The 72089-nt window shown below is 44.0% G+C and overlaps 2 protein-coding genes across 5 annotated transcripts; one reads left to right on the top strand and one right to left on the bottom strand.

The window, feature by feature from the left end:
• Positions 1 to 3250: 3250 nt before the first annotated feature.
• Positions 3251 to 9981, top strand: LOC139407313 (alpha-1,6-mannosyl-glycoprotein 2-beta-N-acetylglucosaminyltransferase-like). Of its 4 annotated transcripts, none has more exons than XM_071150995.1 (3): positions 3251 to 3747; positions 7768 to 8089; positions 8452 to 9981. In XM_071150995.1, exons 2-3 carry the CDS (start codon positions 8063 to 8065, stop codon positions 9820 to 9822), a joined length of 1398 nt encoding a protein of 465 aa, XP_071007096.1. In that variant the 5' UTR covers positions 3251 to 3747; positions 7768 to 8062; the 3' UTR covers positions 9823 to 9981. The 4 variants fall into 4 exon arrangements, with proteins under 4 accessions (XP_071007096.1, XP_071007094.1, XP_071007093.1 ...); XM_071150993.1 differs by having other exon boundaries at positions 3305 to 3747; positions 7768 to 8119; XM_071150992.1 differs by lacking the exon at positions 3251 to 3747 and adding an exon at positions 4698 to 4903 and having other exon boundaries at positions 7768 to 8119.
• A 10858-nt stretch (positions 9982 to 20839) lies between these two features.
• LOC139407851 (uncharacterized) lies at positions 20840 to 46006 on the bottom strand. Its single transcript, XM_071151720.1, has 7 exons — positions 45683 to 46006; positions 45287 to 45565; positions 25470 to 25568; positions 25324 to 25352; positions 25151 to 25198; positions 24937 to 25014; positions 20840 to 24811 (listed from the first exon to the last, which is right to left on the bottom strand). Exons 1-7 carry the CDS (start codon positions 45987 to 45989, stop codon positions 24701 to 24703), a joined length of 951 nt encoding a protein of 316 aa, XP_071007821.1. The 5' UTR covers positions 45990 to 46006; the 3' UTR covers positions 20840 to 24700.
• Positions 46007 to 72089: the final 26083 nt, after the last annotated feature.

The raw sequence follows: 72089 nt of genomic DNA on the forward strand, positions 1-72089 counted from the left end.
GAACATTTACATAAGAAATCAAATTAGTTATTTATACCTCAAGTAATGGTACAGTGATTACTTGCAGCATCCCTCAATGTTATCCAGAAAGAGGTTCAAAGCTCTACCACAATACCAACAAGGAATCACTAAAATTTCCAACACATTGTTTGAATTAGTTTCAACCTCGGAATAAACTTAACAGGTGGCCATATCAAAAAATTACACTACATTTCACTCTTGTCATGTACACAGGCCACACTTTTATAAGTAAACCCATGTGACATTGTAATTCAACCAGTTTATCCTGAGTCACCAGCTAACTCACTAGAGGGCTGAGTGTCAGCGGGTTTAGTTTTTCCCTTTCCAATAAGACCTAGACAACCAGGTGAGGTCCTTACTAATTAGTGACCGTAATTCAATCAAATACAAGGGTGGAGTGAAAACCTGCATACACTATGATATCAGTGGAACGAGTTAGACAATGTAAACCAACAAAAAAACAAGACAACTATGTTGGACTAAAACATTTATTTGGAATAATGCAACATCCCATGTTGGTTTCGCATCCAGTGGGGAACCTTCAGCATCCAATGCAGTTAGTCCAGCTGTGTACATAAAGCATCAGGGTTAATATAATATATTACAGAATAAGGAATCAATCTGTCAAGAATTGTAGCCTAAACCCTGTATAGTACATCGTCCAGAGGAAGAATGCGTTATATTATTTTCACCCCTTATATTAGCGTATACCATCGGTAATGTCAACGAATAGCCAACGGTGACTAAGTTACATTTGCAAGAGTACAGCGCAAACAAATACTTGCCTTGACAAAGCCGATGTCATTCGCGTACTGCCTGAAGCACTGGCGGCACATGTTGAGCCCGTATTTACGGATCAGACCGTGTCTGTTCGAGCATACCCGGCTGAAAAACAAATGCACGTATTAGAGAAACACGGAGAAGATGATTTAATAAAAAATGTCCAGCAAGTTCAAGCGCATTCAAATGTACCCGGTTAGCCGACATCAATTTTCCACATAGCCAATGTTAGCTTCAAGCCAATTTAACGAGCTCCTGTACTGTAGCTACTAAGTAGTAGCTAATTATTTAGGCCGCGAAGTTGTAGCAATGGATAAAGCGGCAACATTCAGATTGAGTGGTATATTGATGGCTGGAAATACATGTTTATTAGAAACACATTACTAGAAAATGCAAACTGCTGAGTTTAACATGCGAGAACAATGTGAGGGTCGGGGGTTAATCTACATCAGCCGCCATATTAGGTCGAGCGAAGACTCCCATGTGGTTCGAAATGTACACTCAAAATTTGGGTCCGTGAAAAACTTCCGAACTCTGAAATGTACTCAAAACTGAATAATAACAAATACTAAACAATATATTAAACAAGACTGACCAGGATCGGGATCCCTGACCGAATTTTCTTGGGTGACTCCAGTAGAGGCTCTGATGTCCCATCTTGTCTCGTTCGAGTAGAATGTCGAAAAGGAAGGAAGACGGATGCGCATGCGTAAATAAAACTATTCTTCTGGGCTTCTTCCGCCCGCAAAGCATAGTGGGAAACATCGCGTTGCGTGCATTCTTGTAGTACACCACTAGAAGACGCCAACAACATGCAGTAGCAACACATCAATCGCTCCATCTGGACCATTGTGCGGCTGCGGATTTACATAGATTCTGAAGGTACAGGTTTTCAGTTCCACCCCCCCATATCAGGATAGTTATTTGGTTGAAGAGCTCAACAAAGCATTTGCACAAGCAGAAATCATTCATTCAAAACGAGACATGCAATATTAGATACCCATAACTAGTCTGCCCATCTTTCTCCATATCAAATCAAATGTATTTGTCCCATACACATGGTTGTAGATGTTAATGCCAGTGTAGCGAAATGCTCTCAAATGGACCTTATACCCAAGTGGCCCCAATGATCTGGTTTTGATGCAGGGTCCTGGTGCAATCATACATTAAATAACATGCATGAAAAAAATGCCTTAAATGTGATATGAACAATATTAACATTCTTTTTTTTTTTTTAATTCAATCGCTTTGGCACATTTTTCCGATGTATACTGAACAAAAATATAAACATGTATTTCTTTTACCTTTATTTAACTAGGCAAGTCAGTTAAGAACAAATTCTTATTTTCAATGACGGCCTAGTGGGTTAACTGCCTGTTCAGGGGCAGAACACCAGATTTGTACGTTGTCAGCTCGGGGATTTGATCTTGCAACCTTCCGGTTACTAGTCCAATGCTCTAACCACTAGGCTACCCTGCCGCCCCTGGACAGCAGTACATTCATGCTGTGAACAGCCTGTACCATTGCATCCTATTGGATTGAGGTCTGGGGACTGCGCAGGCCACTCAAGTAAACTGAACTCACTGTCATGTTCAAGGCAATGTTTTCCACTCCTCAACTCTCCAGTGTTGGTGATCGCGTGCCCACTGGAGCGGCTTCTTCTTGTCTTTAGCCAATAGGAGTGGAAACCGGTGTGGTCGTCTGCTGCAAATTGCCCATCTGTGACAAGGATCAACGAGTTGTGCGTTCCGAGATGCCGTTCTGCACACCACTATTGTACTGCACCATTATTTGTCTGTTTGTGGCCACCTGCTAGCTTGCACAATTCTTGCCTTTCTCCTTCGACCTCTCTCATCAACAAGCTGCTTTCGCCCACTGGACTGCCGCTGACTGGATGTTTTTTGTTTGTCGCACCATTCTCTGTAAACGATGGCGACACTGTCGTGAGTGAAAATTCCAGAAGGGCGGACGTTTCTGAGATACTGGATCCGGCGCACCTGGCACCAACGATCATACCATGCTAAAAGTCGCTTAGGTCACTTGTTTTGCACATTCTAATGTTCAAACGAACAGTAACTGAATGCCTCGATGCCTGCCTGCCTGCCTGCTTTATATAGCAAGCCACGGCCACGTGGCTCACTGTCTGTAAGAGCAATCTATTTTTGTGAACGGGGTGGTGTACCTTATAAACTGATTGGGGAGTGTATAACCTAGTCATTTCAGCAGTGTATTGTACACTACACAATTCAGTGGGTTTAGAGGCTAGTCAAAGACCACTCACTTCCCCGACACACTCAATCCTCTTCATTTCGCTTCCCACCCAGACAAATCCACGGACAACACAATCACCATTGCATTCCACACTGCACTCTAAGCTCACGGCCCTGGGCGTGAACTCCTCCCTATGGGAGGACTTGCTGACGGGCCACCCCCATGACTACGTGGCCTCACACAGTCCCAACTTCATCGTCAAGTTTGCTGAGGACACGACAGTAACAGGCCTGATTACCAACAACGACGAGGAGGTAGGACCTCTGACGGTGTGGTGCCAGGTAAATAACCTCACCCTCAACATCAGAAAAAGAAAGGAGCTGATTGTGGACTTCCAGAGGAACCAGGCTGGGCACGACCCCATTCTTTCCATGTTCCTCGGAGTACACATCTCCAAGGAGATAAAATGGTCAAACCACATGGACACCGTGGTGAATAAGTAATGACAGCGACTCTTCAACCTCAGGATGCTGAAGAAATGCAGCTTGTCCCCGAGGGCCCTCGCACTATTCTACAGGAGCACCATCGAGAGCATTCTGCCGAGCTACATCACAGCCTGGTACTCCACCGCCGCAGACCGTAATGCGCTACAGAGGGTGGTATGCTAAACGGTAACACTGGCCTATAGCTTCTACCCCAAGACCATCAACCTGCTGAATAGCCACCAATAGTCAGGTACCTGCTACCCCTGTCCCCAACCTGCCCCACCCCAAACTTCCTGGTTCAGTAGTTAGTTATCCGGTTTGAGCAATTTGATTAAGTGATATAGTTAATTGTATTGTTTACAAATGACAAGAAAATCATATCCAAAGTAAAGTGAATATTGCATTTGAAAGCAGATAATTAGATTGAATATGTATCCAAATTGAGTGATTTGGTGTTATCAACAATTGAATTGTGTGTTGTAAATTGAAAATGTGCTTAGAGTTTTGAAACATGACCCATTTTGATGATCTGTATAGATTTGTGTTTTTAGAGTTGTGAAAATGTACAACTTACTTGTGAAAATTGCACCAAAGTGATTGAAAAAAAAAGGTAATTATACCAATAGTATGTGAATCAATAGAAAAGTACATAATAAAATCAGCAAGATTCAATTTGTTTCATACTGCAATTAGTATTTAATAAGAAAAACAAATACAACAGAACGTACGGTGTACAACAACTACCAACACAGAAGTGTTCCAGTAAAAATTATTTGGATACTTTCCAACTTTGAAATGTAAAGTAATGCCAATTGGACCATCATTTATTTTTCATGATTTCTTGAATATTTAACAATAATGGCCTGAAGTTAGGCTAGTAATGATACTCGTTTTGCCTCTCTTTTGTATAGAATATAATCAAGAATAATGTAATATACCGACAATAATATCGAACTGGTTTAGATTATTATCATAGTCGCCTATAAAAAAAATTCTGTAAGAAAACAGATCAGAAGAAGCCTTTGTTTATCTACAAACAAACTACTAATTCTAAATAAATAGTATACCGACTACATGTAAAATCTCCATATTGTTACATTGTTATAAGTTACAATTCAATAGTTCAGTTGAATGCAACATTGTAGCACACTAGCCTAATATATCAATTTATGTTTTATGTCTTGAGAGACCCTATGGAGTAATGCATTGTGGGAGTCAAAGCTAGGCAGTGGTTCCGTATTTGGTACTTCTTGCCAACGTAAGCTAGCTAGCTAGCTGGCTGGCTAATGTGTTATTTTGCCCCGAAATTGGGAGCAGAAGAGAAGGAATGGAGGAGAATGAATACCTCGATTCACCGCACTGTTAATTTCGGCAGAGAAAGCTGCACAGCACGACTAATATTTTAGGTAACTATACAAACGCATTTTCTTCGCACTGTGAGAGTGGTTGCGACAGTCTGTTTTGGCCAATGACTGAGGCGCGACTACGGAGTGATTGCTTTTAAATATAATACGCTCGCTCCAGCTAACTTCTACGAGACAAATGTAGCTTGCTAGCTAGCTATTAGCTACCATAACATCACCCGGTAAACAACGTTTAAGCGTCTAAATATAGCTAGCTAACTAGTTGTGAATGATGTAACGTTACACCTACACGGCACGAATCTCGAGCGAAATGGGGTTGGTGGTTTGATGTCGGTGTCCACCGCTCCAGGCGCTAACAAGACGATTGATGGTGTAGGGAGGAGGAAGCTACGTTCACTTACATGAACTAGATTTGGCTAGAGAACCCCCATTTCCTTGACCAACATGTGCCATGGGAAGGAGTACATGTTATACCGAAATGTTTATTACATTACTGTTCAGAAACATAGAAAACGGTCTAGATTGAAATGATAGGCGGTGGCTAGTTTAGCTCTACATCTTGTTAACTGTGCGTGTATCGTGTCATGTAGTGAAAGTTAGCACAGGCGTATAATGTACACTGTTAAGGACATAAGGACACCGTAGGCTGATGTCTACAATCTATTTGAACATCATTGTTGTGTTTTAGGCTAGGGAGTCTGATCCAGTGCAAAGGTTATTTAGCTTTCCATTTTGTGGATGTCTTGATATGTGGTATTGATTGTGATAGTGCCTCTGGGCAGTAGACACAGATGAGCTAGTTCAACCAAGAAACGCTGCAAAGACGAGAAGAGAACAGGGAACTAATCATAGACTGTTAAAGTGGAGCACAGGCTGGTATGGGAGGGCTGGTGTGTCTAAATGAAGAATCTAAATCGTAATGACTGGCTGCAGATACTTTATCTTCACAAAGTATTAGGCCTACATGATGATCATTTCTCTTACAGTTTGACATTTAGTCTACTGGTTATCGGGAACTGGTTATTGTCAATGTATGGGGCATTGGCAGTGGTGCATTTGTTACATGGGTTGTCACTTACAGTGCATTCAGAAAGTATTCAGACCCCTTCCCCTTTTCCACATGTTGTTACATTACAGCCTTGTTTTAAAATAAATTAAATAACACATTTTCCTCATCAATCTACACACAATACCCTATAATGTCAAAGCAAAAACAGGTTTTTAGAAATATTAGCATATATATATATATATATATATATATTTTATATATATATATATATATATATATATATATATATATATATATATATATATATATGGAAAAAAAAACATAATTACCTTATTTACATAAGTATTTAGACCCTTTGCTATGATACTCGAAATTGAGCTCAGGTGCATCCGGTTTCCATTGATCAATCTTGAGATGTTTCTCCAACTTGATTGGAGTCCACCTGTGGTAAATTCGATTGATTGGGCATGATTTGGAAGGGCACAATCCTGTCTATACAAGGTCCCACAGTTGACAGTGCATGTCAGAGCAAAAACCAAGCCATGGGGTCAAATTAATTGTCCGTAGCGCGCAGAGACAGGATTGTGTCGAGGCACAGATCTGGGGAAGGGTACCAAAAAATTCCTGCAGGATTGAAGGTCCCAAAGAACACCATTGCCTCCATCATTCTTAAATGGAAGTTTGGAACAATCAAGACTCTTCCTAGAGCTGGCAGCCCGGCCAAACTCAACAATCGGGGGAGAAGGACCTTGGTCAGGGAGGTGACCAAGAACGCGCTGGTCACTTTGAAAGGGCAGCGGAGTTCCTCTGTGGAGATGGGAGAGCCTTCCAGAAGGACAACCATCTCTGCAGCACTCCACCAATCAGACCTTTGTGGTACTGGCCAGACGGAAACCACTTCTCAGTAAAAGGCACATGACACCCTGCTTGGAGTTTGCCAAAAGGCACCTAAAGACTCTCAGACCATGAGAAACAAGATTCTCTTGTCTGATGAAACCAAGATTGAACTCTTTGGCCAGAATTCCAACTGTCACGTCTGGAGGGAACCTGGCACCATCCCTATGGTGAAACGTGGTGGCAGCATCATGCTGTGGGGATGTTTTTTGCCGCTAGTCAGGATCGATGGAAAAATGAACACAGCAATGTACAGAAAGATCCTTGATGAAAACGTGCTCCAGAGCGCTCTGACTGTGGTGAAGGTTCACCTTCCAACAGGACATTGACCCTAAGCACACAGCCTAGACAACGCAGTAGTGGCTTCGGGACAAGTCTCTGAATGTCCTTGAGTGGCCCAGCCAGAGCCCGGACTTGAACCCAATCGAACATCTCTGGAGAGACCTGAAAATAGTGGTGTGGTGACGCGCCCCATCCAACCTGACAGAGCTTGAGAGGATCTGCAGAGAAGAATGGGAGAAACTCCCCAAATACAGGTGTGCCAAGCATGCAGCGTCATACCCAAGAAGACTCGAGGCTTTAATTTCTGCCTATGGTGCTTCAACAAAGTACTGAGTAAAGGGTCTGAATACTGTAAATGTGATAATTCCATTTAGACTTTTTTTTTTATACATTTGCAAAAATGTCTAACCTGTTTTTGCTTTGTCATTATGGGGTGTTTACAGATTGAGGGGGAAAAAACTATTTAATACATTTTAGAATAAGGCTGTAACGTAACAAAATGTGGAAAAAGTCAAGGGGTCTGAATAGTTTCCGAGTGCACCGTATCCGCTCTTATTAAAAAATAAGTTCTGTTTTATTTTACTGGAAAATTGTATATGGACCCCGATAACAGCCATTGTTTTATTATTTATGGTATGTAGGTGGGTTGCATTTAATAAAGTAGCCATGTTTAGTAAAGACAATAAGAAATGGTAAAAATGTCTCTTATTTTGTTTTCCAGTGGGTTCCATGCACAACTCTACACTGCAGCCTCTGAGACCAACATGCCTTATGGGAATCTCACATGGCATCACTTATATTCCACAAAGACACATGTCTACATTCTAAAAATGTGTGCTAGCAACAAGTGTTAGCAACCAACAGAATTTTAAACTGTTTTCTATCAAGACTCCCTGCCTGCCTCCTTTCCTGCCTGCCTCTCCCAAGCACAGCAGTGCCATTAGAAATTGCAAACCTGCCTTTTTTCAGTTTCTCTACAATCAACTCCTCTCCCTTCCCAAGGGTGACTGCCTGTCATGAGATTCCGAGTCTACAAGAGGAAGGTACAATACACGACGAGTCCCAAGTCATGTGTATGTGCTGCATGTTTCTGTACTGGGCATGTTTTAAATGGCACAAACAAATCAAATGTATTTGAGAACAGTCATATACAATAAAATGTCATATATTGTGACACATTTAGTTCAGTTGAAGAAGTCGGACCCACTGGATCAATTGAATGATTGAATAACCTATTAACTCCTGTAAACTCATATGAACTCTGTTACATAATCTTACTGTATCGTATATGTATTTCAAAAAAGATCATATAAATAACAATGACAACATTAGTAAAATTACTGCAATAGCAGGCAGGATTGAGTCCAAAACTGGGCACAGGATATGATTTGTATTTTATCTCCAGGTGGTGATACTGACGCTGGTGGTGGTGGTGTGTGGCCTAGCCTTCTGGACCAGTGGGAAGCAGAAGAAGAGCAGTGGGGTGGTGGTCCTGAAAGAGGCTGAGGGGGCGAGGAGAAGCAGCAGTAGCCAGGTGCAGCCACAGCCGCAGGCCACACCTGCAGTCAGCCGGATACCTAACCTACCACCCATCGCACCTGTCAACGAGACACACCAGAAGAACCAGCCTGAAAAGCACCTGGAGAAAGAGGAGGTGGTAAAACCAGAGGTGGACAACACCACCCAGGTCTACCGTGGCATTGTGTTCCAGCTCAACTTTGACCAGACAGTGAGACATGAGGAGCAGTTCAGGGCAGCGAGGAAGAAGGATGATCTGGTGGTGGTGGTCCAGGTGCACAACAGACCTGACTACCTGAGGCTGCTGGTGGAGAGTCTGAGAAAGGCCAGGGGCGTGGAGAGCATCCTGCTGATCTTCAGCCACGACTTCTGGTCCCCCGAGATCAACCAGGTGGTGGCCTCAGTGGACTTCTGCCAGGTTCTCCAGATCTTCTTTCCCTTCAGCATCCAACTGTACCCCCAGGAGTTCCCGGGCCACGACCCCAGGGACTGCCCCAGAGACATTTCCAAGATAGACGCCTTAAAGCTGGGCTGCATCAACGCAGAGTACCCCGACTCGTTTGGCCACTACCGCGAGGCCAAGTTCTCCCAGACCAAGCACCACTGGTGGTGGAAGCTGCACTTTGTGTGGGACAGGGTCCGGGCCCTGAAGGACCACCGGGGTCTGGTGCTTCTCATCGAGGAGGACCACTTCCTCTCCCCTGACTTCCTCCACTTCCTCAAGCTGATGTCCATCCTGAAGAGGGAGAGTTGCCCTGACTGTGACATCCTATCTCTGGGGAGCTACGGCCACATCAGCTACCCCAGTAAAGCCAACAAGGTGGAGGTGAAAGCCTGGAAGTCCACCGAGCACAACATGGGCATGGCTCTGAGCAGGGAGACCTACCAGAAACTCATTCAATGCACCGACGCCTTCTGCACCTATGACGACTACAACTGGGACTGGTCCCTGCAGCACCTGACCGTAACCTGCCTGCCCTCCTACTGGAAGGTCATGGTGAGCGAGGCACCCCGCGTCTTCCATGCCGGGGACTGCGGGATGCACCACAAGAAGTCCGTGTGCATGCCGTCCAGCCAAAAGACCAAGATAGATACCATTCTACAGAGCAGCAGCAATCAGCTGTTCCCCAAGAACCTGCTGATTACTAAGAGACTTCCGGCTAACGGGGCAGGGGGGGTGGCGCCCCACGTGAAGAACGGCGGTTGGGGGGACATTAGGGACCATGAACTCTGCAAGAGCTACCCTCGATTACAGTGACCTTATTATAATTGTTAGGCCTATATCGTTACTATTCTCTTTTTTGCATCCTCTGAATTTAAGAAAAAGAAAGCCTTTTGAAAATAATCTTCATGGAATATTTCTTCATATTGCCTGTTTTATCTGACTCTTCCAAATAAACAGTTTGTTGGGTTTGGGCTTCTTTGTCACATGTCTCTTTATATATCCAATACATTGATTTTTATTTATATATAAATAGATAGTTGAAGTCGGAAGTACTTTTAGGTTGGAGTCATTAAAACTTGTTTTTCAACTACTCCACAAATGTCTTGTTAACAAACTATAGTTTTGGCAAGTCGGTTAGGACATCTACTTTGTGCATGACACAAGTAATTTTTCCAACAATTGTTTACAGACAGATTATTTCACTTAAATCACTGTATTATAATTCCAGTGGGTCAGAAGTTTACATGCACTAAGTTGACTGTGCCTTTGAACAGCTTGGACAATTCCAGAAAATTATATCATGGCTTTAGAAGCTTCTGATAGGCTAATTGACATCATTTGAGTCAACTGGAGGTGTACCTGTAGATGTATTTCAAGGCCTTACCTTCAAACTCAGTGCTTCTTTGCTTGACATCATGGGAAAATAAAATAAAATCAGCCAAGACCTCAGGAAAAAAAATTGGAGACCTCCACAAGTCTGGTTCATCCTTGGGCGCAATATCCAAACACCTGAAGCTACCACGTTCATCTGTACAAACAATAGTACACAAGTATGAACACCATGGGACCACGCAGCCCTCATACCGCTCAGGAAGCGATGCGTTCTGTCTCCCAGAGATGAACGTACTTTGATGTGAAAAGTGCAAATCAATCCCAGAACAACAGCAAAGGACCTTGTGAAGATGCTGGAGGAAATAGGTACAACATTATTTATTTCCACAGTTAAATGAGTCCTATATCTACATAACCTGAAAGGCCGGAAGAAGCCACTGCTCCAAAACCGCCATAAAAAGCCAGATTACGATTTGCAACTGCACGTGGGGACAAAGATCGTACTTTTGGGAGAAATGTCCTCTTGTCTGATGAAACAACAATAGAATTGTTTGGCCATAATGACCATCGTTATGTTTGAAGGAAAAGGGGGAGGCTCTCATGCTGAAGAACAATACCCCAACTGTGAAGTATGGGGGTGGCAGCATCATGTTCTGGGGGTGCTTTGCTGCAGGAGGGACTGGTGCACGTCACAAAATAGATGGCATCATGAGATAGGAAAATTATGTGGATACAGACATTGAAACAACATCTCAGGACATCAGTCAGGAAGTTAAAGGTTGGTCGCAAATGGGTCTTCCAAATGGACAATGACCCCAAGCATACTTCCAAAGTTGTGGCAAAATGGCTTAAGGACAACAAAGTCAAGGAATTGGAGTGGCCATCACAAAGCCCTGACCTCAATCCCATAGAACATTTGTGGGCAGAACTGAAAAAGCATGTACGAGCAAGGAGGCCTACAAACCTGACTCTGTTACACCAGCTCTGTCAGGAGGAATGGGCCAAAATGAACCCAACTTATTGTGGGAAGTTTGTGGAAAGCTACCCAAAATGTTTGACCCAAGTTAAACAATTTAAAGGCAATGCTACCAAATACTAATTGAGTGTATGTAAACTTCAGACCCGCTGGGAATGTGATGAAAGAAATAAAAGCTGAAATAAATAATTCTCTCTACTATTTTTCTGACATTTCACATTCTTAAAATAAAGTGGTGATCCTAACTGACCTAAAACAGGGAATTTTTACTTGGATTAAATGTCAGGAATTGCAACTCAATATTAAGAAGGTGTTCTTAATGTTTTGTACACTCAGTGTTTGTAAAGAATCACATATATATATATATATACAGTAGCAGTCAAAAGTCTTTATTTGACTATTTTCTACATTGTAGAATGGTGGTGAAAACATCAAAACTATGAAATAACACATATGGAATCATGTAGTAACCAAAAAAGTGTTAAACAAATCAACATTTATTTTATATTCTTCAAAGTAGCCACCCTTTACCTTGATGACAGCTTTGCACAATCTTGGCATTCTCTCAACCAGCTTCACCTGGAATGCTTTTCCAACAGTCTTGAAGGAGTTCCCACATATGCTGAGCCCTTGTTGGCTGCTTTTCCTTCACTCTGCGGTCCAACTCATCCCAAACCATCTCAAATTGGGTTGAGGTCGAGTGATTGTGGAGGCCAGGTCATCTGATGCAGTTCTACATCACTCTTCATCTTGGTCAAATATCCTTTACACAGCCTGGAGGTGTGTTGGGTCATTGTCCTGTTGAAAAACAAATGATAGTGTAAACCAGATGGGATGGTGTATTGCTGCAGAATGATGTGGTAGGCCATGCTGGTTAAGTGTGCATTGACATTTTTTTAAATCACAGAGCACCATCACACCTCCTCCTCCATAGAACTACACATGCGGAGATCATCCGTTCACCTGCTCTGCGTCTCACTAAGACACGGCGGTTGAAACCCCAAATCTCAAAATCCATCAGACCAAAGGACAGATTTCCACCGGTCTAATGTCCATTGCTCTTGTTTCTTGGCCCAAGCAAGTCTCTTCTTCTTGTTGGTGTCCTTTAGTAGTGGTTTCTTTGCAGCAATTTGACCATGAAGGCCTGATGCACGCAGTCTCCTCTGAACAGTTGATGTTGAGATGTGTCTGTTACTTGAACTCTGTGAAGCATTTATTTGGACGGCAATTTCTGAAGTTGGTAACTAATGAACTCATTCTCTGCAGCATAGGTAACTCTGGGTCAACCTTTCCTGTGGTTGTCCTCATGAGAGCCAGTTTCATCATAGCGCTTGATGGTTTTTGCGACTGCACTTGAGGAAACTTTCAAAGTTCTTGATATTTTCCGTATTGACTGACCTTCATGTCTTAAAGTAATGATGGACTGTCGTATCACTGTTGCTTATTTGATCTGTTCTTGCCATAATATGAACATGTTATTTTACCAAATAGGGCTGTCTTCTGTATACACCCCTAACCTGTCACAACACAACTGATTTGCTCAAACACATTAAAAAGGAAACAAATTCCACAAATTAACTTTTAACAAGGCACACCTGTTAATTGAAATGCATTCCAGGTGACTATCTCATGAACCTGGTTGAGAGAATGCCAAGAGTGTGCCAAGCTGTCATCAAGGGTGGCTACTTAGAAGAATCACAAATTTAAAATATGTTTTGATTTGTTTTACAGGTTTTTGGTTACTACATGATTCCATATGGGTTATTTCATAGTTTTGATGTCTTCACTATTATTCTACATGCAGTGTAGAAAATATTTAAAAAATAAAGACATTCTTTGAATGATTAGGTGTGTCCAATCTTTTGACTGGTACTATACATATTATTAAAGTAATTATTTAAATTCATGGTTTAATATGTGGAGGAATCCCAGACAACATTCACCGCATTGAGATGAATGATAAATTCCTGGTTTTGGTGCTGTAGCAGAAACATTTACATTTGAAGTGCTTAGGATGCAGCTCTCTATTGACAGTTTCCTCTAGGCCAAGCTAGCTTGGTGGCTTCTCTGAGGCGGCATTGATTTCCATTCCCTTACCCCCGCCTAAAGCAATGGTTTAAAGCTTGCCTGATCACTGTATATAAGATCTATCTGGGATGACTGCAGAGTGAAGGCCGACTCCGTTTCTCATCTCCATAAGTGTAAATCCACTACAGTTGTGGTGAAAAGTTTTGAGAATGACACAAATATTAATTTTCACAAAGTCTGCTGCCTCAGTTTGTATGATGGCAATTTGCATATACTCCAGAATGTAATGAAGAGTGATCAGATGAATTGCAATTAATTGCAAAGTCCCTCTTTGCCATGCAAATGAACTGAATCCCCCAAAAAACATTTCCACTGCGTTTCAGCCCTGCCACAAAAGGACCAGCTGACATCATGTCAGTGATTCTCTCATTAACACAGGTGTGAGTGTTGACGAGGACAAGGCTGGAGATCACTCTGTCATGCTGATTGAGTTTGAATAACAGACTGGAAGCTTCAAATGGAGGGTGGTGCTTGGAAACATTGTTCTTACTCGTTCAATCATGGTTACCTGCATGGAAACAGGTGCAGTCATCATTGCTTCACACAAAAAGGGCTTCACAGGCAAGGATATTGCTGCCAGTTAAATTGCACCTAAATCAACCATTTAACGGATCATCAAGAACTTCAAGGAGAGTGGTTCAATTGTTGTGAAGAAGGCTTCAGGGTGCCCAAGAAAGTCCAGCAAGCGCCAGGACCGTCTCCTAAAGTTGATTCAGCTGGGGATCGGGGCACCACCAGTACAGAGCTTGCTCAGGAATGGCAGCAGGCAGGTGTGAGTGCATTTGCACGCACAGTGAGGCGAAGACTTTTGTAGGATGGCCTGGTGTCAAGAAGGGCAGCAAAGAAGCTTCTCTCCAGGAAAAACATCAGGGACAGACTGATATTCTGCAAAAGGTACAGGTATTGGGCTGCTGAGTACTGGGGTAAAGTATTTTTCCCGGATGAATCCCCTTTCCGATTATTTGGGGCATCCTGAAAAATGGCTTGTCCGCAGAAGACAAGGTGAGCGCTACCATCAGTCCTGTGTCATGCCAACAGTAAAGCATCCTGAGACCATTCATGTGTGGGGTTGCTTCTCAGCCAAGGGAGTGGGCTCATTCACAATTTTGCCAAAGAACACAGCCATGAATAAAGAATGGTACCAACACATCCTCCAAGAGCAACTTCTCCCAAACATCCAGGAATAGTTTGGTGACGAACAATGCCTTTTCCAGCATGATGGAGCACTTTTGCCATAAGGCAAAAGTGATAACTAAGTGGCTCGGGGAACAAAACATCAATATTTTGGGTCCATGGCCAGGAAACTCCCCAGACCTTAATCCCATTGACAACTTGTGGTCAATCCTCAAGAGGCGGGTGAACAAACAAAAACCCACAAATTCTGTCAAACTCCAAGCATTGATTATGCAAGAATGGGCTGCCATCAGTCAGGATGTGGCCCAGAAGTTAATTGACAACATGCCAGGGCGGATTGCAGAGGCCTTGAAAAAGAAGAGTCAGCAATGCAAATATTGACTCTTTGCATCAACTTCATGTAATTGTCAATGAAAGCCTTTGACACTTATGAAATGCTTGTAATTATATTTCAGTATTCCATAGTAACATCTGACAAAAATATCTAAAGACACTGAAGCAGCAAACTTTGTGGAATTTAATATTTGTGTCATTCTCAAAACTTTTGGCCACGACTGTAGTCTGACACATAATACTTACTTTCAATCTGTTGTTTATTTACTTTTTTCAAGAAGATTGGTATCTAATAAACTCAGTGTTTACATATTTTACCAATTTACCAATAATTATTGATGGTCTACTCTCCACCCCTCACTTATTGTATGATACAAGTTATATCAGTATTGAGGAGTCTGTAAATACTGTATATTTTTTTCACAAGCACAACCCAACCAACCCCATCAACAAGATTTTGGCAAGGACCATTCAAAGAAGGAATATTTGAGGACAGAATAGAACTCAATGTGTTGTGTTAAGTGCAAAACAAAGGGTTGATTTAACTCCTAATCTGGTGTGGCCTTGTGTAAAAGCATGTGACAGTGCCCGGTGCTGCTGGGGGGGTCATGTGACCTAGGAATGGTGCATAGACTAAGATGATACAACATCTGTGGCTAAGGAAACCTTTTGGGGAAGCCTGCTCAGAATATGAGATCTCTACAAGGAGTACCCTATCTCCTCATCCAAACACAAAGCAAGTGTGTCTGCTTAACATAAGGACGATAGCAGGTCAAATCATTACTGGGTAAACAACACAGCAGTGTTTCCCAACCCTGGTCCTCCAGTGCCCCCAACAGTACACCGTTTTGTTGTGGCCCTTGACAAACGCGCCTCGTTCAACTCATTGAAGTCTTGATGATTAGTTGACAAGTTGAATCAGGTGTGCTTGTCCAGGGTTACAATAAGAATATGTTCTGTTGGGGGTACTGGAGAAGCAGGGTTGGGGACACTGCACCACACTACCACACAGGGAAGGTAGACGAAAACCTCCAATGTGCAGGCCTGGTCTAGTGTAGTCTATTTTAGGCAGGAGTAGACCTGTGTTTTATATTTCCAACAGTCCAAGCCATCAGGGCTCTGGTGAGAGTGTATACTTTTAAATGATTGATAGCTACTGCACACAGTGCAGGGTAAACACAACGCCAGGTCATTGCAGAGTTACACACTAAGGGAGCAACTTTTCAGAGAGAGAGGGGTGAGTAATGATGAAGCACGTTGCCAAGTCAATCAATTGTCATAGTCTTTCAATCAATTGTCATAGTCTTTCAATCAATTGGATCCCAAGACCTGTATATCTTTCTTAATCCATAATACAGATTTAGCTTCAGTATTATGCGTTCAACGCTGTGACATCATTTATGCCTAATGTGGAGCAATGCCTAATGTGGAGTATTTTTGTTCATGAATTTTCTACCCAGATTGTCTAACCTGATTAGTAATAGTTGATTCAGAATCCTCTATTACCAGATAATCCACTATGAATTAGAAATAGAAAGTTATTGGATAAGAGGATTGACCTCCTCTCTCCCTGATTGTGTCAGATCTTCCTGGCTGGGTTCATGTGAGACTGGAATTACATTGGCTCAGCGCAACGCAACATTGATTTGTGAGCCTTGAGGAGGGAGGCAAGGAGGAAAGCAGGATCTCAGGGAGGGAGAGGTGGTACATAGAGAGACACTTCACTGTGATGAGGGATTTGCTTGAGAGGATGCAGTGGGATCTCATCCAAATCAAATTTATTTATATAGCCCTTCGTACATCAGCTGATATCTCAAAGTGCTGTACAGAAACCCAGCCTAAAACCCCAAACAGCAAGCAATGCAGCTGTAGAAGCACGGTGGCTAGGAAAAACTCCCTAGAAAGGCCAAAACCTAGGAAGAAACCTAGAGAGGAACCAGGCTATGTGGGGTGGCCAGTCCTCTTCTGGCTGTGCCAGGTAGAGATTATAACAGAACATGGCCAAGATGTTCAAATGTTCATAAATGACCAGCATGGTCAAATAATAATAATCACAGGCAGAACAGTTGAAACTGGAGCAGTTGAAACTGGTCCTCTGAGAGAGAGAAAGAAAGAGAGAAAGAGAGAATTAGTGAGAGCATACTTAAATTCACACAGGACACCGGATAGGACAGGAGAAGTACTCCAGATATAACAAACTGACCCTAGCTCCCCGACACATACACTACTGCAGCATAAATACTGGAGGCTGAGACAGGAGGGGTCAGGAGACACCTTGGCCCCATCCGAGGACACCCCCGGACAGGGCCAAACAGGAAGGATATAACCCCACCCACTTTGCCAAAGCACAGCCCCCACACCACTAGAGGGATATCTTCAACCACCAACTTACCATCCTGAAACAAGGCCGAGTATAGCTCACAAAGATCTCCACCACAGCACAACCCAAGGGGGGGCGCCAACCCAGACAGGAAGATCACATCAGTGACTCAACCCACTCAAGTGACGCACCCCTCCTAGGGACGTGTCACCTCTCTCTTCTCTTTCACTCTTTTGCTCTCTCTTTTTCGCTCTCTCTTCTCTTTCGCTCTTTCGCTCTCTCTCTTTTTCGCTCTCTTCTCTTTCGCTCTCTCTTCTCTCTCTTTTTCGCTCTCTCTTTTTCGCTCTCTTTTCTCTTTCGCTCTTTCGCTCTCTCTTCTCTCTCTTTTTCGCTCTCTCTTTTTCGCTCTCTTTTCTCTTTCGCTCTTTTGCTCTCTCTTTTTCGCTCTATTTTTTGCTCTCTCTCTCTTTTGCTCTCTCTCTCTCGCTCTCTCTCTTTCGCTCTCTCTCTTTCGCTCTCTCTTTCTTTATCTCTCTCTTTCGCTCTCTCTTTTTTGCTCTCTCTCTCTCTCTTTCGCTCTCTTTTTCGCTCTCTCTTTTTTGCTCTCTCTCTCTCTCTCTTTCGCTCTCTTTTTTGCTCTCTCTCTCTTTCGCTCTCACTCTCTTTCGCTCTCTCTCTTTCGCGCTCTCTCTCTTTCGCTCTCTCTCTTTCGCTCTCTCTTTCGCTCTCTTTCACTCTCTCTTTCGCTGTCTGTCTCTTTCGCTCTCTCTTTTTTGCTCTCTTCTCACTCTCTTTTTCGCTCACTCGTCTTTTGCTCTTTCGCTCTCTCTTCTCTCTCTCTTTCGCTCTCTCTTCTCTCTCTTTTTCGCTCTCTTCTCTCTCTCTTTTTCGCTCTCTCTTCTCTCTTTTTCGCTCTCTCTTCTCTTTCGCTCTTTTGCTCTCTCTCTTTTTCGCTCTCTTTTTGCTCTCTCTCTCTCTTTGGCTCTCTCTTCTCTTTCGCTCTCTCTCCTCTCTCTTTTTCGCTCTCTCTCTTTTTCGCTCTCTCTTCGCTCTCTTTTTCGCTCTCTTCTCTCTCTCTTTTTCGCTCTCTCTTCTCTCTCTTTTTCGCTCTCTTTTCTCTTTCGCTCTTTTGCTCTCTCTTTTTTGCTCTCTTCTCTCTCTCTTTTTTGCTCTCTCTTTTTTTCGCTCTCTTTTTTGCTCTCTCTCTCTCTTTTGCTCTCTCTCTCTTTCGCTCTCTCTCTCTCTTTGGCTCTCTCTCTCTTTCGCTCTCTCTCTTTCGCTCTCTCTCTCTTTGGCTCTCTCTCTTTCGCTCTCTCTTTCTTTCGCTCTCTTTTTTGCTCTCTCTCTCTTTTTTGCTCTCTCTCTCTCTCGCTCTTTTTTCACTCTCTCTCTTTTTTTCACTCTCTCTCTTTTTCGCTCTCTTCCTCTCTCTCTTTTTCGCTCTCTTCCTCTCTCTCTGTCTCTTTTTCGCTCTCTCTCTCTCTCCTTTTCGCAACTGAAGACCAAAAGTTTATTCTGTGGACATGAAATTGTTGACGTATGCATAATAAAATAACCTTTATTTGATAAATCATGCCACTGTCTTTAGCGCCTATCCTTATTAGGGGTTTTTGAGAAGTCTTGTTTTGACTGGGATATACTGTATGGGTATTTGTATTCAGAATGTTCACAATTAAGTCAAGACAAATGTTTATAAATGTTTATAATTCAGTAGCCCATAAGCTATATAAAATGTTATAGATGTTTGTTTATTTATTTCACATTTCGAAATATGTGCAGTAACTTCATCTGCTGTCCAAGTGAAAATGAAAAAGGATCTATTGGGTGAATTTGGAAAGAGTGCGACACCATATAAACTGGGACAGCTTAATCATGACGCATTTATTTTTTGGTCTGACAAGAGAAAACTGTTGTTACTAAACCCTTGCAGAGAAACCACATGATCAAAATTACATCACTTCATTGGTGTGACATCATAGAGGTGGCAGAGCAAGCTTTAAACATGAAGCTCACCCCTCGGAGCACAAGGTTTGATGTTAAAGTTATAAAACTGTCATAAATAATGCACTGTGCCAAATTGTGATGTACACTGAACAAAAATATAAATGGAAAATGTAAAGTTGTTGGTCCCAAAAATATCCCAGAAATGTTCCATATGCACAAAAAGCTTATTTCTCTCAAATGTTGTGCATAAATTTGTTGACATTCCTGTTAGTGAGCATCTCTCATTTGCCAAGATAATCCATCCACCTGACAGGTGTGGAATATAAAGAAGCTGATCAAACTGCATGATCATTGCACAGGTGCACCTTATGCTGGGGACAATAAAAGGCCACTCTAAAATGTGCAGTTTTGTGACACAACACAATGCCACAGATGACTGAATTTTTGAGGGTGTGCAGTTGTCAATCTGACTGCAGGAATGTCCACCAGAGCTGTTGCCTGATAATTGAATGTTAATTTTTCTACCATAAACTGCCTCCAACTTTGTTTAGAGAATTTGGTGGTACGTCCAACCGGCCTCACCAAGTGTAATCACACAAGCCCAGGACCCCCCTTCCGGCTTCTACACCTGCAGGATCGTCTGAGACCAGCCACTGTGGGTTTGCACAACTGAAGAATTTCTGCACAAACTGTCACAAACTGTCTCAGGGAAGCTCATCTGCGTGCTCGTTGTTCTCACCAGCAAATGCTCCCCTTCGATGGCCACTGGCACACTCTAGAAGTGTGCTCTTCACGGATTAATCCCGGTTTTAACTGTACTGGGCAGATGGCAGACAGTGCATGTGGCGTCGTGTGGGGGCGGGCGGGTGGTTTGCTGATATCAATGTTGTGAGTGCCCCATGGTGGAGGTGGGGTTATGGTATGGGAAAGCATAAGGTATGGACAATGAACACAATTTCATTTTATCAATGGCAATTTGAATGCACAGAGACACCGTGACGAGATCCTGAGGCCCACAGTCGTGCCATTCATCCGCCGCCATTCATCCGCCGCCATCACCTCATGTTTCAGCATGATAATGCATGGCCCCATGGTGCAAGGCTCTGTAAACAATTCCTGGAAGCTGATAAAGTCCCAGTTCTTCTGTGGCCTGCATACTCACCAGACATGTAACCCATTGAGCATGTTTGGGATGCTCTGGATCAACATGTTCGACAACGTATTCCAGTTCCCGCCAATATCCAGCAACTTCTCACAGTAATTGAAGAGTAGTGGGACAACATTCCACAGGCCACAATCACAACAGCCTGATCAACTCTATGAGAAGCAGATGTGCATGAGGCAACTGGTGTTCACACCAGATGCTGACTGGTTTTCTGATCCATGCCCCTACCTTTTTTTACATTAGGTACCCCTGTACTAAGGTTAGGCAGGGCTCTGCTTCTTGTAATACTACAAGGTTTCTCAAAGTCCTCAGGACCCTTTACTAACACTTATTTTCAGAATAAATATTCTGCTTCATTATGGCAGATGTTTTCTTAGTAGAACAAAAAGTAAAGAATCAATTTGGGCCTATATAACATTTAAGAATTATACTGCCTCCTAATGGAGAATGGAGTAAATGACTGAATAAAACCCCAATAGGCAATACAATGTTTTTGAACTCTGTCAAATTCTGGAGTGAATCAAAATGAAACATTCAGTAAAGATTGATTTCCATTTTATTAAGTATAACACTTTAGTTAATATAATTTGAAACAAGAGAAATGCAGGAAAAAAATTGCCATGAGTTTATCTGCAAAGCTAAATGTTTGGCAAAGATGCTACTATCATCCTAAAAGAAAACTTAACACTAGTGTTCTACCTCATCCATCTAGTATTTAAAAACATATTTTAGTGGCCTGTGTGGTCCAGTGGTTCACTAGTATACAGTGGAAGTATTCAGACCCGTTACATTTTCTTGTTTGGTGACGTTACAGGCTTATTCTAAAATGGATTCAATAAAACATTTTCCTCATCAATCTACACACAATACCCCATAATGACAAAGTAAAAACAGGTATTTAGATTTTGTTGCACATTTATTAAAAAATGTAACAAATACCTTATTCACGTAAGTATTCAGACCCTTTGCTATGAGACTTAAAATTTAGCTCAGGTGCATCCTGTTTCCATTGTCATCCTTGAGAAGTTTCTACAACTTGATTGGAGTTCACCTGTGGTAAATTCAATTGATTGGACAAGATTTGGAAAGGCACACATCTGTCTATGTAAGGTCAGAGCAAAAACCAAGCCATGAGGTTGAAGGAATTGTCCGTAGAGCTCCGAGACAGGATTGTGTCGAGGCCCAGATCTGGGGAAGGGTACCAAAAAATGTCTGCAGCATTGAAGATCCCCAAGAACAGTGGCCACCATCATTCTTAAATGGGAAAAGTTTGAAACCACCAAGACTCTTCCTAGAGCTGGCTGCCTGGCCAAACTGAGCAATCGAGGGAGAAGGGCCTTGGTCAGGGAGATGACCAAGAACCAGATAGTTACTCTGACTGAGTTCCAGAGATCATCTGTGGAAATTAGAGAACCTTCCATCTCTGCAGTACTCCACCAATCAGGCCTTAATGGTAGAGTGGCAAGATGGAAGCCACTCCTCAGTAAAAGGCACATGACAGCCTGCTTAGAGTTTGCCAAAAGGCACCTAAAGGACTCTGAAAATGAGAAACAAGATTCTCTTGTCTGATGAAACCAAGTTTGAACTATTGGGCCTGAATGCCAAGTGTCACGTCTGGAGGAAACCTCCACAATCCCTACAATCCCTACGGTAACGCACGGTGGTGTCAGCAGCATGCTGTGGGGATGTTATTCAGCCCAGGGACTGAGAGACTAGTCAGGATCGAGGAAAGATGAATGGAGCAAAGTACAGAGAGATCCTTGATGGAAAACCTGCTCAGGACCTCAGACTAGAGCAAAGGTTCACCTTCCATTAGGGCGACGACTTTAAGAACACATCCAAGACAACGTAGGAGTGACTTCGGGATGAGTCTCTGAATGTCCTTGAGTGACCCAGCCAGAGCCCAGACTTGAACCCGATCGAACATCTCTGGAGAAACCTGAAAATAGCATTGAAGCGACGCTCCCCATCCAACTTGACAGAGCTTGAGAGGATCTGCAGAGCAGAATGGAAGAAACAGGTGTGCCAAGCTTGCAGTGCCATCCCCAAGAAGACTATAGGTTGTAATTGCTGACAAAGGTGCTTCAACAAAGTACTGAGTAAAGGGTATGAATTTACTTATGTAAATGTGATATTTCCATACTTTTTTTAGGAACTAACCAAAAAAAATTAAACGTCCCTTTTATCAGGAACCTGTCTTTCAAAGATAATTTGTAAAAATCCAAATAACTTCACAGATCATTGTAAAGGGATTAACACTGTTTCCCATGCTTTTTCAATGAAACATAAACAATTAATGAACATGCACCTGTGGAATGGTCGACACTAACAGCAGACGTTAGGCAATTAAGGTCACAGTTATGAAAATGTAGGACACTAAAGAGAACTTTCTACTGACTCTGAAAAATACCCAAAAGAAAGATGCCCAGGCTCCCTGCTCATCTGCATGAACATGCATTAGGCAAGCTGCAAGGAGGAATGATGACTGCAGATGTGCCCAGGGCAATAATTTGCAATGTACGTACTATGAGACGCCTAAGACGGCGCTACAGGGAGACAGAACGGACAGCTTCTCGCAGTGGCAGACCACGTGTAACAACACCTGCACAGGATCGATACATCCGAACATCACAACTGCGGGACAGGTACAGGATGGCAACAACAACTGCCGAGATACACCAGGAATGCACAATCCCTCCATCACTGCTCAGACTGTCCACAATAGGCTGAGAGAGGCTGGACTGAGGGCTTGTAGGCCTGTTGTAAGGCAGGTCCTCACCAGAAATCACCGGCAACAACGTCGCCTATGGGCACAAACCCACCGTTGCTGGACCAGAAAGGACTGGCAAAAAGTGCTCTTCTCTGACGAGTTGCCGTTTTGTCTCACCAGGTGTGATGGTCGGATTCGTGTTTATCGTCAAAGGAATGAGCGTTACACTGAGGCCTGTACTCTGGAGCGGGATCGATTTTGAGATGGAGGGTCCGTCATGGTCTGGGGCGGTGTGTCACAGCATCATTGGACTGAGCTTGTTGTCATTGCAGGCAATTTCAGCGCTGTGTGTTACAGGGAAGACATCCTCCCTCTTGTGGTACCCTTCCTGCAGGCTCATCCTAACATGACCCTCCAACATGACAATGCCACCAGCCATACTGCTTGTTCTGTGTGTGATTTCCTGAAAGACAGGAATGTCAGTGATCTGCCATGGCCAGCGAAGAGCTCGGATCTCAATTCCATTGTGCACGTCTGGGACCTGTTGGATCGGAGGTTGAGGGCCATGGCCATTCCCCCCAGAGATGTCCAGGAACTTGCAAGTGCTTTGCTGGAAGATTGGGGTAACATCTCACAGCAATAACTGGTCAATCTGGTGCAGTCCATGAGTAGGAGATGCACTGCTGCAGTACTTAATGCAGCTGGTGGCCACACCAGATACTGACTGTTACCCCCCCACTTTGATCAGGGACACATGATTCCATTTCTGTTAGTCACACAAACTTGTTCAGTTTATGTCTCAGTTGTTGAATCTTGTTATGTTCATACAAATATTTACACATGTTAAGTTTTCTGAAAATAAACGCAGTTGACAGTGAGAGGGCTTTTTTTTTTTTTGCCGAGTTTATATAACTTTGCAAAAATGTCTAAAAAACAGTTTCTTCTTTGTCATTATGGGGTTCTGTGTGTAGATTTATGAGGAAAAAAATGATTTAATCAATTTTAGAATAAGGCTGTAACTTATCAAAATGCGGAACAAGTCCGAATACTTCCCAGAATGCACTTTACAGCCTGGGCTACCAGAGTCAGCATGAGTGAATCTGAATCATGCCCTTTTGATTCTCAAACTCTTCCACCTTTCCAGTCTCTTATCTCACCGGTCTATATCAATAAAATATACACATCTTAAAGCAGCAATCAGCAGTTGAAACAGTAACAAAGCACACTCCCCTCCACTGTTTTGCTAAAAATCTGAGGGATGTGGTAGGAGAAATGTAACCACTCTTAAATTCATAGACAGCTATGGATGCAAGGACTGGCCATCCATGATATCAATATTATAGATTAAACCATGTTTTGAGGCTATACATTTAGTTTGTTTACATTTCATTTGTTTACAAACATCGGAGTAAAACAAGCATATATTTTGGGTTCTGATGGGTTATGACAGTTTAACGAAACTCATGAGGCATTTCTACGTTTTATTTTTCTAGAGTCAGTGGGTGCATATCATTAATTAATATGTCCAGAAATTGATGTAACTAGTGCAGATTGTCCCTTTTAATTGGCACCAAAATCTCTGTTCCTGGAACCAAATCAGGTCTGGAATCAGGGTGTGAATGAGAGAGTGTAGTCTTCATGTTGATGTCTTTATATATATATATATATTGATGTCTTGTCTCCCTGAGGTTACTTGACAGTGGAGTAGAGGGAGCTGGGGTCAGCAGGGTTCTCTGTCTCTCTCCCTCTGCCAGAAGAGGGCATAACTGAGGCATACATCACTGCATCTTTACTGTTGGCCTACACACACACACACACACACACACACACACACACACACACACACACAACAAAGTATAGGCTTTAAACAGTGTATAGGAGGTAGAGTGATACCATTACAATATGTTCCGTTTTGCTCCACTTACGTTAACTCTATGAGGGGTCAATGGAGTGAAGTGGAAGTGGTCAATGGAGGCATAGGTGATTCTGTCAGCAGGTTGACTCTACAAGGGTCAAAATTGTTATTGAAACATTAATAATTTCAACTGGACATTAGTCTGATTGCATGATAACAACGGGGTCAAATTATGTTTCATATTAATCATGTTTCAAACCCCCTTAGAATGTTGATGCACTAACCTTGTCCTCATTGGTTGGTGGGGTGGAGTGGTTTACTGCATTCAGACCCTTTATCAATTAATAACAAATGTAATATATTAAAAACAATAGAATTATAGTGCAAACTCTTGGTGTATTATACTATTATTAAAGTAAAATAACTAACTGTGTTAATTAAGTCACAGTTCACTCACAATGCTGTTATCAGTTGGCACTTGATTCTCTGACAAGAACAAATAAAATAATTCAGAAGAATTTCAATGAAACAACTGTCTGGCTCCATGTATTACTGTGTAATTAATGCACTCCATTAAACTCAGAGACAAATGTAAGTCCTTACTGTCTCTCCTCCTGCATACTATGATGACAACAGCAGTGACACACACCGCTGCTGCCAAAGCCACTCCTACAGTCACCGTGAGGAAGAGGTTCTGAGAGCCTGAGACGACCAGAGAGGGGAGAAGGGTCTGGTTAGTGGGGGACCTTACAGCAGGGCCAGCTCTCCCCTTTTGGGGTCCCCCCCAACCAAAATTGCTAAAGCCCCTAAAAGGCTAGAGAGGGTATTTCTCTCACAGCAAAGCACTTAAGTGGCCCCCATCCTGATGGCGGAGAGAAACATTTACGTTTTAAAGTCAATTTCCTGCTGTGTGGTGAATAGAACATTTTGCAGATTTAAAGGCCCAGTGCAGTCAAAAACATGATTTCCTGTGTTTTATATAAACTCAGCAAAAAAAGAAACATCCTCTCACTGTCAACTGCACTGATTTTCAGCAAACTTAACGTGTAAATATTTGTATGAACATAACAAGACTCAGCAACTGAGACATAAACTAAATCCGTTCTACAGACGTGAACAGACATGTGACTAACAGAAATTGAATAATGTGTCCCTGAACAAATGGGGGATCAAAATCAAAAGTAAGTCAGTATCTCAAATCAAAATCAAATTTTATTTGTCACATACACATGGTTAGCAGATGTTAATGCGAGTGTAGCGAAATGCTTGTATCTGGTGTGGTCACCAGCTGCATTAAGTACTGCAGTGCATCTCCTCTTCATGGACTGCACCAGATTTGCCAGTTCTTGCTGTAAGATGTTATCCCATTCTTCCACCAAGGCACCTGCAAGGCACCTGCAAGTTCCCGGACATTTCTATGGGGAAAGGCCCTCACCCTCCGATCCAACAGGTCCCAGACGTGCTCAATGGGATTGAGATCCGGTCTCTTCGCTGGCCACGGCAGAACACTGACATTCCTGTCTTACAGGAAATCACACACAGAACGAGCAGTATGGTTGGTGGCATTATCATCCTGGAGGGTCATGTCAGGATGAACATGCAGGAAGGGTACCACATGAGGGAGGAGGATGTCTTCCCTGTAACGCACAGCGCTGAAATTGCCTGCAATGACAACAAGCTCAGTCCCATGATGCTGTGACACACCGCCACAGACCATGACGGACCCTTCACCTCCAAATCGATCCCGCTCCAGAGTACAGGCCTCGGTGTAAAGCTCATTCCTTCGACGATAAACACGAATCCGACCATCACACCTGGTGAGACAAAACGGCAAGTCGTCAGAGAAGAGCACTTTTTGCCAGTCCTGTCTGGTCCAGCAACTGTGGGTTTGTGCCCATAGGCGACGTTGTTGCCGGTAATTTCTGGTGAGGACCTGCCTTACAACAGGCCTACAAGCCCTCAGTCCAGCCTCTCTCAGCATATCTTGGACAGTCTGAACAGTGATGGAGGGATTGTGCATTCCTGGTGTATCTCGGCAGTTGTTGTTGCCATCCTGTACCTGTCCCGCAGTTGTGATGTTCGGATGTATCGATCCTGTGCAGGTGTTGTTACACGTGGTCTGCCACTGCGAGAAGCTGTCCGTTCTGTCTCCCTGTAGCGCCGTCTTAGGTGTCTCATAGTACGTACATTGCAAATGATTGCCCTGGCCACATCTGCAGTCATCATTCCTCCTTGCAGCTTGCCTAATGCATGTTCATGCAGATGAGCAGGGAGCCTGGGCATCTTTCTTTTGGGTGTTTTTCAGAGTCAGTAGAAAGGCCTCTTTAGTGTCCTAAATGTTCATAACTGTGACCTTAATTGCCTACCGTCTGTAAGCTGTTAGTGTCTTAACGATGTTCCACAGGTGCATGCTCATTAATTGTTTATGCTTCATTGAATAAGCATGGGAAACCGTGTTTAAACCCTTTACAGTGAAGATCTGTGAAGTTATTTGGATTTTTACAAATTATCTTTCAAAGACAGTCCTGAAAAAGGGACGTTTCTAATTTTGCTGAGTTCATTTCCACACTATGACATTGGAATAATACTGTGAGATTGTGAACTTGATCATGATAATGTCCTTTTAATGTACGAGCTATTTGAATAGACCACCTGATGATAGACAGCAAACAATAATGCATGCACTAGAGATGGGGGTGTGAGCATGTGGGTCTGGGCAGATGAGATGTAGTAGTTGTTTGTGTGTGTCTGTAAGTTGTTGTTTGTATCTGGTGTGGAATATATATATATATATATACATATATTTGTTATTATTATTAAAATGAAAATGAAAGACAGCCTGACATTTCTGCCTGTGTTTGGTGGGATAATTTTATCCTTCCATAGTGACATCACCATGCTGTAAAATAGTTAATAGACAGAGTTCCAAACCTTTCTGCTAATAGTAGACGTTTTCAAATTTATAGAGCATAAAAGTCAAGTGAACAAGTATGTGTGTGTAATTTTATATTTATTTCATTCAGGTATCGATAATGTAGTTCTGTAGTTCTGATAATAACGTTAGTTGTGTTGTGTCATAGTTAAGGCCTGGGCCGTCCACCAAGTCAATACCTGTAACGATTATGATAAAATATAGGCTACATAACTATAAAACGTTGGTGAACATCCACACTAGATGAAAGTTGATCATGCATCGTTCTACAGTCCTTCTCCTGTCAGTCGACTGATCAACGCATCCTACTGCAGAGCTGCCTATAAAAACAAGACCTTTCACAAGGTTTCTTAACACACAGATACTGGTTCAGGCCATTCAGTGCTTTAATGGTGTGTTCATTGTCATAGTGACAACTACAAATAATACTTCAATGTACATGTAGGACCAATAAAAACTAATATAGTAACTTGTAAAAAAATTTAGCAATTCAACAACAAATGCCATTTAGCCTGCTCATCTTTTACAGCATGTCGTTGCATCGTTGTTCAAGTGGTTTGCAAGTGATTTCCATTTTTCTAATGGTTGTCAATTCCTTTGGTTCTTCTTTTTCACTTTGCACATTTCTGTATGTCCTGTGAAACTATTTGCAATTCATCAGTGCAACAATGTTATCATGACTGGCGTGTTTTACATTCAGTAATTAGCAAGAGCAAGCCTGCTTTATAGTATAAACAATGATACAAATAAATATCATATAGCTTTTGTAGCCTATAGCTTTTCCTGGGATTTCACGAGAAGAGGAAAGGCCTATTCTGGAGAGGCTTGAGTAGCCTGTTGCCTGTTGCACATCGAAACAGCTGGAAGAGCGAGGCAAGTGATGTGTAGCTGAAGTAAAAAGCTAAATATTAGCTAAATATTAGGCCATTCACTAGCTAAATATTAGGACTACAGGCTAAATATTTACCTGTCAGAGTGCAAGAAAAATAAGTTAACAGATTATGAAATGGCAGCTCTTCTCTCGGTTGCCCGCTTCGTGGGCGTAGGCGTGAACCAATTCAAGTAAGTAAATACATTTTGAAATGTTAAACTATCTATTATTAGCTAGCAGGCCACTGTGTGTAGGTTAATGGGATACCAGCAGGTCTGCAGTCTCCCTGGAAGATGGAAGCTTGGAGAGGGGAATGAAGTGAGCTGCTTGGAAAATCTGTTGATGATGGTGAGGATGACTGAGTTATGCTGAGCCTGGCGAATATGGGACTCGATCTCCCAGGAGACAGCGGCAACGATGCAGGTGAACGGCATAATGTTCTCTGGCTCGGAACCTGTGTTGTCGGCGTTGAACTGACGGGAGAGGGCGTCAGGCTTGGTATTCTTAGATCCGGGGCGATAAGTGAGTATAAAGTTGAATCTCCCAAAGCACAATGCCCACCTGGCCTGCCGGGAGCTCAAACGTTTGGCAGTCTGGATGTAGGATGTAGGTTTTTGTGGTCCGTCCACCCAATAAAGGGGAGAACCTGAGCCCTCCAACTAGTGACGCCACTCCTCAAGACCCAGCTTCACAGCCTGAAGGTTACCTTTGTCAAAATGTCTTGCTGCAGGTGAGAGTTTGCAGGACAAGAAGGCACATGGGTGGAGCTTCTGATCAGAGGGGGGACGTTGAGACAGAACAGCACCTACCCTATTGTGTTGAGGCATCCACCTCGACGACGAACTGGAGTTCTGGGTTGGGCTGGGTTCAGATCGGAGCAGAAGTGAAGCTTGAGTTCCCGGAACGCTGCCTCTTCCTCAGGGGTCCAGTGGAACTGAGTGGAGGTGGAGGTGAGAGTGGTGAGGGTCTGCCAAACGGCTGTAGTTACAGATAAAACCCCAGCTGTTGGAGAACTTGGTGAATGTGTTGCTGGTGAGCCTCAGGGTCCTTAGAAAAATTTGAATATCATCCACATAGACAAAAACGAAGCGTCCACTCACATCCCACATAACATCATTAACCAGGCTCTGGAAAACAGCAGGAGCGTTAGTGAGACCAAAATGGCATGAACAAATACTCAGTGTCCAAGTGGTATGTTGAACGCCGTTTTCCACTCGTCCCCCTCTCTGATGCGGACAAGGTGGTAGGCATTCCGGAGGTCCAGTTTAGTGAACACCGTGGCACCATGGAGGGGGGAAAAAGCAGAACTGGTGCGTGGTATAAACCATTTGCAAATAGCTTCCGTGGGCTGAAACTATTCAGCCCACGGAAGCCTATGCACCATCTCAGTGACCAAAAAAACAGCCCCTGCCTGAGAGGAAGAAGGCCCACAATGTCCTGCAGCCAGGGAATCCTGGATGTACACCTCCATAGCCTCTTGCCCAGGGCGAGGGAGGTTATACAACCGGCTACAGGGGAGAGGAGCTCCAGGCTGGAGGTCAATAGCGCAGTTGTACGGCCGATGAGGCGGCAGAGACAGGGTGTGGAGCTTGCTGAACACGAGCTAGATCGTGATACTCTAGAGGAATTGATGACAGGTCCGAGGGTTCTGGAATGGACTGGGACAAGGCAGGGGGAAGGGCAGAATGTAGACAGTGACAAAATGTACACCTAGTGGTTACCCTTCCAGCAGTCCAGTCGATCTCTGGGATGTGCAGCTTTAACCAAGGATGGCCAAGAACCAGGAGAGAGTGAGTGCAGTCGATTATGTGGAGACTAATCCTTTCCTGGTGATTCCCAGAGAGAAGCAGGATGACTGGCACGGTCCTCTCACTGACACGGACGAGGAGCTGTCCATTGAGAGCGTTGGCATCGAGGGGTGAATCGAGTGGAACAGTGTCCAGACCCAACTGGGCAACACCTCGGGCCAGGAAACTCTCATCAGCACCCGAGTCGATGATGGCAGGTAGAGAAAAGGCCTGGCTTTGCCATACAAGAGTGCTGTCTAGCAAGGGTCTGGGGAATTATGGACCGGCGCTTTGACTCAGCAGTATATCCCCCACAACTTCCAAGCCACCCCCTTTAGCTGGCCGCAGCGAACAAGTGGAGACAAAGTGACCAACCTGGCCTCAGTATAGGCAGCTCCTGGTGCTGACTCGCCGCTGCCTCTCCTCAGGAGAGGGACGTGCCCGGTCGAGCCGTGTGGGTTTAGGTTCTGCCTTCTCTCCGACGCTCAAGGAGATGGTTGTGGAAGCAGATGGCGAGAGTGATGAGCTCTTCAAGTCCATCAGGATTTTGCAAACAAGTTAGATTATTTGTACATTGTTTAATTATATTTTGATTAATTCAATGTTGATTCATTGAAGAGTTTAAACGTGTTTTAATTGTTAATTTAAAAACATTATTCAAGATGAAGTAGTGTCAATGTTCATTCATCACAGATCATAATTCAGTCTCATAATTCAGTCTCTAAAGCTTGTCTGTGTTTGTAGCTTTCTCAGATGACATGACTTTTTGTCCAGTTGTGAGGTCACCAGTCAGTTGTATTTGACTGACACTGTCTAAGGATATCAGCCATGTGAACCCATTTTGCAGCTTATCATAATGTTATGCATCACCAATGCAGCCACAGACCTACAGTATGATAACTGGCCTAATGGGCATGTGCACCTTGTCATTGTGCATCTGAATCAGAAAATAGCTAAACTCACACATAATTTGCATATCGATGAGCTATCTATATGTTCTCAATTAAAAATGATACTAGTAGATGATGTATATGAGATTAACCATAAACCTGATTTTAGACACTATTTTTCAGACATGAAATTGTTTAGTGCAAATGTAACCCTTGTATTCTAGGTACTGTACTGTACATGAAAATATGGAGCAGGCAATTTGTAGGCTAATTAAACATGTCAAAGGAAAATAATATGTCTTGGGGAGTGTGGGTATTCTACCTTGTTTATTTGCTGAGGATGATTTTAGAACACAAAGACTACATCAAATGGTCAGTGGCATGGAGGAGGATTGCAGAGATGTTGCTGTTGATGGTAGGTAAAGATTTGCATGACAATGTTTGCAAGTCAAAGCCACCATTTCCTTTACCCAAAGTACCCATTTATGTGTATGTAGGCCTATGTATTTTACAAGAAGTAAGCTACACTATTTTTACAAAAGTATGTGGACACCCCTTCAAATAAGTGGATTCGGCTATTTCAGACAGACCCGTTGCTGACAGGTGTATAAAATCGAGCACATAGCCATGCAATCTCCAAAGTAAAACATTGGCAGTAGAATGGCCCTGCTGAAGAGCTCAGGGACTTTCAACGTGGCACCGTCATAGGATGCCACTTTTCGAACAAGTCAGTTGGTCAAATTTATGCCCTGCTAGAGCTGCTCTGGTCAACTGTGCTGTTATTGTGAAGTGGAAACCTCTAGGAGCAACAACGGCTCAGCATGAAGTGGTAGGCCACACAAGCTCATAGAACGGGACCGCCGTGTGTTGAAGTGCGCAGTGGGTAAAAATCAAACACTCGCTACCGAGTTCCATACTGCCTCTGGAAGAAACGTCAGCACAATAACTATTCGTCGGGAGCTTCATGAAATGGGTTTCCATGACCGAGCAGCTGCACACAAGCCTAACATCACAATTCACATTGCCAAGCTTCGACTGGAATGGTGTAAAGCTTGCCACCATTGGACTCTGGAGCAGTGGAAATGCGTTCTCTGGAGTGATGAATCATCCTTCACCATCTGGCAGTCCAACAGACAAATCTGGGTTTGGTGGATGCCAGGAGAACCCTACCTGCCCCAATGCATAGTGCCAACTGTAAAATTTGGTGGAGAATGAGTGGTCTGGGGCTGTTTTTCATGATTTGGGCTAGGCCCCTTAGTTCCAGTGAAGGGAAATGTAAACACTACAGCATACAATGACATTCTAGATTATTCTGTGCTTCCAACTTTGTGGCAACAGTTTGGGGAAGGCCCTTTCCTGTTTCAGCATGACAAAGCCCCAGTGCACACATGGACATTGGTTTTTGGTGGGCAAATTTTGCAATTCAATTTGCTCCACACATTCACAAAAGATGGCTACAGTATGATCACAGTTATGAGGTTTAGGTTGCTTGATGTTGAAAGCTAGCTAGAAGCACAACCAAACATTGTTGTGCAAATCTCACTTCACCCACCATCAACACCAACAATCTCTGCACTCCTCCTCCATGCCATTGACTATGATTTTGTCTCTGTATTCTAGCAAAGCAAAATCATATAGAATTGGAAAACCCAACACAGCGATGATTGGCTTTCCTCCATCTCTTTCACTGTAATGACAGGCAGAACTATGTTTCCTGAACGGAAGATTTTCAAGCAAACATCTGCTCCTCACCTGATTGGTTAACGGCATAAATTAGAGCAGAGCTGTCTTCTTCTATCACTCGGCTAGTAAGGTTCCCACCACTCACCTTCCCACAATCCCTTGCACATTTCTCCGTGTGCTCCCGTTGAACTTTAATGGGGGCAGAACTTTTCTCTGGTGAATTCGGGAGTGGTGGAAAACCTACGCGGCCGCCTATGGTAGCAGATGGACGAGGGCAGCATTTTCTGAGATAAACTGACCAAGATGCACCTCCAACAACAACACATAAATGTTTGATTAAGATTTTTTCCGGTCTGGACCAGCCTTTATTTTTCCGGTCTGGACCAGCCTTGGTTTTTCAACTTTCATTCATAACAAAAATGTCCCTGATTTCAACTGCAGGAAAAAAATACATATTTTCAACATCTGTAAAATATGCATTTTCAACATTCTGGAAATATGTATTTGAAACGTACTGAAAATACGTATTTTCAACTTTCATTCAGAACCTAAATTGATCCCAACTTCAACGTCTGGTAAATACGTCTTTAAGACGTCTTTTCAACCTCATTTTGAATACTGGGACTCTAACAGTTTTGCTGGGAGCCATTTTTTGGTCTTGCCTGAATGGCAAGGACCTGCCTGCTTTTCTCCAGGCAGCTCTCTGTGGTCCCTGGAATGCAAAGCCATAAACTATAATATTTGACAATCATAATGTTAGGCCTACGTTTTTAGACAAGAAAATGATTGGGCTGCAACAACACAGTGCAATGAGGAATGTATTATTGTGAATACACAATTATTGTCCATAGTATATCCTATAGGACACCAAATTTGGTCAGAGAGCGACGCCTTCACGGCACGCCGATGACGCGGGTGGTCTTCACTTGATACCGAATCAGCGTATTCGTCAATGTTGTTGTCTGACGCAATACGAAACATATCCCAGTCCACGTGATGGAAGCAGTCTTGGAGTGTGGAATCAGATTGGTCGGACCAGCATTGGACAGACCTCCACGCTTCTTGTTTTAGTTTCTGTCTGTAGGCAGGGATCAACAAAATGGAGTCGTGGTCAGCTTTTCCGAAAGGAGGGCGGGGCAGGGCCTTATATGCGTCGCGGAAGTTAGAATAGCAATGATCCAAGGTTTTGCCAGCCCTGGTTGCGCAATCGATATGCTGATACAATTTAGGGAGTCTTGTTTTCAGATTAGCCTTGTTAAAATCCCCAGCTACAATGAATGCAGCCTCAGGATGTATGGATTCCAGTTTGCAAAGAGTCAAATAAAGTTCGTTCAGAGCCATCGATGTGTCTGCTTGGGGGGGAATATATACGGCTGTGATTATAATCGAAGAGAATTCTCTTGGTAGATAATGCGGTCGACATTTGATTGTGAGGAATTCTAAATCAGGTGAACAGAAGGACTTGAGTTCCTGTATGTTTTTGTGACCACACCACGTCTCGTTAGCCATAAGGCATACGCCCCCGCCCCTCTTCTTACCAGAAAGATGTTTGTTTCTGTCGGCGCGATGCGTGGAGAAACCAGCTGGCTGCACCGACTCCGATAGCATCTCTCCAGTGAGCCATGTTTCCGTGAAGCAAAGAACGTTACAGTCTCTGATGTCCCTCTGGAATGCTACCCTTGCTCGGATTTCATCAACCTTGTTGTCAAGAGACTGGACATTGGCGAGAAGTATACTAGGGAGTGGTGCACGATGTGCCCGTCTCCGGAGTCTGACCAGAAGACCGCTTCGTTTCCCTCTTTTACGAAGTCGTTTTTTTGGGTCGCTGGCTGGGATCCATTCCGTTGTCCTGGGTGAAAGGCAGAACACAGGATCCGCTTCGCGAAAGTCATATTCTTGGTCATACTGATGGTGAGTTGACTCTGCCCTTATATTCAGTAGTTCTTCTCGACTGTATGTAATGAAACCTAAGATGACCTGGGGTACTAATGTAAGAAATAACACGTAAAAAAACAAAAAACTGCATAGTTTCCTAGGAACGCGAAGCGAGGCGGCCATCTCTGTCGGCGCCGGTGTGTGAGTTCATTAGAACGTGCGTTGAAGATGTCGTTCCCATAGCAACGATTAAAACATTCCCAAACCAGAAACCGTGGATTGATGGCAGCATTCGTGTGAAACTGAAAGCGCGAACCACTGCTTTTCATCAGGGCAAGGTGATCGGAAACATGACCGAATGCAAACAGTGTAGCTATTCCCTCCGCAAGGCAATCAAACAAGCTAAGCGTCAGTATAGAGACAAAGTAGAAACACAATTCAACAGCTCAGACACAAGAGGTATGTGGCAGGGTCTACAGTCAATCACGGATTACAAAAAGAAAACCAGCCCCGTCACAGACCAGGATGTCTTGCTCCCAGGCAGACTAAATAACTTTTTTGCCCGCTTTGAGGACAATACAGTGCCACTGACACGGCCTGCAACCAAAACATGCGGCCTCTCCTTCACTGCAGCCGAGGTGAGTAAAACATTTAAACGTGTTAACCCTCGCAAGGCTGCAGGCACAGACGGCATCCCCAGCCGCGCCCTCAGAGCATGCGCAGACCAGCTGGCTGGTGTGTTTACGGACATATTCAATCAATCCCTATCAAAGTCTGCTGTTCCCACATGCTTCAAGAGGGCCACCACTGTTCCTGTTCCCAAGAAAGCTAAGGTAACTGAGCTAAACAACTACCGCCCCGTAGCACTCACTTCCGTCATCATGAAGTGCTTTGAGAGACTAGTCAAGGACCATATAACCTCCACCCTAGTTGATACCTTAGACCCACTCCAATTTGCTTACCGCCCAAATAGGTCCACAGACGATGCAATCTCAACCACACTGCACACTGCCCTAACCCATCTGGACAAGAGGAATACCTATGTGAAAATGCTGTTCATCGACTACAGCTCGGCATTTAACACCATAGTACCCTCCAAGCTCGTCATCAAGCTCGAGACCCTGGGTCTCGACCCCGCCCTGTGCAACTGGGTACTGGACTTCCTGACGGGCCGCCACCAGGTGGTGAGGGTAGGCAACAACATCTCCACCCCGCTGATCCTCAAGGGTGCGTTCTGAGCCCTCTCCTGTACTCCCTGTTCACCCACGACTGCGTGGCCACGCACGCCTCCAACTCAATCATCAAGTTTGCGGACGACACAACAGTGGTAGGCTTGATTACCAACAATGACGAGACTGCCTACAGGGAGGAGGTGAGGAGTGTGGTGTCAGGAAAATAAACTCACACTCAACGTCAACAAAACTAAGGAGATGATTGTGGACTTCAGGAAACAGCAGAGGGAACACCCCCCTATCCACATTGATGGAACAGTAGTGGAGAGGGTAGTAAGTTTTAAGTTCCTTGGCATACACATCACAGACAAACTGAATTGGTCCACCCACACAGACAGCATTGTGAAGAAGGCGCAGCAGCGCCTCTTCAACCTCAGGAGGCTGAAGAAATTCGGCTTGTCACCAAAAGCACTCACAAACTTCTACAGATGCACAATCGAGAGCATCCTGGCGGGCTGTATCACCGCCTGGTACGGCAACTGCTCCGCCCACAACCGTAAGGCTCTCCAGAGGGTAGTGAGGTCTGCACAACGCATCACCGGGGACAAACTACCTGCCCTCCAGGACACCTACACCACCCGATGTTACAGGAAGGCCATAAAGATCATCAAGGACAACAACCACCCGAGCCACTGCCTGTTCACCCCGCTATCATCCAGAAGGCGAGGTCAGTACAGGTGCATCAAAGCTGGGACCAAGAGACTGAAAAACAGCTTCTATTTCAAGGCCATCAGACTGTTAAACAGCCACCACTAACATTGAGTGGCTGCAACCAACACACTGACTCAACTCCAGCCACTTTAATAATGGGAATTGATAGGAAATTATGTAAAATATATCACTAGCCACTTTAAACAATGCTACCTAATATAATGTTTACATACCCTACATTATTAATCTCATATGTATACGTATATACTGTACTCTATATCATCTACTGCATCTTTATGTAATACATGTATCACTAGCCACTTTAACTATGCCACTTTGTTTACATACTCATCTCATATGTATATACTGTACTCGATACCATCTACTGTATCTTGACTATGCCGCTCTGTACCATCACTCATTCATATATCTTTATGTACATATTCTTTATCCCCCTACACTTGTGTGTATAAGACAATAGTTTTGGAATTGTTAGTTAGATTACTTGTTGGTTATTACTGCATTGTCGGAACTAGAAGCACAAGCATTTCGCTACACTCGCATTAACATCTGCTAACCATGTGTATGTGACAAATACATTTTGATTAGATTTGATTTGATTTGATTGACTCTAACTTTGTGAAATAAGCACCAATCGGGGTCAAACAAAGCTAGCTAGATAGCCAATGAGCTGGACTTTATGGGAAACCCTGTTTTTGTCGCAAAATGTAGCTGCTAACCTTGTGCGACAGCAAGTCTTTTCCTTTTGGACAAAAATCCTAAGAATGTGGAGAGTTATGAAGTTATGAAAACTGGTTGTTTTGCAAATGTTGAACTTACAATATGGCTACTAATACTGGAAAAGCTAAATCAAAGTCCAAGTATACAGATTTGACAATATTCTTGTAGAAAAATATAATGTGAATGTAAATATCTCCTTCACGATTTGCCTAAATGTACCTGGGTGACTTCACACTAAATGTCATGTAGTTTGATCATACTTTAAAACGTCTTGGTGACAGGGGGCAGTATTTTCACGTCCGGATTAAATGCATGCCCAAGTTCAACTGCCTGCTACTCATCCCCAGAAGATATTATTATTGGATTTGGATAGAAAACACTCATATCTGTGAGTATAACATAACTTATTTAGCAGGCGAAACCCAGAGAACAAACCATTCAGATTTTTTTTTTTGAGGTCACTCTCTTTTCAATGGGTTTTCATTGGGAATCCAGAATCAAGGGACATTCTTCCAGTTCCTATCGCTTCCATGGATGTCAACAGTCTTTAGAAATTGGTTGAGGTTTTTCCTTTTTGTAATGAAGAGGTATGGCCATCTTGAACGAGGGTCACTTGAAGTGTACTGTTAGATAGAGGTACGTGACCAGAAAGCTAGCTACAGTTTGTTTTCTTCCTGTATTGAACACAGATCATCCCGTCTTCAATTTTATTGATAATTTACGTTAAAAAAATACCTAAAGTTGTGTTAAAAAAGTATGTTAGGAAGCCCGGTAAATGCACTTAGCACCGTATTTTTACTTTTGGGTTACCAGGTGCCTATTTTCAATCACCAGTTGCACAGAGGTATATCCGAATCCGCGTCCTACAAAAATATTTTAAACCGTCCATAAAGCACTCAGGACGGCCCCCATTGATAGAGGGCCGTAGTAGGGTGCTCACATAGTGGGCAGGAATGTTAGGAAGCCCGGTAAATGTATTTAGAACAGTATTTTTTATTTTTGGGTTATCTGCGTTTTGTGACGCGCCTGCAGGATTGAAATATGGTTTCTCTCTTTGTTTACGGAGGTGTTATCCTCAGATAATAGCATCGTTTGCTTTCGCCGAAAAGCCTTTTTGAAATCTGACATGTTGGCTGGATTCACAACAAGTGTAGCTTTAATTTGTTATCTTGCATGTGTGATTTCATGAAAGTTTGATTTTTATAGTAATTTATTTGAATTTGGCGCTCTGCATTTTCCCTGGCTTTTGGCCAGGTGGGACGCTAGCGTCCCAAATATCCCGGAGAGGTTTTAAGTTATCCGTCTGAAACTTTGCACATACACTGCTGCCATCGGAATTACAACCAGAGTGATGGCTAGATTTGGAACCTTTCTGTTGCATTTCAAAGATGGTGGTAGAAAACAAACTGTTGTTTTTTTTTCTTTGTATTATCTTTTGCCAGATCTATTGTGTTATATTCTACTACATTCAATTCACGTTTCCACAATATTCAAAGTGTTACCTTTCAAATGGTACCAAGAATATGCATATCTTTGCTTTAGGGCCTGAGCTACAGGCAGTTAGATTTGGATATGTCATTTTAGGTGAAAATTGAAAAAACGGGGGCTATCCCTACGAAGTTTTTAACTCAATGTTAGGCTTCATACTGCAGTGAATTTATCCAGTCAATTCACACAGTGAAAGAAAAAAAAAGTGTACCACTTACACTATGTGCACTACGGGGGCTGCGCTGAGTGAGCTCCCTCACCATGGGTATGCCGTTCAAAAAGATACCTTATTATTTCAGTTTTTTAGGGAAAATAAATGTGTCCTACAACAACACAATGTAACAGAGAATGTTATTGTTTTCAAGTGAGTACAAAACTAATCTGTAAACTGCAGTGAATAGCCGATGTTTGGCTAACCGCTCAATAGCATGGCATTTTCAATGCATGTTCGTTTTGAAATAACTGCATCGAGCCTGCCTGACTGGGCAACCATTTGGATCAGTTTTTTTTCTCTACAAGGTCCATGCACATTAGCAGAACAGTAATATCACTGATATACACCCATATTTAGTAATATGGTGTATTCTAGTGGCATGCATATGAATTATTATTATGTGCAAGCGCAGAGGAAGTTGTCTCCATAGTGGATAGAGCCCCACCACTATAATAATCTTTGGGCCCACAGTGGAACACTATAAGACCCATACAACATAGCAGTCAAGCATGGAAATTGTTCAAATTGTTTATTCACCATTAATTTTTTCCCATAGGGGATTCCAAAAACAGGTCTTTCACTTTCACGCCGTCCCACAATCTAAGGTAGATGCACTCAATCTCACACAAATTATCAAGGAACCTACCAGGTACAACCTTAAATCCGTAAACACGGGCACCCTCATAGATATCATCCTGACAAACATGCCCTTCAAATACACCTCGGCTGTCTTCAACCAGGATCTCAGCGATCACTGCCTCATTGTCTGCGTCCGTAATGGGTCCGTAGTCAAACGACCACCCCTCATCACTGTCAAACGCTCCCTAAAACACTACAGCGAGCAGGTCTTCCTAATCGACCTGGCCCGGGTATCCTGGAAGAATATTGATCTCCTCTCGTCAGTAGAGGATTCCTGGTTGTTCTTTAAAAGTGCTTTCCTCACCATCTTAAATAAGCATGCCCTATTCTAAAAAGGTAGAATTAAGAACAGATATAGCCCTTAGTTCACCCCAGACTTGACTGCCCTTGACCAGCACAAAAACATATTGTGGCGTACTGCATTAGCATCGAATAGTCCCTGTGAAATGCAGCTTTTCAGGGAAGTTAGGATCCAATATACACAGGCTGTTATGAAAGCAAAGGCTAGCTTTGTCAAACAGACATTTGCATCCTGTAGCACAAATTCCAAAAAGTTTTGGGACAATGTAAAGTCCATGGAGAATAAGAGCACCTCCTCCCAGCTGCCCACTGCACTGAGGCTAGGAAACACTGTCACCACCGATAAATCCACGATAATCGAGAATTTCTAGAAACATTTTTCCCCGGCTGGCCATGCTTTCCACCTGGCTACCCCTACCCCGGCCAACAGTTCTGCACTCCCCGCAGAAACTTGCCCAAGCCCCCCTGCTTCTCATTCACCCATTTCCAGATAGCTGATGTTCTGAAAGTGCTACAAAATCTGGACCCCTTCAAATCAGCTGGGCTAGACAATCGGGACCCTCTCTAAAGTTATCCACCGTAATTGTTGCAACCCCTATTACTAGCCTGTTCAACCTCTCTTTCGTATCATCTGAAATCCCTAAAGATTGGAAAGCTGCCGCGGTCATCCCCCTCTTCAAAAGGGGAGACATTCTAGACCCAAACTGTTACAGACCTATATCTATCCTACCCTGCCTTTCTAAGGTCTTCGATAGCCAAGTTAACAAACAGATCACCGACCATTTCGAATCCCACCGTACCTTCTCCGCTACGTAATCTGGTTTCCGAGCTGGTCATGGGTGCACCTCAGCCACGCTCAAGGTCCTAAACGATATAATAATCACTCAGTCAGCAGCCTTGGTTTCTCAAATGACTGCCACGCCTGGTTCACCAACGCCTTCTCAGACAGAGTTCAGTGTGTCAAATCGGAGGGCCTGTTATCCGGACCTCTGGCAGTCTATGGGGGTGCCACAGGGTTCAATTCTCAGGCCGACTCTTTTCAAGCTAGCATAGGAGCAAGCTAGCATAGGATGGAGGTCTGTTATTAGCCAACTCTTGCGTTCCGTCAGTAGATTAGTGGGTTTCCGTGTGGTAGAGGGGATTAATCCAAATCACACAACAACAACAAAAATAAAAACAATAGATATAGTTATAGAGGCCCAAGAAGAAAAATAAATAAATAAATAAAAATAAAATAAAATAAAAATTGTCCGATTGTCTATTCAGATAGCAGCCGATAAGATAGCCAACGGCTAGCAGGCCGCAGATGGGCGCCCAGGCAACGTTGCGCCGGAGGAGCCAGCCGGACAACCCTTCTTTGGACACTGTGCTAACTAACCTCCAGACAAGCTTCAATGCCATACAACTCTCCTTCCATGGCCTCCAACTGCTCTTAAATGCAAGTAAAACGAAATGCATGCTCTTCAACCAAACGCTGCCCACACCTGCCCACCCGTCCAGCATCATTACTCTGGATGGTTCTGACTTAGAATATGTGGACAACTACAAATACCTAGGTGTCTGGTTAGACTGTAAACTATCCTTCCAGACTCCAATCCAAAATTACATCTAGAATTGTCTTCTTACTTCGCAACAAAGCATCCTTCACTCATGCTGCCAAACATACCCCCGTAAAACTGACTATCCTACCGATCCTTGACTTCGGTGATGTCATTTACAAAATAGCCTCAAACACTCTCCTCAGCAAATTGGACACAATCTATCACAGTGCCATCTTTTTTCTCACCAAAGCCCCATATACTACCCACCACTGCGACCTGTATGCTCTCGTTGCCTGGCCCTGGCCTCATATTCATTGCCAAACCCACTGGCTGCAGGTCTTTTATAAGGCTTTGCTTGGTAAAGGCCCGCCTTATCTCAGCTCACTGGTCACCATAGGAGCACCCACTCGTAGCATGCGCTCCAGCAGGTATATTTCACTGGTCACCCCCAATTCCAATTCCTTTGGATGCCTTTCCTTCCAGTTCTCTGCTGCCAATGACTGGAACGAATTGCAAAAATCACTGAAGCTGGAGACTCATATCTCCCTCACTAACTTTAAAACCTGTTGGGGCTAGGAGGCACAAGGAGTTCCCTAAAGGGAACACCCCCTCCCATTCAGCTGAAAAAAACATTCTTTAGAAATATTTAACTTTCAGACATTAACAAGTCCAATACAGCAAATGAAAGATAAACATATTGTTAATCTACCCATCGTGTCCGTATTTTAAAATGTTTTACAGCGAAAACACAACATATATTTATGTTAGATGACCACCAAATTCAAAAATACACACAGCGATTTTTCGCAGTCACAAAAGCATAAATATGGATAAAATGAATCACTAACCTTTGACTATCTCCATCAGATGACACTCATAGGACATCATGTTATACATGTATTGTGTGTTTTGTTCGATAATGTGCATATATGTATATAAAAAATCTCAGTTTACATTGGCGCATTACGTGCAGTAATGTTTTGATTGCAAAACATCCGGTGATTTTGCAGAAATACTCACAATAAACATTGATAAAAGATGCAAGTGTTATTCACAAAATTAAAGATAAACGTATCCTCTATGCAACCGCTGTGTTAGATTTTTTTTTTTACTTTGCGGAAAAAGAATAATCTGAGAACGGCGCTCAGAACCCAAAGAAATAGCCACCATTTTGGCGTCAACAGAAGCTACAAAAAACACTATAAATATTCAATTACCTTTGAATATCTTCATCAGAAGGCAGTTCCGGGAATCCCAGTTCGACAATAAATGACTGATTTGTTCCATAAAGTTCCAAAAAGCCCATCATTTAGCCACGTGTTGTTAGCTTGTTCAGCCCAGCATTAAATCCTCAAAAAGCACAAGCAATTCCTCCAGACAAAAACTCAAAAAGTTCCATTACAGGTCATAGAAACAAGTCAAATGATGTATGCAATCCATATTTAGGATGTTTTAAACATTAATCAGCAAAAAGGTTCCAACCGGAGAATTTCATTGTCTGAAGAAACGCATTGGAACGCAAGAACACTCTCTCGTGACCGCGCGCAATGAGACCGAGGCTTTCTGCCAGACCACCCACTCAAAGAGCTATTATGAGCCCCTGCTTCATAGTAGAATCTTACAACCAGAATCTAAAGACGGTGACATCTTGTGGAAGCCCTAGGAAGTGGACATCAAATGGCACTGTTTTCAAAATTGAGTTCTCACTTCCTGTTTGAATTTCGTCTCAGGTTTTTGTCTGCCATATGAGTTCTGTTATACTCACAGACATAATTCAAACAGTTTTAGAAACTTCAGAGTGTTTTCTATCCACCAGTAATAATAATATGCATATATTCCCATCTGGGAAAGAGTAGGAGGCAGTTTACTCTGGGCACGGCTTTCATCCAAAAGTGAAAATTCTGCCCCCTAGCCCCAACAGGTTTTAAGCACCAGTTGTCAGTGCAACTCACAGATCATTGCACCTGTACACAGCCCATCTGTAAATAGGCCATTCAACTACCTCACCCTCATATTGTTATATTTTTTGTTGTTGCTTGTTTGCACCAGTATCTCTACTTGCACATTCATCTTCTGCATATCTATCACTCCAGTGTTTAATTGCTAAATTGTAATTATTTCGCCACTCTGGCCTATTTATTGCCTTACCTCCCTAATCTTACTACATTTGCACACACTGTATATAGATTTTTCTATTGTGTTATTGCCTGTGTTTGTTTATCCCATGTGTAACTGTGTTGTTTGTGTCGCACTGCTTTGCTTTATCTTGGCCAGGTAGCAGTTGTAAATGAGAACTTGTTCTCAACTGGCTTGCTAGGTTAACTAAAGGTCAAAATAATAAATAAAAAACAGGAACAGTACTCATTTATGTATCTAGATGGCACATGGAAGATGTACTATTTCTGATTAAAATTTTCCTGAGGTGTTGAAGGTGACGTCACCACCATCTTCTGTGCCCTTGTCTTTAATATCTAGTTCAGGAGGAGAAAAACATCTTCTTTTAAATAACTCTTCATCATCAGAAACATACAGTAGAGAGCAGTGTGCTTGTTCACTCATCACTGATATCAGGAGTTTACTTTAATGTCATTAAAGTTTAGCACTGGCGTGGGATGTCAGAGTTACATAGACAAGCAGGGATTCATATGGGAACAGAGAAGTGTGAAATGCACCACAGCAAATGTAAAAATCAAAACATAAGTTAGACTGCATATACACATACTGTATATGCTTTGTGTTGACCCAGGCAATAAATCTGACTTTGGCCCCATGCTGTACCACTCATACTATTTACAATACAACTGAGAAGGGAAATAGTATTAAATACAATACCAGAAGAAGATGGGGAGGTGGTTGACAAGGCTGGTCTTGCAGTAGAAGCTGTACTTCCTGGATAGTAGTTGAAAACAGAGTGACCACTTTTCATTGGTGAATACTGGTGACATCACAGTACAGAATGGATCCACAACTCACTCTGTGTTGGCTGTAGAGTTCTCTACTCAATCTGTTAAATCTTTCTCTACTCCAATGTCTAGAGCACTAGACAAGCAGTACTTCCTATAAATATGTTTGGGGCTGTTTTTACATTACCAGTCTTATACTGTTGTGGAGAACTGCTGGTTGTCTTGATGGGAATTAGAGAAGTCACACCAGAACTGTCTGAAAAACATATATTCAAGTGACCTTCTGGACCCAGCCTCAAACCCTGACACAGCAAGGAAAACACAGTACCCAGTTCTATGTATCCAGAGGACAGACAAAACATTTACTATATCTGCACACATCATTCAGATGGGAGTATTTTACCTGGGACACTAGAGATGACATCATCACTATCAGTGGTCTTTTCTTCAATATCTAAATCAGTAGGAGATGAACATCCTCTTTTAGTTTATTAAATAACCCATCATCATCATCATCATCATCATCAGACAGCAGGAGGATTCAAATCAAATTCATCATCAATCATTTATATCACTAATATCAGGATAAAGGATCAGGTTTGATATTAACTTTAATATCATCACAGATCTTGTAAACTTATTCATATTATAGGAGCATAACAAGAACACATACCTGAGAATGTGGAGGTGAAGTCAATGGAGATCTTCACGTTTCCCTTTCCAGTCAGCGTGCACGTCCACTTCCTGTTGTTGTCCTTCTTCTGGAGTGTCACAGACAGAGTGATGTCACAGGAAGAATCCTGTGTGACCTGGGCATTAGTACCTGTTTTAGGGACCCAGCTGAGACTAAATCTTGACCGGCACGTTCGATTTCCCGTATCGGTGAGCAGAGAACACCGTAATGTCATAATTACATTAGGCTTCAGATCTGTCACTGGTGTGGTAGAGGAGACTGAGAAAGAGAAAAAGGTATACAGTATTAGTTGGCTGTTTTCACATGACATATGATTATTAACACCACACTTATACACAGTGACATTTAAACTCTGATTTAAACAGTAATACTCACTAGTTAGAACAGACAGATCAACATCAGCATCACCTCCATGTTGTGGTCCAGTCTCTGTAAGGAACTGTCGACAGGTGTAGAGTCCAACATCCTCAGCTCTGACATCACTAACATGTAGAGAACAGTTAGACCCTAAACTCAGTCTGTCTGCTCTCTCTGTCTGGTCACTTTTGATCTTCCCCAATGTGACCTTTTGAATAGTACCAGTAGATCCAGCTCTGTTATAGATCCATATAGTTGAGGAACAGTCTGGATAAACCACATTGTTACACGGCAGACTGACATCATCTCCCACTCTGGAGAACATAGAGAGAGTTTCTCCACTGACACCTGGAAGGAGTATGACATCAGATAATTCTTAACTGGTAATACAGGTGACATTATATTTCATAGGTTTTCTTATTGATATTCTTCAGTATGAATAATAGTGTAATATACTGTCTATTATACAATAGTGAAGATAAGAGTAAACAGATACACAACAGAAATGTCATCATAATGTTAGTCAAATGTAAACTGAACAAGTTTGGCCGTGTGAAATAAATGTGTTCTATGATCTCTAATGACATATTCTTACTCTCTCTCCTCTGTCTTACCTGATAGCAGGTACAAAACGGTCACAAGCAATCCCAAAAATGATTGAGGGACATCAGCCATGATCCTTCTCTCTCTCTCTCTCTCTGCTCTTTGTGTCTATCTCTCTCTCTGTCTCTCTGTCTCTCTCTCTCTCTCTCTCTCTGCTTTGTCTCTGTGTCTATCTCTCTCTCTGTCTCTCTGTCTCTCTCTCTCCTCTGTCTCTCTCTCTGTCTCTCTGTCTGTCTCTCTCTCTGTTTCTCTGTCTCTCTCCCTCTCCTCTGTCTCTGTATCTGTCTGTCTCTCTGTCGGTCTCTCTCTCTGTCTCTCCTCTGTCTCTCTCTCTCTCTCTCTCCTCTGTCTCTCCTCTGTATCTGTGTATGTTTGTATGTCTCTCTCTCTCCTCTGTCTCTGTGTCTGTCTGTCTCTCTCTCTCTCTCTCTCTCCTCTGTCTCTGTGTATGTTTGTATGTCTCTCTGTCTCTCTCCTCTGTCTCTGTGTGTGTGTATGTTTCTCTGTCTCTTTCCTCTGTGTCTCAGCACTATGAGTTTCTCACCATACAGCAGCATCTCTATTCATCACTATAGCATCACTTCCTCAAAGTGGTCATGGTTTAAATCTAGTTTTTGACACCTTGGTGAGAATCCTCCAGCTCACCAGCAGTTGAAGGCCTTCTTCACATGTATGAGAGTCTGTATTAGTTATGCAGGGATTTGGAATTAATGTGCTTATGCTTTCAGAACTAGATTCATTCTCTGATGCTTTCTTTTCTTCTTTCTATGCGTCCTACGAAACACGACCCTGCCAAGCCACACTTCTTCTTGACACAATGTTCCCCAATGTGTCGGAGGAAACACTGTACATTGCGCCCGGCTCGCCACAGGAGTCGCTAGAGTACGATGAGACAAGGACAACCAGGCAAACCTAACCCAAATAAGTCAAATGACATAGTCAAGTGACATAGTCAACACGTCAACATGACATATCAGTGTAATCAAGTCTCTTGTCTCTCCAGGATTGGAAGTCATTCAGAGATACTGCTGCCACATCATTGGCACTTCATCCAACTCCCTCCCAAGGCCTTCAAAGTGCTCCTGCACAACCACCAGTCCTCTGAACAAGTGTCTAACCCCTACACAGCAACAGTATGATCTGAGGAGTTCAATGTAACACACTGCACCACCAGACACCACAGATCATTCACAAGAGCTTTCAAACTTTTCAAATGGTTTTCTCCATCACAGAGAAAGACATTTAATATGACTATTTATTGATTTGGTGGTGTGTCTATTTGTTGTGTGACTTTGATGACCCACTGTCCGTATATTAAGGCAGATTCTACCTGTTTGTGTATGACATCACATGTTATGTTTCTACATATGTACCAATATGTTCTAAACCTGTCAAGGACTGAAGTGGACATCCAATCACGTTCCTGTAATACCAGGGTATATTCCTCTTACCAGATTATTGAAGCAGCACATAACTGTGTTTGTAAAGAATCAGTATAAAAAATGACAGATGAGTGAATTTCAAATGTTAGAGAGGTGAATGTAACTACAACCAATGATGTAGTTGTACACAGAATAATGAATATTAATGTCTATATCTGCAGCTGGTCCTTCTTTTAGTGGTTATTTCAGCTCAGACCACCTCTGTTTTTCTGAGACTGAGCATAGAGAGAGAGAAATAAGTCATAGTGATGGGTTGTCTTTTCATTTTACCACAGAATATTACTTCACCCTAAAAATAACACAGCTGGTCATTTCACACCTTCAAAAGAAGTAGAAACAACACAAAGATACCATGGGAACAGTGGACTGTACTGTTTGTATGGGAGTTGACATAGACACTGTTTTGGGGGGTTTCACTAGACGGTATACAGCTATGGATGGAAATACATTTCTCGTAGCAGGTTAGGAGAACGTACATAGCAGGTTAGGAGAATTAGTATACGTTTGGGAAAAGGGTTAGGGTTATCTTAAATTATCTCCTAAGATAAGTCAGTTCCGTGCGTTGCTGTACTCTTTCTAGTTACAACCTGTTTTTGGAGTGTAACTGCAGTAAATTATGTACATAAACAGAATAATAAGTATGTCTATGTCTGCAACTGGTCCTTCTTTCAGTGGTTATTTCAGCTCAGACCACTTCTGTTTTTCTGTTGCTGAGCAGAGAGAGAGAAATAGATAATGAGAGGAGAGGAGAGAGGAGAGGATAAGAGAGGAGAGTAGAGAGAAGAGAGCGGAGGAGATGAAAAGAGAGGAGGAGAGGAGAGTAGAGTAGAGAAGAGAGGAGAGTGGTGGAGAGAGAAGTGTAGAAGAGAGAGGAGAGCAGAGCAGATGTAGAGGAGAGTAGAGAGGACAGCGGAGAAGAGGAGAGGAGGAGAGCAGAGAGGAAGGGAGAGAGGACAGGACAGAGGGGAGAGAAGAGGAGAGTAGTGGAGAGAGGACACGAGAAGAGAGAGGAGATTGGAGCAAAGTAGAGGAGAGTAGAGAGGACAGCAGAGGAGAGGGCAGGAGCGAAGAGGAGAGGAGATCGGAGAGTAAGGGAGAGGAGAGGACAGAGGAGAGGAGGAGAAAGGAGAGGAGGGGAGAGGAGAGATTAGAGCAAAGTAGAGGAGTGTAGAAAGGACAGCAGGGGGGAGTAGAGGAGAGAGGAGTGTAGAGGAGAGAGGAGCAGAGAGGAAGGGAGAGTAGTGGAGAGGAGAGGGCAGAGTAGAGAGGAGATTAGAGGAGAGGAGAGGAGACGAGACGAGACGAGAGGAAAGGAGAGTAGTGGAGAAGGAAGAGGAGGTGAGAGTAGAGGAGAGTAGTGGAGAGAGGAGATGAGAGGAGAGCAGAGAGGACAGTGGAGGAGAGAGGAGAGTAGATGAGACAGTAGAATAGAGGTGAGGAGAGGAGAGCAGAGAGGACAGTAGAGGAGAGAAGAGAGAAGTGTTGAGAGTAGAGGAGAGTAGAAAAGAGCAGAGTAGAGGAGAATAGAGGAGAGGAGAGAGTAGAGTAGAGCAGCGTAGAAGAGAGAGGAGAGCAGAGCAGAGGAGAGGAAAGGAGAGTAGTGGAGAGGGGAGAGGAGGTGAGAGTGGAGGAGAGTAGATCAGAGCAGAGCAGACTAGAGGAGAGTTGAGTAGAGAGGACAGCAGATCAGAGCAGAGTATAGCAGAGGAGAGTGAATCAAATCAAATCAAATCAAATTTATTTATATAGCCCTTCGTACATCAGCTGATATCTCAAATTGCTGTACAGAAACCCAGCCTAAAACCCCAAACAGCAAGCAATGCAGGTGTAGAAGCACGGTGGCTAGGAAAAACTCCCTTGGAAGGCCAAAACCTAGGAAGAAACCTAGAGAGGAACCAGGCTATGTGGGGTGGCCAGTCCTCTTCTGGCTGTGCCGGGTGGAGATTATAACAGAACATGGCCAAGAAGTTCAAATGTTCATAAATGACCAGCATGGTCGAATAATAATAAGGCAGAACAGTTGAAACTGGAGCAGCAGCACAGTCAGGTGGACTGGGGACAGCAAGGAGTCATCATGTCAGGTATTCCTGGGGCATGGTCCTAGGGCTCAGGTCCTCCGAGAGAGAGAAAGAAAGAGAGAATTAGAGAGAGCATATGTGGGATGGCCAGTCCTCTTCTGGCTGTGCCGGGTGGAGATTATAACAGAACATGGCCAAGATGTTCAAATGTTCATAAATGACCAGCATGGTCGAATAATAATAAGGCAGAACAGTTGAAACTGGAGCAGCAGCACGGCCAGGTGGACTGGGGACAGCAAGAAGTCATCATGTCAGGTAGTCCTGGGGCATGGTCCTAGGGCTCAGGTCCTCCGAGAGAGAGAAAGAAAGAGAGAAGGAGAGAATTAGAGAACGCACACTTAGATTCACACATGACACCGAATGGGACAGGAGAAGTACTCCAGATATAACAAACTGACCCTAGCCCCCCGACACATAAACTACTGCAGCATAAATACTGGAGGCTGAGACAGGATGGGTCAGGAGACACTGTGGCCCCATCCGAGGTCACCCCCGGACAGGGCCAAACAGGAAGGATATAACCCCACCCACTTTGCCAAAGCACAGCCCCCACACCACTAGAGGGATATCTTCAACCACCAACTTACCATCCTGAGACAAGGCTGAGTATAGCCCACAAAGACCTCCGCCACGGCACAACCCAAGGGGGGGGGGGGGGGGGGGGGCGCCAACCCAGACAGGATGACCACATCAGTGAATCAACCCACTCAGGTGACGCACCCCCTCCAGGGACGGCATGAGAGAGCCCCAGTAAGCCAGTGACTCAGCCCCTGTAATAGGGTTAGAGGCAGAGAATCCCAGTGGAAAGAGGGGAACCAAGGGCGGTTCGTTGCTCCAGAGCCTTTCCGTTCACCTTCCCACTCCTGGGCCAGACTACACTCAATCATATGACCCACTGAAGAGATGAGTCTTCAGTAGAGACTTGAAGGTTGAGACCGAGTTTGCGTCTCTGACATGGGTAGGCAGACCGTTCCAAAAAAATGGAGCTCTATAGGAGAAAGCCCTGCCTCCAGCTGTTTGCTTAGAAATTCTAGGGACAATTAGGAGGCCTGCGTCTTGTGACCTTAGCGTACGTGTAGGTATGTACGGCAGGACCAAATCAGAGAGATAGGTAGGAGCAAGCCCATGTAATGCTTTGTAGGTTAGCAGTAAAACCTTGAAATCAGCCCTTGCTTTGACAGGAAGCCAGTGTAGAGAGGCTAGCACTGGAGTAATATGATCAAATTTTTTGGTTCTAGTCAGGATTCTAGCAGCCGTATTTAACACTAACTGAAGTTTATCTACTGCATTGCAGTAGTCTAACCTAGAAGTGACAAAAGCATGGATTAATTTTTCTGCATCATTTTTGGACAGAAAGTTTCTGATTTTTGCAATGTTACGTAGATGGAAAAAAGCTGTCCTTGAAATGGTCTTGATATGTTCTTCAAAAGAGAGATCAGGGTCCAGAGTAACGCCGAGGTCCTTCACAGTGTTATTTGAGACGACTGTACAACCATTAAGATTAATTGTCAGATTCAACAGAAGATCTCTTTGTTTCTTGGGACCTAGAACAAGCATCTCTGTTTTGTCTGAGTTTAAAAGTAGAAAGTTTGCAGCCATCCACTTCCTTATGTCTGAAACACATGCTTCTAGCAAGGGCAATTTTGGGGCAGAGCCTCTGTCCGATGCCATTAAAATGTCATTTACCACCTTCACAAGTGCCGTCTCAGTGCTATGATGGGGTCTAAAACCAGACTGAAGCATTTTGTAGACATTGTTTGTCTTCAGGAAGGCAGTGAGTTGTTGCGCAACAGCCTTTTCTAAATTTTTTGAGAGGAATGGAAGATTCGATATAGTCCAATAGTTTTTTATATTTTCTGGGTCAAGGTTTGGCTTTTTCAAGAGAGGCTTTATTACTGCCACTTTTAGTGAGTTTGGTACACATCCGGTGGATAGAGAGCCGTTTATTATGTTCAACATAGGACGGCCAAGCACAGGAAGCAGCTCTTTCAATAGTTTAGTTGGAATAGGGTCCAGTATGCAGCTTGAAGGTTTAGAGGCCATGATTATTTTCATCATTGTGTCAAGAGAGTACTAAAACACTTGAGCGTTTCTCTTGATCCTAGGTCCTGGCAGAGTTGTGCAGACTCAGGACAACTGAGCTTTGAAGGAATACGCAGATTTAAGGAGGAGTCCGTAATTTGCTTTCTAATAATCATAATCTTTTCCTCAAAGAAGTTCATGAATTTATCACTGCTGAAGTGAAAGCCATCCTCTCTTGGGGAATGCTGCTATTTTAGTTAGCTTTGCGACAGTATCAAAAATACGTTTTGGATTGTTCTTATTTTCCTCAATTAAGTTGGAAAAATATGATGATCGAGCAGCATGGAGGGCTCTTCGATACTGCACGGTAATGTCTTTCCAAGCTAGTCGGAAGACTTCCAGTTTGGTGTGGTGCCATTTCCGTTCAAATTTGCTGGAAGCTTGCTTCAGAGCTCGGGTATTTTCTGTGTACCAGGGAGCTAGTTTCTTATGAGAAATGTTTTTAGTTTTTAGGGGTGCAACTGCATCTAGGGTATTGCGCAAGGTTAAATTGAGTTCCTCAGTTAGGTGGTTAACTGATTTTTGTCATCTGGCGTCCTTGGGTAGACAGGGGGAATTTGGAAGGACATCAAGGAATCTTTGTGTTGTCTGTGAATTTATAGCACGACTTTTGATGATCCTTGGTTGGGGTCTGAGCAGATTATTTGTTGCAATTGCAAACATAATAAAATGGTGGTCCGATAGTCCAGGATTATGAGGAAAAACATTAAGATCCACAACATTTATTCCATGGGACAAAACTAGGTCCAGCGTATGACTGTGACAGTGAGTGGGTCCAGAGACATGTTGGACAAAACCCACTGAGTCGATGATGGCTCCGAAAGCCTTTTGGAGTGGGTCTGTGGACTTTTCCATGTGAATATTAAAGTCACCAAAGATTAGAATATTATCTGCTATGACTACAACGTCCGATAAGAATTCAGGGAACTCAGTGAGGAACGCTGTATATGGGCCAGGAGGCCTGTAAACAGTAGCTATAAAAAGTGACTGAGTAGGCTGCATAGATTTCATGACTAGAAGCTCAAAAGACGAAAACGTCATCATTTTTTTTTTTGTAAATTGAAATTTGCTATCGTAAATGTTAGCAACACCTCCGCCTTTGCGGGATGCACGGGGGATATGGTCACTAGTGTAGCCAGGCGGTGAGGCCTCATTTAACACAGTAAATTCATCAGGCTTAAGCCATGTTTCAGTCAGGCCAATCACATCAAGATTATGATCAGTGATTAGTTCATTGACTATAATTGCCTTTGAAGTAAGGGATCTAACATTAAGTAGCCCTATTTTGAGATGTGAGGTATCATGATCTCTTTCAATAATGACAGGAATGGAGGTGGTCTTTATCCTAGTGAGATTGCTAAGGCGAACACCGCCATGTTTAGTTTTGCCCAACCCAGGTCGAGGCACAGACACGGTCTCAATGGTGATAGCTGAGCTGACTACACTGACTGTGCTAGTGGCAGACTCCACTATGCTGGCAGGCTGGCTAACAGCCTGCTGCCTGGCCTGCACCCTATTTCATTGTGGAGCTAGAGGAGTTAGAGCCCTTTCTATGTTGGTAGATAAAATGAGAGCACCCCTCCAGCTAGGATGGAGTCCGTCACTCCTCAGCAGGTCAGGCTTGGTCCTGTTTGTGGGTGAGTCCCAGAAAGAGGGCCAATTATCTACAAATTCTATCTTTTGGGAGGGGCAGAAAACAGTTTTCAACCAGCGATTGAGTTGTGAGACTCTGCTGTAGAGCTCATCACTCCCTCTAACTGGGAGGGGGCCAGAGACAATTACTCAATGCCGACACATCTTTCTAGCTGATTTACACGCAGAAGCTATGTTGCGCTTGGTGATCTCTGACTGTTTCATCCTAACATCGTTGGTGCCGACGTGGATAACAATATCTCTATACTCTCTACACTCGCCAGTTTTAGCTTTAGCCAGCGCCATCTTCAGATTAGCCTTAACGTCGGTAGCCCTGCCCCCCGGTAAACAGTGTATGATCGCTGGATGATTCGTTTTAAGTCTAATACTGCGGGTAATGGAGTCGCCAATGACTAGAGTTTTCAATTTGTCAGAGCTAATGGTGGGAAGCTTCAGCATCTCAGACCCCGTAACGGGAGGAGTAGAGACCAGAGAAGACTCGGCCTCTGACTCCGACCTGCTGCTTAATGGGGAAAACCGGTTGAAAGTTTCTGTCGGCTGAATGAGCGACACCGGTTGAGCGTGACGCGGTTTCATCCTTTCCTACACTGAAATTACCCTTGCCTAGCGATTGCGTCTGAAGCTGGGCTTGTAGCACAGCTATCCTCGCCGTAAGGCGAGTACAGCGACTGCAATTAGAAGGCATCATGTTAATGTTACTACTTAGCTTCGGCTGTTGACGAATCGTGTCCAGATAAAGCGTCCGGAGTGAAAAAGTTGAGGAAAAAAAAACAAAAATATAAACGGTAATTAAAAAGTAAAAACCGTAAATTTGTCAGGTAGCAAAACAGGTTGGCAACAAAACGCACAGCAACTCGAAAACAAGTCTGCAAGTTGTGACCAACTTGGTGAAGAGGAGAGGAGCGGAGAGAAGTGGAGAGAGGAGACGACTGCAGAGGAGAGGGCAGAGGAGGGAGTAGAGTAGAGGAGAGTAGAGAGGACAGCAGAGTAGAGGAGGGTAGAGGAGAGAGGAGAGAGGAGAGAGGAGAGAGGAGAGTAGAGGAGACCAGTGAGGAGGGGAGAGTAGTGGAGAGAGGAGAGTAGAGCAGAGTAGAGGAGAGAGGAGAGGAGATAGAGAGGAGGGAGGAGAGAAGAGAGGAGAGAAGGGGAGGAAGGGGGAGTGAAGAGAGTAGAGGAGAGGAGAGCAGAGATGAAGAGAGAGTAGAGGAGAGAGGAGATAAGAGGAGAGAGGAGATAGAGAGGAGGGAGGAGAGCAGAGATGACAGTAGAGGAGAGATGAGTGGAGACTAGTAGAAGAGAGTAGAGGAGAGCAGAGAATAGAGTAGAGGACAGAGGAGGAGGGAGGATAGAATAGAGCAGAGGAGAGAGAAGGAGGGAGGATAGAAGAGAGTAGAGGAGTGCACAAGGTAGAGGAGAGAGGAGAGGAAAGAGGAGAAGGGAGGAGGGAGGATAGAAGAGAGTAGAGGAGAGCGGAAGGTAGAGGAGAGAGGAGAGGAGAGCAGAGAATAGAGCAGAGGAGACAGGAGAGGAAAGAGGAGAAAGGAAGGCAGAGGATAGAAGAGAGTAGAGGAGAGAGGAGACGAGAGGTGAGTGAGGGCAGAGAAGAGAAGGGAGGAGATTAGATCAGAGTAGAGTAAAAGAGAGTAGAGAGGACAGCAGAGTAGAGGAGAGTTGGGGAGATTAGAGGAGAGTATAGAGAGGAGAGCAGAGAGGACAGAAGTGGAGAGAGGAGTGGAGAGTAGATGAGACAGCAGAATAGAATAGAGGAGAGGAGAGGAGAGGAGAGGAGAGGAGAGGAGAGGAGAGGAGAGGAGAGGAGGGGAGAGGAGAGGAGGGGAGAGGAGAGGAGAGAGCAGCATAGAAGAGAGAGGAGAGCAGAGGAGAGTAGAGGAGAGTAGTGGAGAGAGGAGATGAGAGGAGAGGAGAGCAGAGAGGATAGCAGAGTAGAGGAGGGTAGAGGAGAGAGGAGAGAGGAGAGAGGAGAGAGGAGAGTAGAGGAGACCAGTGAGGAGGGGAGAGTAGTGGAGAGAGGAGAGTAGAGCAGAGTAGAGGAGAGAGGAGAGGAGATAGAGAGGAGGGAGGAGAGAAGAGAGGAGAGAAGGGGTGGAAGGGGGAGTGAAGAGAGTAGAGGAGAGGAGAGCAGAGATGAAGAGAGAGTAGAGGAGAGAGGAGATAAGAGGAGAGAGGAGATAGAGAGGAGGGAGGAGAGCAGAGATGACAGTAGAGGAGAGATGAGTGGAGACTAGTAGAAGAGAGTAGAGGAGAGCAGAGAATAGAGTAGAGGACAGAGGAGGAGGGAGGATAGAATAGAGCAGAGGAGAGAGAAGGAGGGAGGATAGAAGAGAGTAGAGGAGTGCACAAGGTAGAGGAGAGAGGAGAGGAAAGAAGAGAAGGGAGGAGGGAGGATAGAAGAGAGTAGAGGAGAGCGGAAGGTAGAGGAGAGAGGAGAGGAGAGCAGAGAATAGAGCAGAGGAGACAGGAGAGGAAAGAGGAGAAAGGAAGGCAGAGGATAGAAGAGAGTAGAGGAGAGAGGAGACGAGAGGTGAGTGAGGGCAGAGAAGAGAAGGGAGGAGATTAGATCAGAGTAGAGTAAAAGAGAGTAGAGAGGACAGCAGAGTAGAGGAGAGTTGGGGAGATTAGAGGAGAGTATGGAGAGGAGAGCAGAGAGGACAGAAGTGGAGAGAGGAGTGGAGAGTAGATGAGACAGCAGAATAGAATAGAGGAGAGGAGAGGAGAGGAGAGGAGAGGAGAGGAGAGGAGAGGAGAGGAGAGGAGAGGAGAGGAGAGGAGAGGAGAGGAGGGGAGAGGAGAGGAGAGAGCAGCATAGAAGAGAGAGGAGAGCAGAGGAGAGTAGAGGAGAGTAGTGGAGAGAGGAGATGAGAGGAGAGGAGAGCAGAGAGGATAGTAGAGGAGAGAGGAGAGGAGAGTAGATGATACTGCAGAATAGAGGTGAGGAGAGAGAGGAGTAGAGAGAGGAGATGAGAGGAAAGGAGAGAAGAGGGCAGAAGAGAAAAGTGTTGAGAGCAGAGGAGAGTAGAACAGAGCCGAGTAGAGGAGACTAGAACAGAGCAGAGTAGAGGAGAGTAGAACAGAGCAGAGCAGAGCAGAGGAGAGGAGAGGAGAGGAGAGGAGAGGAGAGGAGAGGAGAGGAGAGGAGAGGAGAGGAGAGGAGAGGAAAGGAGAGGAGAGTAGTGGAGAGGGGAGAGGAGGTGAGAGTAGAGGAGAGTAGTGGAGAGAGGAGATGAAAGGAGAGGAGAGCAGAGAGGATAGTAGAGAAGAGGAGAGTAGATGAGACTGCCGAATAGAGGAGAGGAGAGGAGAGGAGAGGAGAGGAGAGGAGAGGAGAGGAGAGGAGAGGAGAGGAGAGGAGAGGAGAGGCAGGGAGAGGAAAAGAGAGTATAATATAAAACAGGGAAGATTAGAGGATTGTAGAGAGGAGAGTAGAGAGGAGAGAAGAGAGGAGAGTAGAGGAGAGTAGAGGAGAGAGGAGAGTAGGGGAGAGAGGTGGAGAGAGGAGACGAGAAGAGTGAAGAGGGCAAATGAGAGAGGAGATTAGAGGGGAGTAGAGAGGAGAGGAGAGTAGAACAGAGCAGAGTAGAGGAGACTAGAACAGAGCAGAGTAGAGGAGAGTAGAACAGAGCAGAGCAGAGCAGAGCAGATCAGAGTAGAGGAGACTAGAACAGAGCAGAGTAGAGGAGAGTAGAACAGAGCAGAGCAGAGCAGAGCAGATCAGAGGAGAGGAGAGGAGAGGAGAGGAGAGGAGAGGAGAGGAGAGGAGAGGAGAGGAGAGGAGAGGAGAGGAGAGGAGAGGAGAGGAGAGGAGATGACAGCAAAGGATGATAGAGGAGAGTAGATGAGAGGGGAGAGGATGTGAGAGGAGTAGAGAGAGGTGATGAGAGGAAAAGAGAGAATAGGGCAGAGGAGAGATTAGATCAGAGTAGATTAAAGGAGAGTCTAGAGGACAACAGAGTAGAGGAGAGTTGAGGAGATTAGATGAGAGAGGAGAGAGGAGGTGACGTAGAGGAGAGTAGAGCAAAGCAGTGGAGAGAGGAGAGTATAGGAGATGAGAGCAGAGAGGACAGTAGAGGAGAGGTGAGTAGATGAGACAGCAGAATAGAGGTGAGAAGAGGAGAAGAGAGGACTGTAGAGGAGAGAAGAGAGAAGTATTGAGAGTAGAGGAGAGTAGAACAGAGCAGAGTAGAGGATTGTAGAGTAGAGGAGAGGAGAGGAGAGGGGAGGAGAGGAGAGGAGAGGAGATAGGAGTGTAGAGCAGTGTAGAATGGAGAGAAGAGGAGAGGAGAGTAGAGGAGAGTAGAGCAAAAGAGAGAGGATAACAATGGAGAATAGAGGAGAGATTAGAGGAAAGTAGTGGAGATAGTAGAGGAGAGGAGAAAGGAGTGTAGAGCAGAGCAGAGAAGAGCTTAGCAGAGCAGAGGAGAAGAGAGGAGAGGAGAGGAGAGGAGAGGAGAGGAGAGGACAGGAGAGGAGAGGAGAGGAGAGGAGAGGAGAGGAGAGGAGAGGAGAGGAGAGGAGAGGAGAGGAGAGAGGACAGGATAACAGAGGAGAGAGTAGAGTAGATAGGAGAGTACAGTGTATTACACTAAAGTAGAGCAGTTTATGTGTATATGTACAGACTAGTGTCCTGAATGAAGACTCAGCACCATCTCCTTGTCTTCTTCTCTTCTCCAGTATTCTCACTTCTGTTATAAAAGACAAGAAAAAACACTTGAAAAATACATGTAAAGTTCATTTTCAGAGGAACAAACAAGAAATAAACATGAATAACATTCAACACTTGGTCAAGGGGTATGAATACACTACTTGAGTTTTAAAAAATGTACAATTGAATTCCACTTTGAATAGCAGATGGTGGATTTGCAGCTTTACAGCAGCTTTTTTTCTGCAGGGGAGCCTGTTCAATATGGGGACAATAGTTCCAATAATCCCAGTCCTCATCTGGTGGTCCTGTGTCCTCATCCAGGGCAGATAATAGTGTGGCTGGAACAGAGTCATCATGGCTGGTTTCCCCTATGTGGGCGAGTGTGTAGTCAAACTCTGTGTGTGACTCTGGGAAGAACTGCAGGTAAGACTACATGTGGGACTACAGTTGGGAATACTGGTTAGATTACAGGTAAGACTACAGGTGGGACTACAGGTGGGACTACTTGTTAGACTACAGGTGGGACTACAGGTGGGACTACAGTTGGGAGAACTGGTTAGACTACAGGTAAGACTACAGGTGGGACTACAGGTGGGACTACTGGTTAGACTACAGGTGGGACTACAGGTGGGACTACAGTTGGGGTAACTGGTTAGACTACAAGTAAGACTACAGGTGGGACTACTGGTTAGACTACAGGTGGGACTATTGGTTAGACTACAGGTGGGACTATTGGTTAGACTACAGGTGGGACTACAGGTGGGACTACAGGTGGGAGAACTGGTTAGACTACAGGTAAGACTACAGGTGGGACTACAGGTGGGACTACTGGTTAGACTACAGGTGGAACTACAGGTGGGACTATAGGTGGGACTACAGATGGGACTACAGGTGGGACTCTAGGTGGGACTCTAGATGGGTCTACTGGTGGGACTACAGGTGGGACTACAGGTGGGACTACAGGTGGGACTACAGGTGGGACTCTAGATGGGTCTACTGGTGGGACTACAGGTGGGACTACAGGTGGGTCTACTGGTTAGACTACAGGTGTGACTACAGGTGGGACTACAGTTGGGTATACAGGTGGGTCTACTGATTAGACTACAGGTGGGACTACAGGTAGGTCTACAGGTTGGTCTACTGGTTAAACTACAGGTGGGACTACAGGTGGGACTACAGGTGGGACTACAGGTTGGTCTACTGGTTAGACTACAGGTGGGACTACAGGTGGGACAACAGGTGGGACTCTAGTTGGGACTACAGGTGGGACTACAGGTGGGACTACTGGTGGGTCTACTGGTTAGACTACAGGTGGGACTACAGGTGGGACTACAGGTGGGACTACAGGTTGGTCTACTGGTTAGACTACAGGTGGAACTACAGGTGGGACTACAGGTGGGACAACAGGTGGGACTCTGGTTGGGACTACAGGTGGGACTCTAGATGGGTCTACTGGTGGGACTACAGGTGGGACTACAGGTGGGTCTACAGGTGGGTCTACTGGTTAGACTACAGGTGGGACTACAGGTGGGACTACAGTTGGGTATACAGGTGGGTCTACTGATTAGACTACAGGTGGGACTACAGGTGGGTCTACAGGTGGGTCTACTGGTTAGACTACAGGTGGGACTACAGGTGGGACTACAGGTGGGAAAACAGGTGGAACTCTAGTTGGGACTACAGGTGGGACTACTGGTGGGTCTACTGGTTAGACTACAGGTGGGACTACAGGTTGGTCTACTGGTTAGACTACAGGTGGAACTACAGGTGGGACTACAGGTGGGACAACAGGTGGGACTCTAGTTGGGACTACAGGTGGGACTACAGGTGGGACTACAGGTGTGTCTACAGGTGTGTCTACTGGTTAGACTACAGGTGGGACTACAGGTGGGACTACAGTTGGGTATACAGGTGTGTCTACTGATTAGACTACAGGTGGGACTACAGGTGGGACTACAGTTGGGTATACAGGTGTGTCTACTGATTAGACTACAGGTGGGACTACAGGTGGGTCTACAGGTGGGTCTACTGGTTAGACTACAGGTGGGACTACAGGTGGGACTACAGGTGGGACTACCGGTTGGTCTACTGGTTAGACAACAGGTGGAACTACATGTGGGACTACAGGTGGGACAACAGGTGGGACTACAGGTGGGACTACAGGTGGGTCTACAGGTGGGTCTACTGGTTAGACTACAGGTGGGACTACAGGTGGGACTACAGTTGGCTATACAGGAGGGTCTACTGATTAGACTACAGGTGGGACTACAGGTGGGTCTACAGGTGGGTCTACTGGTTAGACTACAGGTGGGACTACAGGTGGGACTACAGGTGGGACTACTGGTTAGACTACAGGTGGGACTACAGGTGGGACTACAGTTGGGTATACAGGTGGGTCTACTGATTAGACTACAGGTGGGACTACAGGTGGGTCTACAGGTAGTCTACTGGTTAGACTACAGGTGGGACTACAGGTGGGACTCTAGATGGGTCTACTGGTTAGACTACGGGTGGGACTACAGGTGGGACTACAGGTGGGACTACAGGTGGGTCTATTGGTTAGACTACAGGTGGGACTACAGGTGGGACTACAGGTTGGACAACCGGTGGGACTCTAGTTGGGACTACAGGTGGGACTACAGTTGGGACTACTGGTTAGACTACAGGTGGGACTACAGGTGGGACTACTGGTGGGTCTACTGGTTAGACTACAGGTGGGACTACAGGTGGGACTACAGGTGGGACTACAGGTTGGTCTACTGGTTAGACTACAGGTGGAACTACAGGTGGGACTACAGGTGGGACTACAGGTGGGACTACAGGTGGGTCTACAGGTGGGTCTACTGGTTAGACTACAGGTGGGACTACAGGTGGGACTACAGTTGGGTATACAGGTGGGTCTACTGATTAGACTACAGGTGGGACTACAGGTGGGTCTACAGGTGGGTCTACTGGTTAGACTACAGGTGGGACTACAGGTGGGACTACAGGTGGGAAAACAGGTGGAACTCTAGTTGGGACTACAGGTGGGACTACTGGTGGGTCTACTGGTTAGACTACAGGTGGGACTACATGTTGGTCTACTGGTTAGACTACAGGTGGAACTACAGGTGGGACTACAGGTGGGACAACAGGTGGGACTCTAGTTGGGACTACAGGTGGGACTACAGGTGGGACTACAGGTGTGTCTACAGGTGTGTCTACTGGTTAGACTACAGGTGGGACTACAGGTGGGACTACAGTTGGGTATACAGGTGTGTCTACTGATTAGACTACAGGTGGGACTACAGGTGGGTCTACAGGTGGGTCTACTGGTTAGACTACAGGTGGGACTACAGGTGGGACTACAGGTGGGACTACCGGTTGGTCTACTGGTTAGACTACAGGTGGAACTACATGTGGGACTACAGGTGGGACAACAGGTGGGACTACAGGTGGGACTACAGGTGGGTCTACAGGTGGGTCTACTGGTTAGACTACAGGTGGGACTACAGGTGGGACTACAGTTGGCTATACAGGAGGGTCTACTGATTAGACTACAGGTGGGACTACAGGTGGGTCTACAGGTGGGTCTACTGGTTAGACTACAGGTGGGACTACAGGTGGGACTACAGGTGGGACTACTGGTTAGACTACAGGTGGGACTACAGGTGGGACTACAGTTGGGTATACAGGTGGGTCTACTGATTAGACTACAGGTGGGACTACAGGTGGGTCTACAAGTAGTCTACTGGTTAGACTACAGGTGGGACTACAGGTGGGACTCTAGATGGGTCTACTGGTTAGACTACGGGTGGGACTACAGGTGGGACTACAGGTGGGACTACAGGTGGGTCTATTGGTTAGACTACAGGTGGGACTACAGGTGGGACTACAGGTTGGACAACCGGTGGGACTCTAGTTGGGACTACAGGTGGGACTACAGTTGGGACTACTGGTTAGACTACAGGTGGGACTACTGGTTAGATTACAGGTGGGACTACTGGTTAGACTACAGGTGGACTACAGGTGGGACTACAGGTGGGACTACAGGTTAGACTACAGGTGGGACTACAGGTGGGACTACAGGTGTGTGTAACGGATCTCGTCCTCCAATTCTGAGGAGGAGTAGCGAGAAGGATCGGAGGACCAATGCGCAGCGTTGTAAGTGTTCATGATGTAATCTTTAATAAATCAAAATTAACACTGAAATACAAAACAATAAAGTGAATGAATGAAAACCGAAACAGTCCTCTCTGGCGACACACACAAAGACAGAAAATAAACACCCACAACTCAAAAGTGAAACCAGGCTACCTAAGTATGATTCTCAATCAGGGACAACGATTGACAGCTGCCTCTGATTGAGAACTATACTAGGCCGAACACAGAAATCCCAAATTATGGAAAAACGAACATAGACAACCCACCCAACTCACGTCCTGACCATACTAAAACAAAGATATAATAACAGAACTTAGGTCAGAACGTGACAGTGTGACTCTAGGTGGGACTACAGGTGGGACAACAGGTGAGGCTCCGTTTGGAGCTCTAGGTGCGAAACCTGGTTATCTTGAGCCTGGTCCTTCCTGTCTCCATTCCTCTCTTCATATCATACCTATCCTCCTGCTGTTTCCTCCATTCTTAATTATCATTGTCTTCTCTCTCCTAACTCTTCTTCTACTTCACCAGTTGGTCCTTCTACCTCCTATCTGGCTCCTTCTCCCATTTCCTCATCTACCTCTTGTTGGTCTCTCTCTCCTTGTCTCTCTGACTCTCCCTGGCTCTCTCTTTCAGCTGTGAATGGGACATTCAAAGTGGTGTCACACGCCCTGACCAGTGGACCTGAAAAACCTAAGATGTCCATGAAACACTATTTGAGACTGCTGCCCCACTTCTCTTCTTGTCCTTCTCTGCCCTCTTTTCTCTCTGAATCTTGACAATGAGACTACATCAACTCTGTCTGCAATCTTTCTCTAAAAGGAACAGAACAAGCATGTTAGTTACTCATTTATTACTAACTTTCATACCATTATTATTCATATTACCCTCACACACCAGCTGACCTAGCTAGTAGTACCCAAGAACAAGTCATCAATCAGAGCATAAATTTCACTGCACAAAAGTATAGTTTTTACGGTAATATGCAATATAAGCAGTACATTAAGATATTTCTCTTTTTCAGTCTCCTCTTCAACACCAGTGAAGCCGGACAGACCAGTAACATTAAGGTGCTCTCTACTCACATTTGACAGAGCTAGAACATGTTCCCCAGGTATTAACCAAAATATTAGTCTGAGCTGGCTGTGACTGGATGATGCAGATTGAGGCAGGTGGTGAGCTTCAGTATGTGGTAGGCCTACCATTTGTAAAACACCAAAAAAAGACGTCCAAGAGACATCAGCGCCAGTCCGTGCTTACTGGGGTGTAGTCTACTGTGTCGGCCCACAATGGAATGGAATGCTCTTCCATGGGTAGACACACCGTTTGTAAAAACAGGCCGTTGCATTGGCTTTATTAGTCCTGATTCATGTGACTAATCATTTAGTATATTTAAGCCCTGAATATCAGCTACCCAACTTTATCAGGAGTTCTTCTGAGCCGTTTGCAATATGTTTACACAGCGGGAAATGCAGAAATATTAAATTGTTTACTATAATCAGCTCGTCAAACATTGACGGATACAAACTTGAAACCACTGATCATGACATTTTAGCCCATGAGGTGAAACTTCTGTTCAGCAGATGTCAGTAACCTGATTGTCAATTCCATATTGTCCATTTTACTTTGACCTGTCCTGTTGTTAGGATATGTTATTTGTTAACAAGTCAGCTCATTTTTTATTTGATTGGGTGACATTTAGGTTAGGCTTTTTGATCAGAGAAAGTGTCCCTCTCATTACATTGTCATACATTTAGTCTCCAGTCTGTAAGTTACAGAAAAGGCCACCTACACTCTTTCTACCATATGTTATATCTGCTACATGATTGATGTTAGATAATTTTTTGGACTGAAAGTTGGTTGAGTGCCGCAGCGATATGTCTCTACAACAACACACTGGAGGGGCACGCTGGGAATGGACAAGCAACATATTTTGCGCCCCTGCCTTTACCAAAGTGGCCACTGCTTATCACAGTGTGTCATCAGTGCTCACCTAAACTACCCATAAGTCACTGGTTGAGAGAAAATGTTGTTGTTTTGGGGCAGAATTATGTGAGGTTTTATGTGTTGTTGTTGTTGGTGCGTCTGGGTCAGTTTAGCTCAGAAAATTCCTCTCTCGTCATTCTGCCACCATAGGTGGACACCTAATCCTGCCTAATGAGGGGGCCGGCCCTGGCTGCAGAGAAACTCCAAACATCAGATCACACAGACGTCTGGCTGTGACATCACTCTGACTGTGACACTACAGAGGGAGGAAGTGGAGGTGTCAGTTGACTGACAATGAGGGAGCAGTGAAGACCATCATTAATTTCCCCTTCATGGTCCCAGGTTAAATAAAACACTCCCAGCTGTATGATGTGTGTACTGCAGACATAGTACATCTCCCATGTGCCATCTGGATACATAGAAATGAGTACTGTTCCTGTAAAGTAGTGTTTCCTAAATGTTGGGTCAGGGCTGGTCCCTCTAATGGATTCAGATTGGGTTGGGACATTTTGCCAAACTGAAGTCAAGACACTTGAATTGATGTTTTTCAGACAGTTCTGATGGAACTATTCTGATTCCTGTTAGGACAACCATCAGTACTCATCAGCAGCCTAAGACTGATAACGTCAAAACAGCCCCATACATATTTATAGGAACTATTGTCTAGTGAGACAAGTCTTAGAGATTACAGTGGAGGAACACTTTACAGGCTTTTCACTCTTTAACTTTACAGAGTGAGTTAATATGATGTGTACTGTTCTGTCATGCTGGACTCACCTCTGCTAACCTTGTATGTTTTCTATTACTATCCAGGGAGGAAGGCCTCAACTGCAGGACCATCTTCCCCACCTTATTCTAGTATTGTTTAATATACTATTTCAGTTCTATGGTAGATTATATGAGTGGTACAGCATTGGGCCAAAGTCAGATGTATTGCCTTGGTCAATACACAGAGCATGTATTTCTACAGTGCCTTCAGAAATTATTCGTACCCCTGACCTTTTCCACATTTTGTTTTTTTACAGCCTGAATTCAAAATGGATTAAAAACAACAAATTATTCTCACAATACCTCATATTGAAAACCTATTTTTAGATATTTTAGCAAACTCATTCACATACAATACCAGTCAGAAGTTTGGACACACCTACTCATTCAAGGGTTTTTCTTTATTTTGAATATTTTCTACATTGTAGAATAATAGTGAAGACATCAAAACTATAAAATACCACATATGAAATCATGTAGTAACCAAAACAATATTTGACATTTGAGATTCTTGCAAAGTAGCCACACTCTGGTCTTGTAGTAGAAGTTGTACACACTGGATAGTAGTGTGTAACATTGGGCAGTAATATTTTATATGTGCATATGCAGTATATTACTGTATAGCCTAGGCTATCAGAGTCAGTATGAATTTGAATCTGAAGCATACCCTTCTGACTCTCAAACTCTTCCTCTTTTCCTGTCTCCCAACTCATTGGTCTACATCAATCAAATATACACATCTTAAAGAGGCAATCAGCAGTTGAAACATTAAGCAATCACACTCTCCACCATTGTTTTGCTGAAGAGCTGAGGGATGGGGCTGGAGAACCACTCTCATAGACAGAGCTATAGATGCAAGGACTGGCCATCCATGATATCAATATTATAGTTTAAACCATGTTTTGAGGCTATACAGTGTGTTTGTTTACATTAATTTGATTACAAACATTGGAGTAAAACAAGCATATATTTTGGGTTCTGATGGGTTATGACAGTTTAACTAAACTCATGAGGCATTTCTACGTTTTATTTTTCTAGAGTCAGTGGGTGCATATCATTACATAATATTTCCAGAAATGGATGTAACTAGTGCAGATTGTCCCTTTTAATTAATAGCACAAAAATGTATAGTCCTAGAACCAAATAAGGTCTGGAATCAGGGTGTGAATGAGAGAGTGTAGTCTTCATGTTGATGTCTTGGCTCCCTGAGGTTACTTGACAATAGAGTAGAGGGAGCTGGGGTCAGCAGGGTTCTCTGTCTCTCCTTATGTCTTGTCTCCCTGAGGTTACTTGACAGTGTAGTAGAGGGAGCTGGGGTCAGCAGGGTTCTCTGTCTCTCCTTATGTCTTGTCTCCCTGAGGTTACTTGACAGTGGAGTAGAGGGAGCTGGGGTCAGCAGGGTTCTCTGTCTCTCTCCCTCTGCCAGAATAGGGCATAACTGAGGCATACATCACTGCATCTTCACCTTGGGCCTACAGAGACAACACACACACAACAAAGTAAAGGCTTTAAACAGTGTGTATGAGGGAGAGTGATACCATTACAATATGTTCAGTATAGCTTATCTTACATCAACTCTCTCAGGGGGATTTTGATTGAAGTGGTCAATGGAGGCATAGGTGATTCTGTCAGCAGGTTGACTCTACAAGGGTCAAAATGGTTATTGAAACGTGAATCATTTAAACTGGACATTAGTCTGATTGCATGCTAACAACTGGGTCAAATTATGTTTCATATTAATCATGTTTCAAACCCCATTAGAATGTTGATGCACTAACCTTGTCCTCATTGGTTGGTGGGGTGGAGTGGTTTACTGCATTCAGACCCTTTATCAATTAATAACAGATGTAATATATTAAAAACAATAGAATTATAGTGCAAACTTTTGGTGTATTATACTATTATTAAAGTAAAATAACTAACTGTGTTAATTAAGTCACAGTTCACTCACAATGCTGTTATCAGTTGGCACTTGATTCTCTGACAAGAACAAATAAAATAAATCAGAAGAATTTCAATGAAACAACTGTCTGTCTCCATGAATTACTGTGTAATTAATGCACTCCATTAAACTCAGAGACAAATGTAAGTCCTTACTGTCTCTCCTCCTGCGTTCTATGATGACAACAGCAGTGACACACACCGCTGCTGCCAAAGCCAATCCTACAGTCACCATGAGGAAGAGGTTCTGAGAGACTGAGACGACCAGAGAGGGGAGAAGGGTCTGGTTAGTGGGGGACCTTACAGCAGGCCCCCCTCCTGATGGTGGAGAGAAACATCTACGTTTTAAAGTTCATTTCCTGCAATTATACACATTTTTCTGTGTGGTGGAGAGAAAACGTTGCCGTTTTAAAGGCCCAGTGCTGTCAAAAACATGATTTCCTGTGTTTTATATAAACTCAGCAAAAAATAAACGTTCTCTCACTGTCAACTGTGTTTATTTTCAGCAAACTTAACATGTGTAAATATTTGTATGAACATAACAAGATTCAACAACTGAGACACAAACTGAACAAGTTCCACAGACGTGAACAACAGAAATGGATTAATGTGTCCCTGATTGAAGGGGGGTGTCAAAATCAAAAGTAAGTGCATCTCCTCCTCATGCACCAGATTTGCCAGTTCTTGCTGTGAGATGCTACCCCACTCTTCCACCAAGGCACCTGCAAGTTCTCAGACATTTCTGGGGGGAATGGCCCTAGCCTTCACACTCTGATCCAACAGGTCCCAGACGTGCTCAATGGGACTGAGATCTGTGCTCTTCGCTGGCCATGGCAGAACACTGACATTCCTGTCTTACAGGAAATCACGCACAGAACGAGCAGTATGGCTGGTGGCATTGTCATGCTGTAGGGAAATGTCAGGATGAGCCTGCAGGATGGGTACTACATGAAGGAGGAGGATGTCTTCCGAGTAACGCACAGCGTTGAGATTGCCTACAATAACAACAAGCTCAGTCCAATGATGCTGTGACACACCGCCCCAGACCATGACGGACCCTCTACCTCCAAATCAATACAGGCCTCGGTGTAACACTCATTCCTTCGACGATAAATGCGAATCCGACCATCACCCCTGGTGAGACAAAACCGCGACTCGTCAGTGAAGATAACTTTTTGCCAGTCCAATCTGGTTCAGCGAAGGTGGCTTTGTGCTCATAGGCGACGTTGTTGCCGGTGATGTCTGGTGAGGACCTGCCTTACAACAGGCCTACAAGCCCTCAGTCCAGCCTCTCTCAGCCTATTGCGGACAGTCTGAGCACTGATGGAGGGATTGTGCGTTCCTGGTGTAACTCGGGCAGTTGGTGTTGCCTTCCTGTACTTGTCCCACAGGTGTGATATTCGGGTGTACCCATCCTGTGCAGGTTTTGTTACACGTGGTCTGCCACTGTCCGTCCTGTCTCCCTGTAGCGCTGTCTTAGGCGTCTCACAGTACTGACATTGCAATTTATTGCCCTGGCCACATCTGCAGTCATCATGCCTCCTTGCAGCATGTCTAAGGCACGTTCACGCAGATGAGCAAGGAGCCTGGGCATCTTTCGTTTGGTGTTTTTCAGAGACAGTCGAAAGCTCTCTTTAAGTTTTCATAACTGTGACCTTAATTGCCTAATGTCTGTAAGCTGTTAGTGTCTTAACGGCCGTTCCACAGGTGCATGTTCATTAATTGTTTATGGTTCATTGAAAAAGCCAATGTCATTGTTTGTGTGAGTAAGCTCTTGTTCGTATGTTTATGTTTGTATCTGATGTGTAAAATATATATATATTTATTACTATTATTATTAAAATGAAAGATAGCCTGACATGTCTGCCTGTGTTTGGTGGGATACTTTTATCCTTCCATAGTGACATCACCATGCTGTAAAAGAGTTCATAGACAGAGTTCCAAACCTTTCTGCTAATAGTAGACGTTTTTCAGTTTGTCCCTCCCCTCTCACACCACTTCCAGACAGTTTTTACAACATTGTTGCTTGGGAAATTGCTCTTTGCTAAGAAGCTGTTTTTGTTCATTTAATTGAATTTAAAACAATCACAGTAAGGTACATAATTGTTACCCATAAATTATTTGATATTGAGATAAAAACAGCTGCATTTAGCACCTTTAATATCAATTTCTGTCCGTTTTGCAGCAAATTTTAAGCAATTTGACCCATTTTGCCATGGGGTGGAGAGACAATTTTTTCAGCTACAATTCTACACATTTTATAATGACATGCCATGTTAATTGGATATCTGGGTGAGAATGACTAACAAAATGAATGGGGGCCCCCTAATCAGCCATGATTACTAACTACTTATCTAAAACGTGTTAGCTCAGTAACTGACATAACAAGAGAGGGGTCTGGTTTAGTTGAGAACCAGAGAGGGGATGCAGAGCTGTTTACTTGCACGTCATTTAGCAGAAAAAGACATCAGCGTTTCACAGACAAGCAGAAATTCACACAGGAAGAGAGAAGTGTGAAGTAGAGGATGCTTATAGCTTAGTGGTTAAGAGCTTTGGGCCAGTAACAGAGAGGTGGTTTTGCAGTAGAGGCTGTACTCCCTAGCCTGAGTACAGTCTCTTTAGCTAATCCACTCCCTGTACTTCATGTCATATGACATCTTCAAATATGAATATTCTATCATTAATGAGCATGAGGAGGACAGAGAATTGATCCTGATTACATTGCCCTCGCAGCTATCCTCCAATCACAACGATTATGCAAATATTGGAACTCCATCACTTTTTTCCACCACAGAACACAGATGGTATCTGGTTGCTAAGCAACCCTTTTTGTTTGTACATTCTCACACTAAAATACCTACTGATGGATTTGACTTCTGCTTTACTTCCCTACTGCAGGGAGCTGGTCGCAAACTTGCCAGAGTAAATCATCTGAAATAGTCAATTTATAGAGCATAAAAGTCAAGTAAACAAGTGTGTGTGTGTAATTTTATATTTATTTCATTCAAGTATCGATAATGTAGTTCTGTAGTTCTGATAATAACGTTAGTTGTGTTGTGTCAGAGTTAAGGCCTGGGCCGTCCACCAAGTCAATACCTGTAACGATTATGATAAAATATAGGCTACATAACTATAAAACGTTGGTGAACATCCACACTAGATGAAAGTTGATCATGTATCGTTCTACAGTCCTTCTCCTGTCAGTCGACTGATCAACACATCCTACTGCAGAGCTGCCTATATAAACAGGACCTTTCACAAGTTCTCTTAACACACAGATACTGGTTCAGACCACTCAGTGCTTTCATGGTGTGTTCATTGTCATAGTCACAACTGAAAATAATACTTCAATATATATGTAGGACTAATGGAAAATAATATAGTAACTTGTATTTAAATGTAGCAATTCAACAACAAATGCCATTTAGCCTGCTCATCTTTTACAGCATGTCGTTGTGTCATTGTTCAAGTGGTTTGCAAGTGATTTCCATTTTTCTAGTGGTTGTCAATTCCTTTGGTTCTTCTTTTTCACTGTGAACATTTCTGCATGTTCTGTGAAACTATTTGCAATTCATCAGTGCAACAATGTTATCATGACTGGCCAAAAGGGATCACACTAACCCACTCTCTCCTCAACATGCATTTTCTATGCTGTAGGCCTGTTTTACATTCAGTAATTAGCAAGAGCAAGCCTGCTTTATAGTATAAACAATGATACAAATAAATATACTATAGCTTTTTTAGCCTATAGCTTTTCCTGGGATTTCACGAGAAGAGGAAAGGCCTATTCTGGAGAGGCTTGAGTAGCCTGTTGCCTATGGAAACAGCTGGAAGAGAGAGGCAAGTGATGTGTAGCTGAAGTAAAAAGCTAAATATTAGCTGGATATTAGGCCATTCACTAGCTAAATATTAGGACTACAGGCTAAATATTTACCTGTCAGAGTGCAAGAAAAATAAGTTTATGAAATGACAGCACAGAGTTACACATGGGATAAACAAATGTAGTCAATAACACAATAGAAAAATGCATATACAGTGTGTGCAAATGTAGTAAGATTAGAGAGGTAAGGCAATAAATAGGCCATAGTGGCAAAATAATTACAATTTAGCAATTAAACACTGGAGTGATAGATATGCAGAAGAGGATTGTGCACGTAGAGATACTTTAGTGCAAAGGAGAAAAACAAGAACAATATCGGGTCAAGGATCATATCACCTCCACCCTACCTGATAAGCTAGACCCACTCCAATTTGCTTACTGCCCTAATAGGTCCACAGACGATGCAATCGCTATCACACTGCACACTGCACACTGGCCTATCCCATCTGGACAAGCGGAATACCTATGTAAGAATGCTGTTCATTGACTACAGCTCAGCATTTAACAACGACAACACAGCCTACAGGGAAGAGGTAAGGGCCCTTGGAGTGTGGTGTCAGGAAAATAAACTCTCACTCAATGTCTACAAAACAAATGAGATGATCGTGCACTTCAGGATGCAGCAGAGGGAGCATCCCCCCATCCAAATCGACGGGACAGCAGTGGAGAAGGTGGAAAGTTTTAAGTTCCTTGGCTTTCACATCACGGACAAACTGAAATGGTCCACCCACACAGACAGCGTGGTGAAGAAGGCGCAAAAGTGCCTCTTCCACCTCAGGAGGCTGAAGAAATTTGGCTTGTCACCTAAAACCCTCATAAACAACTACAGATGGACAATTGAAAGAATCCTGTCGGGCTGTCGGGCTCCGGCCACAACCTTAAGGCTCTCCAGAGGGTGGTGCAGTCTGCACAACGCATCACCGGGGGCAAACTACCTGCCCTCCAGGACACCTACACCACCTGATGTCACAGGAAGGCCAAAAAGAACATAAAGAACAACATCCACCCAAAATACTGCCTGTTCACCCCGCTATCATCCAGAAGGCGAGGTCAGTACAGGTGCATCAAAGCTGGGACCAAGAGTCTAAAAAACAGCTTCTATCTCAAGGCCAGACTGTTAAACAGCTCTCACTAACATACAGTGGCTGCTGCCAACATATTGACTTATTTCATAGTTTTGAGGTCTTCACTA

Source organism: Oncorhynchus clarkii, chromosome 4, assembly GCF_045791955.1.
Source record: "Oncorhynchus clarkii lewisi isolate Uvic-CL-2024 chromosome 4, UVic_Ocla_1.0, whole genome shotgun sequence".
Classification (NCBI taxonomy): Eukaryota; Metazoa; Chordata; class Actinopteri; order Salmoniformes; family Salmonidae; genus Oncorhynchus; species Oncorhynchus clarkii.

Bases quoted from the DNA above. Each gene is read 5' to 3' on its own strand.
- LOC139407313 (XM_071150993.1), top strand. From the start codon at position 8,063: ATGAGATTCCGAGTCTACAAGAGGAAGGTACAATACACGACGAGTCCC. The intron at 8,120-8,451 runs GTATGTGCTGCA...TTTTATCTCCAG, and splicing joins CGACGAGTCCCAAGTCATGT to GTGGTGATACTGACGCTGGT.
- LOC139407851 (XM_071151720.1), bottom strand. From the start codon at position 45,989: ATGTTCTCCAGAGTGGGAGATGATGTCAGTCTGCCGTGTAACAATGTG. The intron at 45,566-45,682 runs GTGAGTATTACT...TCTCTTTCTCAG, and splicing joins TGATCTGTCTGTTCTAACTA to TCTCCTCTACCACACCAGTG. The intron at 25,353-25,469 runs GTAAGGACTTAC...TGTTCTTGTCAG, and splicing joins AGTATGCAGGAGGAGAGACA to AGAATCAAGTGCCAACTGAT.